Source organism: Mustela nigripes, chromosome 1 (assembly GCF_022355385.1).
Source record: "Mustela nigripes isolate SB6536 chromosome 1, MUSNIG.SB6536, whole genome shotgun sequence".
In the NCBI taxonomy this organism is placed as follows: Eukaryota; Metazoa; Chordata; class Mammalia; order Carnivora; family Mustelidae; genus Mustela; species Mustela nigripes.
Genome location: NC_081557.1, coordinates 11,661,353 through 11,732,274, shown reverse-complemented (window position 1 = coordinate 11,732,274; position 70,922 = coordinate 11,661,353). Strand labels below are relative to the sequence as shown.

At 48.0% G+C, this 70,922-nt stretch overlaps 3 protein-coding genes across 3 annotated transcripts; 1 reads left to right on the top strand and 2 right to left on the bottom strand.

The window, feature by feature from the left end:
• The first annotated feature begins 10,530 nt into the window (after positions 1-10,530).
• DTX4 (deltex E3 ubiquitin ligase 4) lies at positions 10,531-46,605 on the top strand. Its single transcript, XM_059404917.1, has 9 exons — positions 10,531-10,830; positions 18,991-19,714; positions 26,189-26,250; positions 26,593-26,754; positions 28,771-28,832; positions 29,624-29,776; positions 32,817-32,978; positions 38,652-38,741; positions 41,866-46,605. Exons 1-9 carry the CDS (start codon positions 10,620-10,622, stop codon positions 42,097-42,099), a joined length of 1,860 nt encoding a protein of 619 aa, XP_059260900.1. The 5' UTR covers positions 10,531-10,619; the 3' UTR covers positions 42,100-46,605.
• Positions 45,952-50,400, bottom strand: MPEG1 (macrophage expressed 1). Its single transcript, XM_059404908.1, has one exon. It carries the CDS (start codon positions 50,123-50,125, stop codon positions 47,972-47,974), a length of 2,154 nt encoding a protein of 717 aa, XP_059260891.1. The 5' UTR covers positions 50,126-50,400; the 3' UTR covers positions 45,952-47,971.
• Positions 50,401-67,443: 17,043 nt separating this feature from the next.
• Positions 67,444-68,808, bottom strand: LOC132014819 (olfactory receptor 5A1-like). The gene has a single exon (XM_059395798.1). The coding sequence runs from the start codon at positions 68,491-68,493 to the stop codon at positions 67,444-67,446; it is 1,050 nt and encodes a 349-aa protein (XP_059251781.1). The 5' UTR covers positions 68,494-68,808.
• Positions 68,809-70,922: the final 2,114 nt, after the last annotated feature.

Here is a 70,922-nt window from a genome sequence, read left to right as displayed (position 1 = left end):
TCACAAGTGTCAGATGAGGACAAAGATACCATGTGGAGTTGATGACAAAACTAAGTGGAAGAACCAGAATACAGACTCCTGGGGTTTTGCAGCAAGATCACATCATTTGCAGTGGAGAATTGTATGCCTTTTGCTTAGCAACTCCTGGTGTGCTACTGTGCCCTGTTAAAAGTGGAACAAGTCTCAAAACATCAAGTGACCACGCATCCAGAACTGTTCATTATGTTGTGAGCTCCTTCAGATTTCCCAAGTCATAATGTCAGGTGTGGCCAAAAACGTTCTCTTGTAAGATGAAAGGGGTACACCCAGGATGTGTAAGCAGGACAAAAGATCACAAGTCAGTTGCATGGGCAATGTGGAGAGCATCCCTACAAAGAGATCTACATCCCAATACCTGGACCCTGTAAATATGTAAAATACATGGTAAGGGGCAAATGTGGGGCATCTCTAATTGGCCATGTTAGCTTCTGAGCTCCCCGTTGGCCAAACCTGTGACAGGGCACAAGTTTGGGAGGTCACCAAGACCATCTTTAGGTTCAGTAATTTTGTAAAAGATCCATAGAAGTCAGAAAACGGTTATGTTCATGGTTATGGTTTATTACAATAAAAAATACCAATTAAAACCAGCAGAGGATATAAGAACATATTAGGAGCAACTATATTTTAGCAAATTTGACAATCTGGAAGAAATAGATGCATTCCTAGAGACATATAAACTACCACAACTGAACCAAGAAGAAATAGAAAACCTGAACAGACCCATACCCAGTAAGGAGATTGAAGCAGTTAACAAAAATCTCCAAACAAACAAGAGCCCAGGGCCAGACAGCTTCCCAGGGGAATTCTACCAAACATTGAAAGAAGAATTAATTCCTATTCTCCTAAAACTGTTCCAAAAAATATAAATGGAAGGAAAACTTCCAAACTCATCTTATGAGGCCAGCATTACCTTGATCCCAAAACCAGACAAGGATCCCATCAAAAGAAAGAATTACAGACCAATATCCTTGATGAACACAGATAAAAAAATTCTCACCAAAATACTAGCCAATAGGATCCAACAGTACATTAAAAGGATTACTCACCACGATGAAGTGGGATTTATTCCCGGGCTGCAAGGTTGGTTCAACATATGCAAATCAATCAATGTGATACAATACTTTAGTAAAAGAAAGAAAAAGAACCATATGATACTCTCAATAGATGCTGAAAAAACATTTGACATAGTACAGCAACCCTTCCTGATCAAAACTCTTCAAAGTGTAGGGAAAGAGGGTACATACCTCAATACAATCAAAGCCATTGACGGAAAGCCCACTGCGAATATCATTCTCAATGGATAAAAACTGAGAGCTTTTCCGCTAAGGTCAGGAACACGGGAGGGATGTCCATTATCACCACTGCTATGCAACATAGTACTAGAAGTCCTGGCCTCAGCAATCAGACAACAAAAAGAAATTAAAGGCATCAAAATCAGCAAAGAAGAAGTCAAACTATCACTCTTTGCAGATGATATGATACTATATGTGGAAAACCCAAAAGACTCCACTCCCAATCTGCTAGAACTTGTACAGGAATTCAGTAAAGTGTCAGGATATAAAATCAATGCACAGAAATCAGTTGCATTTCTATACACCACCAACAAGACAGAGGAAAGAGAAATTAAGGAGTCAATCCCATTTACAGTTGCACCCAATACCATAGGATACCTGTGAATAAACCTAACCAAAGAGGCAAAGAATCTATACTCAGAAAACTATAAAGTACTCATGAAAGAAATTGAGGAAGACACAAAGAAATGGAAAAATGTTCCATGCTCATGGACTGGAAGAACAAATATTGTAAAAATGTCTATTCTACATAAAGCAATCTACACATTTAATGCAATCCTTATCAAAATCCTATCTGTTTTTTCAAAGAAGTGGAACAAATAATCCTAAAATGTATATGGAACCAGAAAAGACCTTGAATAGCCAAAAAAAAAAAAAAAGAAAGCCAAAGTTGGTGGCATCACAATTCCAGACTTCAAGCTCTATTACAAAGCAGTCATCATCAAGACAGTATGGTACTGGCACAAAAACAGACACGTAGATCAATGGAACAGAATAGAGAGTCCAGAAATACACCCTCAACTCTATGGTTAACTAATCTTCAACAAAGCAGGAAAGAATGTCCAATGGAAAAAAGACAGCTTCTTCAACAAATGGTGTTGGGAAAGTTGGATAGCCACATGCAGAAAAATGAAACTGGAGCATTTCCTCACACCACATGCAAAAATAGACTCAAAATGGATGAAGGACCTCAATGTGAGGAAGGAATCCATCAAAATCCTTGAGGAGAACACAGGCAGCAACCTCTTCCTAGGAAGATTGCCAAAGGCAAGGGAAGCAAGGGCAAAAATGAACTATTGGGACTTCATCAAGATCAAAAGCTTTTGCACAGCAAAGGAAACAGTTAACAAAACCAAAAGACAACTGACAGAATGGGAGAAGATACTCGCAAACAGGCTAGTATCCAAAATCTATAAAGAACTTATCAAACTCAACACCAAAAGAATAAATAATCCAGTCAGAAATGGGCAGAGGACATGAACAGACATTTCTGCAAAGAAGACATCCAGATGGCCAACAGACACATGAAAAAGTGCTCACATCACTAGGCGTCAGGGAAATACAAATCAAAACTACAATGAGATATCACCTCACACCAGTCAGAATGACTAAAATTAACAAGTCAGGAAATGACAGATGCTGATGAGATTGCAGAGCAAGGGGAACCCTCCTACACTGTTGGTGGGAATGCAAGCTGGTGCAACCACTCTGGAAAACAGCATGGAGGTTCCTCAAAAAGGTGAAAATAGAGCTACCCTACAACCCAGCAATCACACTACTGGGTATTTACCCTAAAGATACAAATTTAGTGATCCGAAGGGGCACTTGCACCTGAATGTTTAGACAATGTCTATGATAGCCAAACTATGGAAAGAACCTAGATGTCCATCAGCAGATGGATGGAAAAAGAAGATGTGGTATGTATATACAATGGAATACTATGCAGCCATCAAAAGAAATGAAATCTTGCCATTTGCAACGACATGGATGGAACTAGAGGGTATTATGCTGAGCAAAATAAGTCAATCAGAGAAAGACAATTATCATATGATCTCCCTGATATGAGGAAGCTGAAGGTAATGTGGGGGGTTTGGAGGGTAGGAAAAGAATAAATGAAACAAGATGGGATCAGGACAGACCCAAACCATAAGAGACTCTTAATGTCACAAAACAAACTGAGGGTGGAGGTCGGGAGCAAGAGGGTGGTGGGGTTATGGACATGGGGGAGTGCTGTGAATTGTGTAAACCTGGCGATTCACAGACCTGTACCCCTGGGGCTAATAATAAATGATATGTTAATAAAAAATAAAAAATTAATTAAAAAAAAAAAAAAGCAGAGGAGTGAGATTTACTCCAGGCATGTAAGGTTGACTTAACCTTAAAAAATTAACTAATGTAGCTTATTGGTGTAATGACATCATCAGGGTAAAGAAGAAAAATATAATTATATCAATACATTCAGAAAAAGCATTTGACAAATTACAATAGTAATAGTGGGCAACCTCCTTGGGTTGATAAAGAACATCTTCAAAAACCTACAGCTAACATACTTCGTGGTAAGAGACTGGATGCTTTGCTAAGATCGGAAACAAGACAAGGATATCTGCTCTCACCTCTTCAGCATCATACCAGAAGTCCTACCAAATGCATTTTGACAAGAAAAAAATGCAAAAGTGATACTAATTGGGAAGAAAGAAATAAAATTATCTTTACTCACAGATGACATGATTATCTATGTACTACATATAAAATCCCAAAGAATCAACAAAAACAACATTTCTGGAGCTAATAAGCAATGATAACAAGGTTGCAAGACACAGGATTACTATACAGGAATCAGTTGCTTTCTTATCCATCAGCAATGAATAGCTTAAATTTGAAATTAAAACAATGCATATTAGTGTACTAATAAAACAGAGAATTCTACCAAACTTTTAAAGAAGAATTAACACCAATATACATAAAAATTTCCAGCAAGTAGAAGAGGGTGGAATGCTTCATTTTATAAAGCTGATATTACATTGATATCAAAGCCATACAAAGACAGTAGAGAGAAAGAGAGAACTACAAACTGGTATCTTTCATAATGCCTCCAAAGCCTCAAAATACTAACAGTCAGAATCCAGCAATATATTAAAAGCATTACTCACCAAGATTAAATGGAGTTCATTTCAAGGATATAAATCTGGGTCAACATTTGAAAACCAATCAATGCAATCTACCATATTAACAGACCAAGGAAGAAAAATCACATGAAGAAAAATCACATGAACATATCAATCGATGCAGAAAAAAAGATCTGATAAAACTCAATAAATGTTCGTGACCAAAAAAGAAAAATGCTTAGAAAAATAGGAATAGAGGAGAATTTCTTCATTTTGATAGAGAATATTTGAAATAAACATCTAGTGGGGTGTCTGGCTCAGTTTGTGATCTTATGGTTGTAAGATCGAGACCCACATCAGGCTTGACACTGGGCGTGGAGTCTGTTCAAGACTCTCTCTCTCTCCCTCTGCCCCCTTCATTTAAAAAAGAAAAGAACTACAGCTGATATCATATCTAACAATGAAAGACTAAATGCTATCTCCATATGATCAGAAACAAGGCACAAGAGTGCCCATTCTCACCACTGTATTCAACATAGCACTGGAAATTAGAATTATAATATGGTAAGAAAGGGAGGGAGTGTGGAGAAGGTGGTTGGGTTGACATTGGGGAAGGTATGTGCTATGGTGAGTGCTGTCAAGTGTGTAAGCCTCACAATTCACAGACCTGTACCCCTTGGGCAAATAATATATTATATATTATTAAAAGAATTAAATTTTTAAAAAAAGAAAGGAGGAATTAAATAGTCCCATTTCCAGAAATGTGGAAAATTCCAAGGAATCTGCAAAAGAACTCCTAGACCTACACCTGGACCAATAGGGTTAGAAGAAACCAGGTAAATGTACAAAATTCCATTGTATTTCTACATAGTAACATACACGTGGACAAAAAAATGAAAACTACAATGCCACTTACATGCACACCCCCAAAAACAAAATACTTGGGCATAAGTTTAACAGAACATGTACGGCACATGTGTGATGAAAGCTACAACATACTAATAAAACAAATCAAAGATCTAACTAGAGAAGCATATTGCGTTCCTGGGTTTGACAACTCAGCATAGCAAAATGATGTCAGTTCTCCCCAGATTGATCTACAGCTTCAGTGCAATTCCTCGAAAAATCCCAGCACATGTATTTGCAGATAGACAAGATTATTCTTTTATACAGAAATTAAAAGAACTAGAATAAGTAAAACATTTTTGGAAGAGAAGAATGTAGTGGGAGGAACCAGTCTTTATATATTGAGTATATAAAATATACCCAATTTATAACAAGACATCACACAGCTTATTCACCAGCACTCTGTGGCACTGGTGTAAAGAGAGACACACAGATCTGTGGAACAGAACAGAGAAACCAGAAACAGAGCCACATAAATATGTCCAAACAGATATTTGAAAAAGATAGAAAAGCAATCGAAAAAAGGGAGAATAGCTTTTTCAACCAATGGTGCTGAAACAGTTCAACATCCATAGGCAGAAAAAAAGAAAGAAAGGGAGGCAGGGAGCAAGGAAGGAGGGAGAAGAGGGAGGAAAGAGGAAAGGAAGAAGAAAGGAAGGAAGGAAATATAAATCCAAACCAACCTTCATTCTCATACAAATATCAACTCAAAATGGATCATAGATTTTAAGCATAAATTCTAAAATCACAAAAAACTTCCAGGAGAAAATACTCAAATCCTAGGACCAGCCAAAGAATTCCTAGGATTGACATAGAAAACAGAAACCATAGAAAGAAAATTTGAGAAATTGGACTTCATCAAAATTAAGAATGTTTGCTTTGTGAAAGACCCGGCAAAAAGAGAGAAAAGAAAAGCTACAGATGGGGAGAAAATATTTACAAACCACATATCCACCAGAGGGTTATTAACTAGATATACAAAGAACTTTCAGGTTTCAACAACAACAAAAAAATTAATGGCAAAAGGCATGAACAAACATTTCATTAAAAAGGATATATAGAGGGGCGCCTGGGTGGCTCAGTGGGTTAAAGCCTCTGCTTTCAGCTCAGGTCATGATCCCTGGGTCCTGGATCATGATCCCTGGGTCCTGGGATAGAGCCCTGCGTCTGGCTCTCTGCTCAGCAGGGAGCCTGCTTCCCTTCCTCTCTCTCTCTGCCTGCCTCTCTGCCTGCTTGTGATCTCTGTCTGTCAAATAAATAAATAAAATCTTAAAAAAAAAAAAAAAGAAAGGATATATAGATGCCAAAAAAAAAAAAAAAAACCCTAAACTTATGGCTTTGCAATTGTACTCTTGAGCATTTATCACAAAGAAATGGAAACTTTATGTTCATGCAAAAACTGGTAAATGAACATCCATAGCAGCTTTATTCATAATAGCCCAAACTATTATGTCTTGCAGTGGGTGAGCAATATAGTGCATTTTTTCTATGGAATACTATTTGGCAATAAAAAAGAACAAACCCTTGATATACATAACGATCTGGATGAATCTTTGGAGAATAATGCTGAATAGGAAAAACTAGTCCCCAAAGGTTACATAGTCTGTGATTTCATTTACTTAACATTCCTGAAATTACAGATTTGGGAATACATTAGTGATTGTTAGAGGTTAAGGACAGCATGGTAGGGGGAGGACTGGTTGTAGCAATAAAAGGGCCACATAGTGGATCACTGTGGTAATAGAAATGTGTATTGTGTATACACTTATATACAAAGTATATATTTTCTGTATATTGTATAATATGTGATACAGTGATATTGTATCAATAAAGGAGCAGAATTATGACTATTTTGTATCATGACGGTGTCTATATCAGTAGTGATATGGTATAATACTTTTTATTTAAAGAGTTGTTATTATTTTTTAGTAATCTCTATACCCAACATGGGGCTTGAACTTAAAACCCCGAGACCAAGTCAAATATTCTACTGACGGAGTCAGCCAGGCACCCCGTGTAGGATACTTTTCTAAGTATAGGTTTGCAAGTTGTTACCGTTGGATAATATAGGGGGAAAACATGGGATTGTCTGAATTCTTACAATGACATGTGAATCTACAATTATTTAAAAACAAAAGACTGAAAGAAAAGTCATTGCAACTTCTGCCTGGTTCTTTCTGTTGGGTCCTACTCATTTGGAACCTAACCTCTATGCTGTGAAGAAGCCAACTGACAACATAGACCATGTGTAGGTGGTTGCGTGAATAGGCATAGCCGAAGTCCCAGATGACAGCCAGAATCAAGCGCTGGATGTGAATGAACAAGCCTGCACGGGATTCCAGCCCTCAGCCTCCATCCAGCTGTCCTGAGCTCCATGCGGAGCAGAGACTAGCTGTCCTCATGAAGCTCTCACCAAATTACAGATTCATGTGCAAAATAAATGCTTGTTGCTGCTTTCAGTCCGTCATTTTAGGAGGTCTGATAAGAGCAATAGGTAACTGGAAAAAAATGAACATTTCACAGAAAAAAAGAATGCCTTGTTCATTGAAACTTAGTGTTAAGGGTTAATGGTGCTTTTTGGAAAAATCATCAGATAATACCTTTGAACGATTCAGACCGGCTTCTTTCCAGTTCCGTCTCAGTGAGTGAGGTTTTGTTATAGCTGCCATATTCCAAACTATAAACTCGGCACCTCACTTGGTTACAGATTAGTATGCCACTTGGGAACAGGAGGCAATTGGGGAGACATAGTTCGGATACTAAAATAGAATGTCTGAGGTTTTCGAGGGTTTATGGTACAGATTATTTGAAATTAGATTGTGTTGAGGGATCTGAGAAATGTATAAATGAATACATTACTTTTATTGTTGACATATAATTATAAATTATGATTGCCAAGTGGGTCGTTATAAATTATAAATCATAAATCGTTACATCTTATCAAAAATACACATTTTACAACTGTAATTGAAGGCTAATGTCAACTTTATATTCACTTTCTCTTACAAACGAATCAGGCTATATACAAACCCTCTCTTGTCTCATCAGGCAGTTTTGTTCTGTTGCAATATACCGGCAGATACAAGACCAGACACAGAATCACGCTGGACATAAGTAAAAGCCAGCTTCCTCCTACCTCCTAGTCATCTTTCAAATGGCCGGTCTAACATGTTCACAGCCCTCTCACCTGGTTTAGGTGTTTCCTGCTTGAGAATTTCTGGTTGAGCTGGTCAGGCGCTCCTTTCTTCCTGGGACTTCCAGCATTCTCATAAATCAGTCATAGATGGAATAGGCATTTTTTTGTGTGTGTGTGTGGGGGAGTCCAGCTAAGTTTTGAATACCAATTTCCCCTCTGGCTAAATATGTAACCTAGAGCAAATTGCTTAAATTCCCTAAGTCTCATAATTAGTAAAATAGAAATAATAATAGTAGAAATAATAATGGTAGGATAAATGAGATCTCCTTTACTCCTTTCCCTTTGACCTTCAAACTCTGAAATGTGATGTTTTAATGAAGGCGTTGATTGAATCGGATTGGGAGGGTGGCCTTTGGGAGAGACTAACTGGAATCTCTAGAAGTCATGCTAGGGAGCCTTTTGGGTAAAGGCACCATTAGGAACACGGCTCCCAGGTAGCCTCAATCCTAGCGCTTTTTGGAGGCTGGAAGGAGATTTCTTTCTTTTTTTCCTTCTGCTTCTTTCTTTCTTTCTTTTCTAAAGACTTTATTTATTTGACAGACAGCGAGAGAGAGAACTCAAGCAGGGAGAGTGGGAGAGGGAGAAGCAGGCTTCCCGCTGAGCAGGGACCGGGATGTGGGGCTCCATCCCAGGTCCCCGAGATCATGGCCCGAGCCAAGGGCTCGGCCGGAGACCCAACGACTGAGCCACCCAGGAGCTGCAAGAAGAACATTTCTGATATTTTTCTTTTGCTTTGTATTTCGAACCCTGTGAGGGGCGAGGCGAGGGCGGAGGGATGAAGAAGTTAGGGGTAATACTAATGATAGAAGAAAGGATGGCTGTGGGACAGCAAATCTTCCACAACAAAAAAAGTTTATGAAACTATGAGAGAAAAGGAGTGTCTCAAAGAGATTCGTAATCCCAGTCCTGAACACATACACTGTTTTTATATTTCTCTATCTTATCCTGGATCTTCTTCATCATGTAAATTCATGTGAAGTCTGCGTTCTCTGGCAAAATTAACACGAAATCCTGAAGTTCATCTGCCCTTCTAGATTATTTTCCATGTTAACTAGTGACAGCGAAAATAGCCAAGCCTGGCTTGTGCCTGTCCTAGTGTCTCATTATTTCCTTCAAAGAAACTCTGCGGAATAAATCGATGTAGCCTGTACTTTCTGGACTATAGCATCATCGAGGCAGACCAGAAAAAAATACATTTGCGCTCCACATGGACGACATAAACCCACCGTCCATCAAATTGCTGCATCCCTTTGCCCTGGGTCCGGGGAGCAGAGGTTAGAGTCTCAAGCCGTAGCTTGAGGCCCTTGGGCCGCACGCGTCGCCTTGGGCCAGCAGGGGGCGTGTGCGCTCCGGGGCAGCGGCCTGGCAGTCAGGGGCGTGGCTCCGCATCCTTGACGGACAGCTAAGGATGCGGGCGAGGATGAGGTAATAGGAGCCCTGCAAGGAGGGCGTGGGGGTGCGGGCGCGTGTGTGCGAGTGTGTGAGTGCGAGTGCGTGCGCGAGCCGGAGACATCGTGTCTCGGAGCTGGCGCTGCGGACACCGATCACGATGAATTAAAAAAAGAAAGAAAGAAAATTCCATTTCTGGGAGGGAGGCTGCAAAGCGGTGGCGGGCGACAGCTGCGGTCCCGGGGCCGCGTCATGGCCTGTCGCTTTGGGGCTCCTGGGGACGGGGGAAACCCCCGCAGGTGCGGGTTTGCCTTAGCGCCCCGCTCGGGAGGGGCCCTTCATTCTGGAGGCGACTGAGCAGAGCCGCAGGGAGGGGGAGCTCTCGGCGAGACGGCGACAGCGTCCGCACGGCCAGAGGGTGGGCAGGGGGGGCGGGCGGGGAGGGGAGCCCGGCGTGCCTTTCCGAGCGCGAGCGCGCGGCGAGATCCCACCCCGGCGTCTGCAGAGCCGGAGGCGCAACTGGTGCGAGGGCTCGGGGCTCGCCTCCCCGGCAGCCCAGCTCCGGCCGCGCGCCCGCCCGGGCTTTGCAAGGCGGGGGTCCGTCTGCGGAAAGCCGGGCATTTGCATGAAGCCGCTGGACCCCACGGAGCAGCGGCGGCAGCGGCGGACCCCGGCGGCGGCGGCGGCGCGCGGTCGGAGCCGGGCGGCCCGGGTGTCCGGGCCCCGGTGGATGCGCGGCTGGGGAGCGGCCCATGGGCCGGAGCTGAGGCTGCCCGGGGCGGCGGGGCGCGGCGCTGGGGGCGCGGCCGAGGCCCGCGGGCGGCGGCGCAGGAGGAAGCGGAGGAGGACCCGCGCGCGGGGCCCGGGAGGCAGGCAGAGCAGCGCCGCCGCCGCCGCAGCCCGGGGCTCGCCATGCTCCTGGCCTCGGCCGTGGTGGTCTGGGAATGGCTGAACGAGCACGGCCGCTGGCGTCCCTACAGCCCGGCCGTGAGCCACCACATCGAGGCGGTGGTCCGCGCCGGGCCCCGCGCGGGGGGCAGCGTGGTGCTGGGCCAGGTGGACAGCCGTCTCGCGCCCTACATCATCGACCTGCAGTCCATGAACCAGTTCCGCCAGGACACGGGTGAGCCGGCGCCCCTGCCCCACCCGCGCCCACCTCCCCTCCCTGCCCTGGGATCTCCTGCCTCGAGAGCCCCCCGGGACCCACCCAGTCCTCAACTCCGCGCAGTGTGTCACCGGGAGGTGGTTGTGGAGGGGGCGCTTTACTCCCCACCATCCTCTTACAATCCCCCTGCAATAAATGTCCCTGCAAGTACTATCAGGGTTCTCGTTATGCAGAGGGAGCCTCAAGCGAGCCCCTAAGTGACCCCTTTCCGCGCCCCCTTTTAAGCGCTCGCTGGCCCCAACTTCTCCCGTGTAGAAATTCGAGGGCCGGCCCAGCCCGCAAGCCATCCCAGCCGCTGGGAAAGGCTTCCTGCTCTCATCCTCACACCTTGGCTGACCCTGCTTTGCCTCAGGCACCCTTGGGACTGACACACGTCCCCCTCGTCACCCACCTGACTGCCTCTGCCCCTTCTGTGTGGGATGCCTTCCCACAGCTGGCTCCCGGGGGTGGGACCCGCGGAAGGGAAGAAGGGGTTCCCCGGAGGCGTTGGCGGTGCCCTAGCATGGGAAGGGTGGTCGCCCTGGGAGGGGCACCGGGAGCTGGGGGATTCCGGGACATGGAAGGCCCTGGATGCGGTGGCATTGGCCGGTGCCGCCTCTGCACTGCAAGTGCTGAAGCAACAGGCCTGAGCAGATGGGGAGAGGAGGGGGAGGGACGCGGCTCCGGAATGCCTGGCAGGGAAGCCGCTCCCTTTGTCCGTGTAGGAGGAGGAGGTGGTGGATTCCTAAGGAGGAAGGGTACCCAAGCTTCCTCCTGAAACTGCCCCCTCTGAGGGACACTCTGGTCTCCCAGAGCACCAAACCCCTATCTTTTCATGTGAATCCAGTTGCCACTGTGGCCGCCACAATCCCACTTGCTTACTGACCAGCCTTTCCAGGTCAGAGCAAAGCGGAAAGCCTTGCAGGGAGGAGGTCAGGGGGATGGGTCCCTGGCAGGACCGAGCAGCTGGTCTTCGCTCAGCTCAGGGTGGCCAGGCTTCAGAGGACCTGGGACAAGTCTGCCTTTCTAGGATTCTCTTTACGAGGGTGGGAGACTGTTTCTGGAATTCTGGCTGGGCTTTCCCAAGAGTGTGACCCCGGAGCCTGCAGAAGCAGGTGTGCTGGGGAAGGGCTAAGCAGGATGACCCGGGGAGTCCCAGAGGATCAGAGAACAGCTGCCTGAGCCGGGCATCCCAGCCGCCTTGGAAAGCCCCCACATCCTGTGTGCTAATTAGAATTGTCATGGGAAAGAGGCGTCTTTCCACCCTCATGTCCCCATCTTTAATCGTAACTACCAATAGCCTTTTTGCCAGGGACTTTGCAGATACCGGGCAGCTGAGTAAAGCTTTCTGGAGGGAAAGGATGCCAGAAGTCTTAGCATCTGGAGGGGCTTAAACCCTGCTGAGAAACGGAGGGAGGTGGGGCTGAGAGCGCCTGGGGGGAGGGGGGAATGCGGAGGAATGTAGGGAGATTGAGAAAGAGGATTAAGTGTGGTGCAGGGGGAGGGGGAGGATGTAATTGGGCAATTGGGGTAAAGGTTGTGGAGGTGAGGTTGGAGGCGGCGGATTGGGGGTGAGGGGTGGTGATGGTTTGCCGAGCCCCGGAGGAGGGACCAAGGAGGACTCGCAGTTAAGACACCTGCTGACAGGGCATTCCGGTCCTGCTCCGGAATAAGCAGGCCGGAAGGTGTTCGCTTTTCTGTTTCAGCCTGAATCTCTTTAGCATATGGAGAAACACCCTGGTGACATAAAGGTCCCAGCCCCTGTCCCACATTTGGGAGGGAGTGAAGTTTAATCATTGTTTTGGGGTGTCTAAGATGGGGAAGAAAGACGACCTTTTGACAGAAGTGAAGGCACAGAGAACATGGGGTTGAGGGACTGAAGCATTATCTCCCCCCTTTCCCCCAGGTCTGACTACCCTTCCCTGGGGACAGGCTGACCACAGCCATGAGTCCCCTCAGACTGGAGGCCGGAGGCAGAGAGCTAGCCCTGCATCATTTTAAAGACGGCCGCGGGGCCTGTTTTATATTCGAGTCCGTCTTAGAGGCGCAGGACTCAGACTGCTTTGGATTCCATGCGCTCATTCTAGTGGTCGGTGGGTGAGCGGGTACTGAGCGCCTCGCTCCGAGTGCCAGGCCCTGTGCTGGGTGCCGGAGGCGCTGGGCTGAATTCCCAGGAATGCCGGGCTGTCAAGGAGCTTGTCAAAGCAGAATAGAATCTCTGGGTTTCTGGGCTCGGAGCCCCCTCCTCTCCCTTCTCTGCCAGCAGACGCAGAGCTCCTCTCAATATAGCTCATTGATGAGGCCACGACAGGGTAGGAACTTTATCCTGCCGGCGCCCAGGCAACCTCAGCCAAGCCCTAGCAATGTTTAATTAAATTACCCGCCATCCCCAAGCCACAGTTTGAAGCTGGGAACCAGAAACATCCCCATAAACAAAGGAGAGCTGGAAGTCCCCTGCCTAGAGGCGAGTCTTCTCTCTTTTTGTTGCCTCCTCTATGTGGGGACATTTCCTGACACGGGAGCCCTGTTTCTTCAGAAGTTGCCTGCCCTGCTGGGAGGGAGGCCTCAGACTCTGGGCTCCCCGGGCTCCAGCCATGCCCACCCTGTCTCCAGGGAGATGGCTGGGAGGTCACAGATACCCTCTGCTGCCTTTGTTTGCTCTGGGCCCTTCCTCCCCTCACCGTGTCTGGGTTTGAGGTTATTTGCACTCGGTGCTGGTCTCCGCGAGTGTTTTGGGCTAAGGAATCTGGAGGAAGGGAGAAGGTGGACGGTGGAGGGCATGGTCTTGGCTGCTCCCAGAGCCTTGGTTGGGTCCTGTCCATCTGTGGTCATTTATCTTGACCAGACTCGCCTTTTCTGTCACAGGACAGTGTCCTTCAGCATCCGTTGCCCCCTGTATCGTCAGTACCTCTGACGGTCACCACCTGCAGGGCTCCAGCCCCAGGACGTGGGGAGCCCCAGGCTGGGAGTGGGCAGACTCATTGGCTTCCTGTGTGACCTTGGACAAGTCATATAGCTGCTCAGGCCTCGTGTTTCTCTGTGGAATGAAGCGCAGCCTTAAGAATCCTCTGGGCCCTGTCCTGTCATCATGCCAGGGGACTGCGTTTGGCCTCTGCACCAGTTAGGACGCTGCTCAGAAGTGACCTGGTGCGAGGCAGGGTCCTTTCTAGCTCCAGGTTTTCTCTGCAAATTTTGCCTCTTCTGGGTCTTTAATATGGTGAGAAAGGTCAGATGGAGAGAGATGAGTGGTTTTGACAGAAGCTGATGTTTAGGTCCCCACAAGACCCTCTGCCCTGTGTGAGCACCGGAGAGGACGCGAGTGTCATGAGGGCCACGTGGCTGTGACACTGTGGGGGAGGCCGCAGGCCCATCGCACGCATTGTCGTTTAGTCCTCACAGCGATCTTAGGACGGACCTACCATCCCCATTTTACAGGCAGGGAAACAACTTGGAAGAGAGTATGTCATTCCCCGTTGCACAGCTAGTCAAAGGCAGAGCTGAGATGCCAAATCAAGTGTCCCACGCTCTCCTCCGTCATCGGTGAACAGTTCTGGGACGCCCACTTCGTGCAGACACGTGGGATAGCCCAGGAGTGGGACATCTGGGGCTTTGCCCTCGTGGGACATTCCAGTGGGGCTGAGTGGGACATTCCAGTGGGGTTGGAGGGGCCCAGAATTCTCTGGCACAGGGATGCACAGATGTAAAGTGCCCTTGAGACAGGGTCATGCCTGGAAGGTGTCTCCCGCAATTCCCAGGAGCCAAAACAACTCAGGTGCTTTGGAATGCAGGTGTCTGAGTTGCCAGGAAAAACGGAGTTTCTTTCTCTTTCTCCTTGCCTAGTTTATGACCATTCATTATTTCTATCCCATTAGAGGCTTTTTCTTTGGGTCACTGCACCCAAGGACTAAGTGGATTCCTCAGATCATCTGGTTCATGGTCCTGCGTTTAGAAGAGGCCAGGACTCACCCATTCCAGATTACGGAGGTCTCTGACAATAGAGAATGGAAACCCCACAGTGACATTCTTCTGTCCCACAGCTTTGGTTCTGAGGTCTGCCTCTGTCTCTAACCCGCTGGGGCTGAATGAACTCAGCACCTTTCCCTCCAAAATCCAGCTCTTCCCCTTGACCCTTGACACCCTTCTGCCTGCAGATGGTGCCACCGTTTTATCACCTGCCCATTGTCAAGACCTCAGGATTCTTTGACTCTTGTTCAGAGCCTTGTTTAGGTGCCCAGTGTGCCGAGCGAGGCGCATGGACCTTGTGGCCCAGCTGCTGAAATTCTTGTGCGTGATGAAAATCCGGGGTGGCTGTTCCCATGCAGATTCCCAGGCCCCAGAGAGGCCAGTGATTCCTCGTAGTGGCCGGTGGGAACTCTAGAAGGTGTTGCTAATCGGCACCCCAGGAGATTCGGAAGCAGGTGATCCTGGAATCTGTCACCGAAAGCATTCAGCTACTCAAGGTCAAGTCCTACCCACTTCTTCTCCCTAGGGTCCCTCCAGTCTGTCACTTCCTTTTCATGTTCACTGCCAGGACCCTCATTACCTCTCACGTGGAATTCATGACCAGAGCAGCTCTGGTCCCGTCACTTCTGTGTCACAGACATCACTGGCCCCTCAGTGCCTACAGATAAAACCCAGCATCCCTGCCTGGCCCTCCAGACTGTCTCTGCTTTGACTGTAACACATCTTTCCAGGTTTCTCTGCCTTCTATTCCCCCCTGACTCCTGACAAACAGATGTCTTTTTATCTTTATGTATTCCCTTAGGGTTCTCTGACACCCCCTCCCCCAAGTAGTCACAAAGCCCCTTCTAGTGAGATGCCATTTTCGCCTGTTGAAATTCTCCTTCTCGTGCAAGCCTTGCGGTCCTTGTCATCCATTTCTTTGAAATGTTCTCCGACCCGTCATTCTTTCATTTATTCAGTCAGTATTTATGGAGCTCCTGGGACATGTCAGGCACCAGGGAGACAGCCATGAGCAGACACCTGATACCCACCCTGCAGGACTGGGGGTTCAGTGAAGAAAGACTGACATTCACCAAATTAATTCCACCAAGAAACGTGTGACTGCACATCAGGATAAATGCTGTAAATAAAATAAATAAATAAATAAGAGTGGGAATCTGACCTGGTGAGGGCAGCCCGGAGAAGTTTCCTTGAGGAAATGAGCAAACTCTGAAGGATGAGCACAAAAAAGATGACAGAGGGTTTGGGAAAGGAACCAGCCTTGTGGAAAGGCCCCAGAGGAGAAGCAGGGGGGTTGGGGGAGTGGAGAAGAGGTCACTGTTGCTCCAACGTGGGCACAGGTCCCGGGGCATGAGGTGGCCCGCAGACATTGGGGGCTGGGAGGGTCAGATCCTGTGACCTAAGGGGAGGTCGTGGAAAGGGGTTTTAGCACGAAAGGGATGTGGGTGAATTCTCTCAGCCCCCGGGCCTTTTGTGGGCACCCTTCTTCTTTGCACATTCTGCTTCATAAATAGTGATGCGCACACTTGTCTAGTTTTAGATTGTAAGCTATTTGAGTAGGGCCAGAATCCGCAGAGCAGCCGGTGGGTTGAGTAGCAGCATGGGATAAATGATTAAATGCCCAAGTAGCCAGAAGTCTTCCGTCAATCATAGCACGTTAACTGAGTCCTTCTGAGAGCCAGGCAGCGCCCTAGGTGCTAGAGCTTAGGGCTGGATGGTGGTGTCTCTGCCTTTGCTTAAGGACCCCCTTACGAAGAATGCCGAGGCCGGCACAGGCACACACAGCACAGGGGCAGGAATCCACAGATAAGTACCCCAGACCTCCCGGGAGGCAGGGGGCCTGGACTGGGAGAACATTTCAGGAAACTGTTGGCAAATGGCATAGGACCCGAATGAGGGTAACTTCATTAGGTAAAAATGGCAAAGGAGGGTGTCTCAAGTGGGGGGGGGGGAGCTGGGAAATAGTAGGTAAGGGAACTCAGGAGGATGAGAGGAGTAGAGGAAAAGGCAAGCATGGGGGAGCTAAACCTGGGGGAGCCACAGCTAGCTTCCAGAAGTTCTGTGGCAGCTCTCCAGCATCTCTGAGGTTGGTCCCACTGTTAAAAATTGCCTCTTGGGTACACTGGGGAGCACTGGACAAGTGCATTGCCCCTGCCACCCTGGAAAGAATATAAAACAGGGTCATTTAAGCTCTCTAAACGTAATCTCCTCATTTCTAAAAGGTGTTTCTTAGGATTGCCATGAAGATCATATGGGATGAGTTAGGAGTTTCCTAAATAATAAAGATTGTATAAGGAGTTACCTATAATCTCTCTCTTTCACTCACACAAACACACACCCCACATCCTCTGAACTCAACTTTCCCTATGCTGTCTCCATCGGCATAGACATATAATAGAAAATAACTTACAATGATAATCAACCAACTGTTATTGAGCTCTTGCCCTGTGGCAGGTGTTATTTTAGTGCCTTATATTCAGTCCTTCCTTTAACCCGCAAATCCACCCTTTGAAGTAGCTACCCTGGCCCAAGCGAAGGAGGAAACTGAGGCTTAATCACACAGCTGGAAGGGACAGAGCCTCCGCTGTTGGACCCAAAGCCTGTGCTCTTTGTTCCCCAGTGAGCTGGCTACTTAGGAAGGAAATGGAGGCAGACCAGGGAGCTCCTGCCCACCCCCTTCTTCCTCCTCTCCCTCCCATCCCGTACCCCCCCACCCCCACCACAGTTCCCCCAGCAGAAGTCCTGGTGCTGAATAGGGAATTGTTTTGCTTCTCCCTCCGGCCTCTGAATGTTGATGTTTTGGGTCATTAAGGGGCTCGGAGTTGGGGTTGGGGGCGGGTTATGACCCTGGCAAAGGCCTGAATAGCCATTGTTCCTTTTCTTCCCCCCTTGAATGGAATTCTGTCCCCAGTCTTGGTGTCTCCCTCTGGGATGGAGGAGGGGGTGGGTCAGAGGCCGGCTAGGGGAGCCTTTTCCCACCACTTTGATGGCTAGAGCCTAAGCCACAGATGCGAGATTCAAGCACCCTTGGGGTCCTCCCAGGCCGCCTCACCCTGCCTTGACCCGGGCATCTTCAGCCTTGATGTTGATATCCATGAAATGAGCCCTGACTGGGCATGAGTCTGAATCCAGGTGTGGGGTGGGTGGGGGAGGAGGCAAGACTTACAGGCTTAGTTTCCCTCCAGTCCCGCAGGTTCATTTCTGCTGTACTCCTGCTCTGCACGGATGCTGGCCCCCTTTCCTTGCCCCCTCCCTTAGTGAGACTGAAAATGAAAATAATCCTATCTTTAGGAGGGTTTGGGCTTTTTGAAAGAAAGATGCTAGAGAAATAGAAAATTATTACGCTCATCACTACTGAATTAAATATACGATTTAAGTATATGATTTAAAGCTCCTAAGTGTAAGAGAGTTCTCGTAACCTGATTTTCTATTTTTGTTTTTACTACACCCTTAAAGGGACAGGGAGCATGCTCTAGCTCCACGGGCTGCTTGGCAGCCTTCCTGGAGGCAGAGTCTTCTTCCTCCGGCCTGCAGGCTTCTGTGACCCTTTGTTCTTTCCCTTCGTAGTAGCCCTCGATGATGAGGGAGCAGGAGGCTGGCTGAACACAAAGCACCGAACCTCAACTGGGTTCTAAAACTTCATCATCAGGCAGGGACATTTAGAGGCTAGGGGAGAAGGGGTTCCATATTTATGAGCCCCTACTATGTGTCAAGGGCTTTCAGTGCCTCAGTGCAGGTGCAGGAGAGATCTAGAACCTGGCAAATATATATTCCTTGAACGAATTAAGTGGGTCACATTTAATTTTCACAAAAATTCTGCGAAGGACTCATTGTTTCTCAGGGGAGGAGGTTGGGGAGTTCTACATACACTCATACGCTCGGAAGTGAATCAGTCTGGCTGCAGACCCAAGGTCTCAGAACTGCAAATGGGCAGGGGCTCTTTCAGGTATCCCGCTGGGCCCCACACCCTTCACCTTGTCACCAAGATGCTCCCACCCCTGCAAGGACACACTCCTTGTGCAGGAAGGTATCTCACTCAAAGCTGCTACCCCAGCGGGCAGCCTAGGGCCTGGCCCCGCAACAGGACCGATTCGATTCCTCTTTGCCTCTGAACGTAACACAATCCGGTTTCAGTCCTGGCTGACCCTGACCCTGTCCTCCATCTCACTCTGGCAGGGACGCTCCGCCCGGTTCGCCGCAACTACTACGACCCGTCCTCGGCCCCCGGCAAGGGCGTGGTGTGGGAATGGGAGAATGACAACGGTTCTTGGACGCCCTACGACATGGAAGTGGGCATCACCATCCAGCACGCCTATGAGAAGCAGCACCCCTGGATCGACCTCACTTCCATCGGCTTTAGCTACGTCATTGACTTCAGCACCATGGGCCAGATCAACCGGCAGACCCAGCGCCAACGCCGCGTCCGCCGGCGCCTGGATCTCATCTACCCGATGGTCACCGGCACCTTGCCGAAGGCCCAGTCCTGGCCGGCCAGCCCCGCGTCGGCTGCCTCGCCTGCGGCCCCTCCCTGCTCCTGCCCGCAGTGCGTCCTGGTGATGAGCGTCAAGGCCGCCGTGGCCAACGGGGGCGCCGGTCCGCTGCAGCCCCCAGCCGCCCGCAAGAACATGCCCCCATCTGGAGCCGTCAAGCTGCCCCCCCCACCAGGCCCTGGGGCCAAGCCACTGGACAGCACGGGCACCGTCCGAGGCCCGACGAAGACTGTCCCATCGCAGGTGATCCGGCGACAGGCCTCCAACACGCCCGCAGGGGTGACCGTGGGTTCTCCAGCCAGTCCCCCCGGAGCCAACGGCAAGACCGGAAGGGTGGCCCTGGCGACCTTAAATCGGACCAACCTGCAGCGATTGGCCATTGCCCAGTCCCGGGTGCTGATCGCCTCTGGGTAGGTACTCCCAGGACTGTCTCCCGCCATTTACTCATAAAGGGGCATCCACCCGGCTGACCCAGGCCAGAGGTGAGAGAGGGGCTGCCAAGACTTAAGCTCTCTGTGATCTTGTCCTGACCCTCTGGGTTGCCTTTGCGGGAGGAGGGCGGAGCCGTGTGGTGGCTGAAGGTGGGATCCGTCTGGGGTCTCTCTGCAGTCCTCTGGGGCCATCATATCTGGCTTCTGATTGAGACTTGGCATAGCTCTGGGATTCAGGACAGATCCCTAACATCCCAGAGTCCTGACTTCCTCCTCTGCAAAGGCTGGTGATAATCCCGGTGTTAGGCCGGCTGCTGAGAGCGCAAGGGTAGGCGCACCACACCCTAACAGGCAATACTAAATGAGCTCTCACCAGAATCTGGTCTGGGGGCTCTATCACCTCATTTAATCCTTACATCGAATCTTTGAAGTAGGCATTTTGATCCATTTCACCCATGAAGAAACCAGAGGTTCCCTTGCTCAAAGGCACAGAGCGTTCATTAGCTGAGACCAGGATTCAAGCTTTGGGAAGTCTGACAGAGCCCTCCTGTTCTTTTCTTTTCTTTTTTTTCCCCAAAGATCTTATTTATTTATTTGAAAGACAGATCACAAGTAGGCAGAGAGGCAAGCAGAGAGAGAGAGAAGGAAGCAGGCTCCCTGCTGAGCAGAGAGCCCAATGGGGGGCTCGATCCCAGAACCCTGGGATCATGCCCTGAGCCGAAGGCAGAGGCTTTAACCCACTGAGCTACCCAGGTGCCCCAGCCCTCCTGTTCTGACTCTGCCTGCTGCTTCTCTGTCAAGCACACCCCACAGTGCCCAGCCTATGGTAGGCACCAAATGTGGTTAGCCCCTTTCCTCAGAAACTGGAGGGCTCACTCCAGATTGGAAATAATAGTACATGTTTGGCGAGTACTTTTGTGTGTGCCAGGCACTTTCTGTGCATTGCCTTAGTACTTCCTGGGACAGGCTGGTGTTGTCGTGGGTTCTGTGATCCTCTTGGGCTTCCTGATTTTCACATGGGAGACACCCAGGTCCATGTGGTGCTCACGGCCTTTGCCTGCCAGCTCCTGGTTTCTGGTGAGATGGGCCTCTCCCACCGGCCTGCTCTCCCTTGTTCCAGAAGGGCCTCACCCTGCATGTGTCCCCTGAGCCCCAGATGGGCATGGGGGTTTACAGTGAGGTTGAACACCAGAGTGTAAAACCTCAGACTGCGTAGAAGAGGCTGCCTGCACACAGAGGTTCAGCAGCGGGAGGAAAGAGGAGGAGAGGAGCTGCAGAAGGAGAGGCCCAGCCCTCACTCCGGCCCCTGAACGAAGCCACCGTCTCTGCAAACTCGTTTCCTGTGCATGGGATGGGGATGGTCGGGCTCCCCTTGCCCACCTCATGGAGATGCTGTGGAAGCCTCCACGAAGGGAGATCATCCCGTGAGAGTTTATCAGGGGTGCTTGCCGGTGTTATCTCATCCCCTGGCCCCGTGCCCCAAGTCAGGCCTGGGCCCCCAGCTCAGAATTAACTTTCCAACGACGGTCACGTGGCTCAGGTGTCTTAGAGTGGGGGTTGGAGCCCCGGGTTTTAGTCCCCTTGTCCTCTGTCCTTTTGGCTAAAGCTCAGCTCCTTGTTGTATGTGAGGGCCTTTCGGGAATGGTCAGGTGCTGGTCAGGCGCACAGGATTTTCCTACGACTACTTCTGAGCTGACAGTATTTGGGAGAGGGGAATGGGCCCCGAAATCACACCACGGCTCACTTTCTTCCCCAGGTCAGCCAGCAGCATCCTTAGGGCCCCTGACAGAACTCCGGGGTAACTATTTGAGTGGCAGAGGGAGGGTCTTGAAGTGGACGAGAAACACAGCCTCCCGAGCCTGACCGCCCGGGGTGGGAGCCCAAGTTCTTTGGTCTGTAACTTGGCGCAGGTTATCCTCCCTCAGTCTTCAGTTTATTCATCTGCGAAATGGGAGAGTACTAGTACCTCCCTTCTCAGAGCTGTCACAAGGCTTCAATGAAATACTCAGTGTCTAGGTGGCGCACAGTGCATGGCCCATAGGAAGCGTCTGGTCCGGGTTTGCTGCTCTTGTTCACACGTATCTATCGAAGGTCATTGTTGAAGTCAGAGCTGAGCGGAGCCAAATGTCCCACCTCATTTCTGGAGCCCGTGGCAAATACCAAGTAACCCCACGCCCTAACCGAGCCAAAGGACCCCCAGATCCCTTTAAATCTCACCCAGGGAACTGGCGACTCTTTATCTCTCTGCTTTATTCCCCCTGCCTGCCAGTGGAATTGGAGCGAGAGAATGGGGCGGAGGTCCGGGCAGAGCCTTTTCAAAAGGGCTATAGAAACAAGCTTTTCTTTCCGCTCTGTGTTCCGAGAGGGGAGGCCCCGCCCTGCCCCTCTATCTTCCAGCCCTTTCCTTTTTCTATCTCTTACCACCACCTCACCCCCCCCACCACCATCTTGTCCTCCAGTCTTTCTCGGCCATTTAATTAGCGTGCTTACTCTCTTTGTGCGGCCCTGCCGTCGACCTTCTGTCGTGGAATGGCCCCTTCCCCTCCTCTCCCTGTCCGTGAGCTCTTCAAGCAACTTTCCCACGGAAAAGAGGAAGACCAGGGAGGGCGGGAGAGGTGGGCTGAAGAGAAGGGTTTGCGGGGAACAAAAGACCCTGTGAATTATTCAGAGACACAAGCAGGGGGTTTCTAAAGAGAAGGGGGGGGGGCTGCGGCGTGGGGGGGCAGGAGTCGCCCCTCTGGCCCTCTCCTCCAGAATTGAGGCTTCTCTATCTCCGGCGGAGACTTTGGTTGCTGGAGAGACAAGACCATTGTCCGGCCTGAGGATTCCTGGGTTGGCTCACAACTCACAACCTCCCCCCCTCCCCGCCCCCAAAACAGCACTTCTCACCATGGTATCTGCAGAGCTTTTCTCCTGCCATCAGCCCCCTCCTTCGGCCACCTTGCCAGCTCTTCCCTTTTCTTAGTTTTGTGCTTGAGAGACAGAAATGGAAACTGAGAACAGCCTAGCAAAATGGGGGAGGGTGTCTTTGGATGGTTAAGCCAGACAGCACTGGATGAGCGGAGTTGCCTGAAGGGTGTGAGATGCACGCCTGTTGCTGGGTCGCTGATTTCTGGAAGGAGGGCTCAGGCATAGACAGCAGGGGCCCCAGCAGGGTGTGACTGGTGGGGAGGACATGGTCCACCTCCATGGTTTCCATTTTAACCAGTCACCACCGTGGGGGAGGGTCTTATCAGCTGTGGTCAACTCAAGGATCCGAAGCATTGCCCACCTCTCAACTTTACACTGTACCCTCCATGTCCTCCAGAATCTCAGAAGACTGGAGGATTTCGGCAGGAAAAGGCTTTATGGAGCCCAGCTTCTTCTTACGGTTGGGAAACCAAGATGTAAATAACCACCCAATTTGTACAGGGCTTGCCTGTTTACAGAGTATTTGACCTGGATCCTCACAGAGACCCCGTGGATGGAGAAGTAGGGTGCCCCGTTTTGGGGTGTGGTGACTCGGATGTGGTTGGAGAAGTGCAAAGAGGTTGTGTGACTCTCCCAAAGGCCCAAAGCCACTGTGCCGAGCTGGACGAGAACGCAGGTTTCCTAACCTCTGCTCAGGGCCCTTCCACGGTTCCCTTCTGCATTCCGTAAGCAGATACCCGCCTCCTCCCGTTGGCTTCCACCATCCAGAGCCAGCGGACACATTGTTCCTTTCCCGGAATGGCAGGGACACCGTACTGCCCGGAGTCCGGGGTCCTCAGGTGGACCTTCCCTCTCGTCAGGCCTGGCCCCCTCCCTGGGTCCTTGGGCTGCCCAGGGTGTGTACTCTGGGGATTGGACTCCTTCCTGGTTAACCAGAGTGGGTGTGGAAACCTGCCAGTCCAGTTTGTGGGAACAAAGGTGGCTTTTGTCACCCAGATCACAGCTACTTATCAGCTGAAGAGGGGGGCCTTGGAGCTGGTAGGGGGGAAGGCAGGTGCGGGGCTGGACGGGGAGCGCTGCCCCCCGGTGGGGAGCTGGGGAATGGGCACAGGCCTAGGGCCCTTCCCTCCAGGTCTCCAGGCCTGCCCAGGGAATGCCAGTCTGCCCAGGTGGGGGACCCAGGGCTTAGGCAGCTGCCTTGCTCTTAAGCACTGAGGCAGGGAATCCTCAAGTCTCCCCTGCCACTGCAACCCCCCCCCCCCCAGCATCTGCTAACTCCAGACCCTCACAGGGTCACGGGTAAGGTGATCAAGGCTCAGAAAAAACTGAGGGGGTTCATGAGGAGTTACTGGCAGGGTTGGCCTCGAACCTGGTTCTCCTGACTCCTGTCCACCTTACCATGCCTGGCCCTGTGGGGCAGGTCACGGAGTCCAAAAGCAAGGCCGGGCCTCTTTTCCTGGCTGACTTTCCTTTGTGTTGAATTCAGCCTTCCCCTCCCCCCATGTGGGTTTGTTTTATCCTGGGGGAAGAGTAGCCCGTTGAGACACAAACAATCCCACATCTGTTCTTTCACTTCGTTCTCACAGCCCAAGCACACATGTCACGGGCCCAGGAAGGGGCCCCTGGAAGACTCAGCCAGGGAAGCACCCATCTCTGCAGGCATGTGGGGGACAGACAGACCCTCTGCTCAGCCCCGTGCCCACTCCTCTGTCTTCGTCGTGGGTTTATTCCCTACGCTCTCTGCGCTCCCATGTTCTCTGTCTGCACTGGGGGGTTCGCACAGACCCAAGACACAGCAGGGTGAGTGGCTCCAACAGGGGGCTCTGGAGCCAGACTTCCTGGATGTGATACACAGCCGTGTGGCGTCCACCAAGCTCGCTTAACCTCTCTGTGCCTCAGCCTCCTTGCGTAATAAAATGAGGCCGATGATCATAGCACCTCTTGCGTAGGTTGTCGGAAGTCTTGGATGGATTTATACACAGTGAGCCGTTATGACTGTGACAGGTACCAGGTGGGCTGTGTGCCTGCCCGCCATGACAACCCAAGGGTGAAGGGCCACGGGCTGCCTTGCTCACGGCTGCATCCCGAGGCTCCAGCCGAACGTCCCACATGAAGTAGGGCTCACTATGAATGGGCAAACAAACAAATAATAAACAATATAAAGACACAAGGGAGCATGGCTCCCCCCTCCTGTTTTCCCAGCACAACCCTGCCCCCACAGCAGAACCGCTGGCTCCTGGAGTCCTCTGTGACCCAGGCCAGGCGTGTCCCAGCCCACTTTCCTCTCCGAGCCCAGCTGTAGAAGCCTGGGTGGCGGTGGGGGGGCAGGGGAGGAGAGGGGGTGGGATGGTGCAATACCCGGCCCCCCGTGTCCCGTATTTCTCTCTTCGGCATCGTGGGAGGCCTCGCCTTTCCCAGGCAGCTGTGCGGACTCCTCTCAGCCTGGCTCTGGTTTCTGGGGAGAAGGACAGAAAGAGGAGGAGGCTTTGCTTGATATTTAGATTTCTCAGGGAAAAGGAGGGGTGACAGCTGTTGGAGCAGTGGTTTCCCAGTGTTGGGCTGCATCCTGTTAGCCAAAGCTAGTGGGAATGCAGGTTCCTGGGCCCCACCGGTGGGAGTTCTGATGCAGGCCCAGGGCTCTGTCTTTTTAACAGCTTCTTAGGTGACTCTAATGTGCGCCCAGGTTTGAACTTGCTGCTTTATTTATCATTCGGTCAACCAATACTCGCTGAATGCCTGCTAGTGTCAGGCTCTGAATGGAACAAAGATATTTGCCCTCACAGAGCTTTGATTCTGGAAGGGGAGGTAGTAAGACAACAACTTATTTTTAAAAGAATCGTAGAAGTTCCGCGAAAAAAAAAAATAGAGCAAGGTAAGAGGGATTGAGGTGGGAAGGGAGGAGTGAGCCACAGTATTAAATGAGACGGTCTTAGATTTTATTTTTTTTTTAAATTTTTTAAAGATTTGATTTATTTATTTGACAGATAGAGATCACAGGTAGGCAGAGAAGCAGGCAGAGAGAGAGGAGGAAGCAGGCTCCCTGCTGAGCAGAAAGCCCAAGGCAGGGCTCTATCCCAGGACCCTGGGCTCATGACTGGAGCCAAAGGCAGAGGCTTTAACCCACTGAGCCACCCAGGCGCCCTGAGATGGTCTCAGATTTTAGAGGTAACACTTCTGGTGATGCCTGGCTCAGTCGGATGAGCATCTGATTCTTGATTTCGGCTCAGGTCATGATCTCAGGGTCCTGGGATCGAGTCCCACGTCGGACTCCACACTTCACAGGGAGTCTGCTTGAGATTCTCTGTCTCCCTCTCCCTCTACCCCTCTCCCCCACAAATAAATCAATAGAATCTTTAAAAAATAAATAAATAAAGGTAACCCTTCTGTTTGTGGTACTAAGAACGGACTCTGCCTTGAATAGGGATACGTAGTTTCAGTATAAAAGAGGAACCCCCCTCAGTGGGCGAATTTTGGGGGTTCGAACACCGACCCATTTTGTCCCGCTTGTCAAGACCATAATGTACCCACTCTTGTCTCCCACAGGGTCCCTACCGTCCCGGTGAAAAACCTAAATGGGACCAGTCCTGTGAACCCTGCCTTGGCAGGTAAGAGAGACCCTGGGCTGCCCTTGCTCAGGGCAGAAAGAGGAAGCAGGAATGTCGGTAGAGGGCATTTATAAAAGAGAAAGAATTAAAGTGAATAGGATTTTAGGAGTGAGGCCGCCAGGGCAGGAAGAGTGTGGGGAGAACCGATTGTTAAAAGCAAAGCATGCTGTTGAAGGTGAGTGAATACATCTATTTCTGGGGAAAACTTCGAGGAAGGGGAGGTGGAGAATAAGTGAGTTCTGAGAACTTGGCTGGGAAGCAGAGTGTAGGTTTGTGGGGAGGGTGGTTTATGGGATGCTGGGCGCTAACTCTGCCGTCCTTCCTCATGCCCTGCCCTTCCAGGAATCACTGGAATTCTCATGAGCGCTGCGGGGCTGCCTGTGTGTCTCACCAGGCCCCCAAAGCTGGTCCTCCACCCACCCCCGGTGAGCAAGAGTGAAATCAAATCCATCCCAGGGGTTTCCAACACGAGCCGCAAGACGACCAAAAAACAAGCCAAGAAGGGTATGGGCCTCCTTATCTTATGGGGTATGGGAGTCAAAAGTTCGGGCCCCAGCCTTGGCTCGGCCGCCATCACTGAAGGTCACACCCATGGCTTCACCTTCTGTGCCTTTGTTTCTGCATCTGCTAAGTGGGCCCAATGGTACCCGTCCCAACGACTGTCCCCAACGTGGACTGTGTACGAATCAGATGGAGGCGCTTTAAGAAGGATAAAAACGCAGCACAAAGAGAGAAACATAAAACCACGAGGTGTGACACAGGAAAATCGCCCTGGCCCTGGCACCCAAACAGACTGGGTTCACACCCCGACTTTGCCACTGCATGTCGTGTGGCCGCAGAGAGCCTGTTTTCATAACCTTTACGATGGGGTGACAGCGCTTGGAACCAGTATGGGGCAGGTGTGGGCCAGACTGCATCCATGCCAGCCAGGGACGAACCACCGTCCTGTGTCCCTCTAGAGCCCCTAGATTTGTGCAAACCGTCCTTCAGGGCCTCTCTCCTGCCGGTGTGCAATCCCGCCACTAGCGGGACCTGTACCTACACTCACCCCAAAGAACCCCGTTCTAGCTCCGCGGCTGGTCTTTCCGGCTGCGGTACTGGCTGTGACATGTTTTGACCATCACCCCTAGCCCCCAGCTGGCAACCTTGTTTCGAAGTTTCAGTGGGATCTCACTTATATTGTGACTCGGCCCAGGGCCCAGCAAGTAATGGGCTCTCAGTTAATAGAAACTTAATTCTATAGAAGCAGGACAGTGGGAAGGAAGGGCCTGCACCCCGGCTTTTGAGAGTTGCACGATCTGCTTCCTCAAACCCTTGTCCTACTTCCCTGCTCCATCAAAAGTTCTCTACTTAAATGGACTCGATTGCCTTGTTCATCATCTGATAGGAAATGACAGGATTTCACACTGCCGTGGTCCTCCTGTGATTATTTTTTTTTTTAAAGTTTGTTTTTTAAAATTTATTGGTCAGAGAGAGACACAACTAGAGAGGGAACACAAGCAGGGGGGCGGGAAGGGGAGAAGCAGACTCCCCGCCGAGCAGGGAGCCCAATGCGAGGCTCGATCCCAGGACCCGGGGATCATGACCGGAGCCGAGCCCAGACACTTAACAACTGAGCCACGCAGGCGACCCTCCTCCTGTGATTATTAATAGCGCACGTTGGACCCTTCTCTGGAAAGGTGCTAAAGGACTCTGGGTCTATTCGCTCACCGGATTGTCAAAGCAACCCTCTGAGCTGGTGGTGTTGCTTTTTCCTGTTTTAGAGGGGAGAAAACAGAAGCTCAGAGCGGCTCGGACAGGGAGGTGCCCAGGGAGGCACGGACCCTTTTGAAGGCGTGTCGTCCTGCCTCCTAGTCCCGTCCCCAGAGAAACCTCCAGAATCACGGGAAGCTGGCAGGATGCTTGCCCGCTGCCGGGCTCTCTGCTGGCAGCCGCAGCACCGCCAGCGGCCAGGGAACAGCATCCCGAAGCTGCGGGCATCACTTCCTGCTTTCCCATGAAAATAACGTGACTTTAACACCACATTATATATCGAGATGGTACTTAGCACATTGTAAAAGGAGAAAGTGATAAGCCTACCACATGGGTTTTTTTTTCTTTCTTTCTTTTTTTTTAACATGTAACAGTTTACACAGTGCCTTCGGCTGTCTTCTCACCGCATCGCTGGGGGCCTGCCCAGGCTCTGATTATATGGAAGAGAAACCCACTCAAATAACCAATCTCAGGCAAAACCCGGGTTTGTTGAAAATAGGCCCAGGGGGATGTCAGGGGAAAACTGCAGGAGGTAAGGACAGGCAGGGACACCTCCCACCGCCTCAGACACCCCCGGTCTCTCGGTCTCTCTCCTCCATCTGCTGACTCCCTTTCAGGGTCTTACACCTGATTACTGCAGAATGAGTTCCTGCCCTTTCCTGCTTGGATCCCGGCTGACAGCCCCTGTCTGGCAAACCCCTCTTGACACGGCTGTTGGATCCCTTATCTCTGTCTCGGTGGCCCACCAACCGTCCTGTCCCCCCACAGGTAAAACCCCAGAAGAAGTGTTGAAGAAGTACTTGCAGAAAGTCCGGCATCCCCCGGATGAGGTGAGTGCAGGGGGAGCAGGGCCGGGCTCCTCCACCAGCATTTCCCCTGCCGGAGTTTTCCTCAGGATTGCGTGGGAGCAGCTGACCGGCTGTGGGACCGGCTGTGTCCTGAGGGGCACAGAGCCGCTTAGAGCTGACCCAGGGCTCTGAGGTTGGTGGTCCGGGGCTGCAGTCGTCCCCTGACCCTCCCCCAGCCCCCCGCCCCGCTCAGCAAAGAGCTGATTGATTGAGTCTAGGCTACCTTTCCATTAATAGTCTGAATACAAGACGAACGGTATGATAAGCTACGGGAGCCGACTTTTCAGTGGGTTTGATGTAGATCGGCGGTTCTCAGCCAGAGGGGATTTTGTGTGTCTGGGGGGAGGGGCAGTGCTTGAGGGCACAGGCCAAGGATACTGAACACCCAGCGGTGCCCAGGACAGCCCGTTCAAGGAAGACTGCTCCAACCCCAAATGCCAATAACGCCGAAGTTGAGAAATCCTCTTGCGGACTTCTTTAAATACCCCTCTGGTACACTTGGGGTGCAATTCCTTTGCAAACGTTCAGCTTAAAGGGGTCTGTGGGCAAGAGTCTGTTTCCTCCCATAGTTTTGGGGGTGAGCCCTGGACCGACGCCAGCAATTATTGGAAGATAAGGCTGTATTTAGATTCCCAAATCACGTTCGTCTATACCTTGGTTTGTGGGTTTTCTAGAAGAGCAGCGGGGACAGCTGCTGGACCTCACGGTGAGGTGCTCTGGCTTCCCGGCCAGTGAATGCTGATGGTCTCTCTGCCCTGCCTTCCCACCCTCAGGACTGCACCATCTGCATGGAGCGCCTCACGGCCCCCTCAGGCTACAAGGGCCTGCAGCCAACGGTCAAGCCTGAGCTGGTGGGCAAGCTGTCCAGATGCGGCCACATCTACCACATCTACTGCCTGGTCGCCATGTACAACAACGGCAACAAGGTTAGCCCTGGCCCGCGGGGCACCTGCCACCTCCCCTGCTGGGCCCCTTTGGGGTTGCGCCCAGGTGATCGGCGGAGGGGGGCGCGTCTCGGCTGTTCTCAGCAGCATCAGGCCTCCACAAAATGATAACCTGTCTTAGGCAACTGCTCCCAGTCTCTACACTGGGTGTGACGGTCTGAGAGCTGTAGACTTCCAGTCCCTGAATGTTCTTGGGGTTGGGGAGACGGAGACGACCAGGGTGGGGGGGGGGGGGGGGGGGAGGGGAGGTGTCCATTGTACACTACCAGTGTAGACGGATTTCCTGAAATTACCCGTCCTTCTCCAGGGCTAGTGATTTTCAGTTACAATTCATTTTGTATGGACAATTTCAAAACACCCTCAATTGCCCCTTCAGAGGCATTAGGGACTGTTGCCGAAGTATTCCTGCTAGGCCCTTCAAAACCCCCTGTTGGAGAAGGGGAAGGGCATTTGTTTGTTTATTTTTAAGATTTTATTTCTGAGAGAGAGAGAGAGAGAGCACTAGGAGGGGGGCAGAGGGAGAAGCAGACTCCCTGCTGAGTCGGAAGCCTGACGTGGAGCTTGATCCCGGGACTCTGGGATCATGACCTGAGCTGAAAGCAGATGCCCGACCATCTGAGCCACCCAAGCACCCCATGGGAAGGCCATTTGTGATGCGCGTCCTGTCCATTGTTGATGATGGAGTGCTATTCCTTTTGGAAGCTGGTCCCCAGGAATCTGGGGGTCTCCTTAGATGATAACTCTCTCTTACACTGTCTGAGCTTTCACGAAGCCACTGACTTTTCTCCTGTTCTTTGCTGTGCCACAATAACTATCCCTCCCCCATCTCCATGAATTCAAGTCCTACTTGCTTCTCCACACCAGCTCGGATGGCATCAGAGTCTGAGATTTCCCTGATATCTCCAACTTCTTATTCATCCCCCGGAAAAACTCTGGCTTTGGGATGCTGCTCTGAACTTCTTTCGCTATGGGAAAAAGTAAAGGCAGGAGAGATAGCAGACCCAAGCATGACCTGGTATAGCAACTGGATGACCTTGGGCAAGATTTTCAATCTCTCTGAGATTTCATTTTCCACCTGGAAATGGAGATAAAACAATACCTAGTTTACAGGGTATTACCACCATTATTATTCAAATTGATATCTCCTTGATATGATAGCTGTAATTTTCCCCTTCATCTTTATATAGCCTGGGATTTAAGTTCCCGTAGTGCAGACCTTGGGATCTTTGTCTGACTCAGAGGGCTCACGCTCAAGTCATTGATGCGTGATGCCTGTCCAGTCTGGTGCTCAACTTCCTGACCCTAGGTTAGGAAGTTTCACTGGGACTTGGCATTTTAAGGGGTTATTATGGATTTAAAGGGGTTTTCTAGCTCATTGATTTCCTTTTTGGTGTCCATTTTCAAGAAAAACCTAGCACCTTTTTGTATTTATTTCCATAGTGCTTCAGAAATATGCCTTCATTCTTTTAGCACTAATACTTTGAAGCATGCATTTAAAATTTTCTTTGCACAAAAGATGGAACAAAAGGACCCAGAGAGAAATGAAGCGATTCTGCCAGAGCAGAGAGCGGGACCCTGGGCTCTTGACCCCAAGCCTTGGGTTCCCATCTATCCATCGCATGAAGGAAACTTCTCCATCATCCTCAATATAAGTTTTTCTTTTAAATTCTTGGAGCTTGCTTTGAAAAGTCCCCAGATAGCTTCGCAGAGGATCTCAGTCCTCCTAAGATGCTGCAGATGTCCTGGAGAGCTCCTCTCCCAGCTGCGCAACAGCCCTTTCTGCACACATTGCTCCCTGCTCATGTCTTTCTTCTCACCCACTCTCTTCTGGAAAGCCTGGGAACAAGGCTCCTCCCAACCACGTAGGCCAAGCCTCGCTGGGCCCTCCTGTGAAGCCAGGGCCTCTTATATCTCTGCCTCCAGAGTCTGGTCCTGCCCCCCACCACAGCCACTGAGGTGCTATGGAGGGCTGGGGGGTTTACACACACCGGCTGGGGCCCTCACCTTCAACTGTGCTGTGCCTCAGTTTTCCTCTCTGTTAAAGGGACTCATTTTTTTTTTTAAGGCTAATAATAATAATAAGGCTAATATTCCTTTTCAGGTGAGGGCTAAATGAAACAAGATATAAACTCTGCTGTAAGGTATAAAATGCTATAATTAACGACTCCTTCCCTCCTTTACCGTGTGGGCAGACCTTATCCTCCCTCCGTTAAAGCCAATTCACAGCTTTTCTTCAGGGACCATTTCCTTCAAAGTTAGCTTCATCTACTCCAGCACATGGCGCTCACTTTCTCTTCTCAGAGCAGTGGTTTGCAAACCTGGAGGAGCATTAGACTCGGCACAGAGATCATAAAAGCACAAATAACATTTAGATACACCTCTTCAGGGTGTATAACCCTTCCTGTGGGTTATCTAATTTAATCCTTCCAACAACCCGGTGAGATAGATACTATTATCTTCTTGTTTTGTACACAAAACAAAACAAAAAAGCAAAAAAAAAAAAAAAAAAAAAAAGCAAAAATCAAGACCCAGAGAGGTTAATTAACTTGCCCAAGGTCACACAGCACGTGGATGGCTGACCACCTCCCCCTCCCCCTCCCCCCCTTCATTTATTTTTTTTACTCTTAACCAATGTGCTCTGTAGCCAATCCCCGACCCCTGACCAATCCAACTCGGTGTCCTGGGGTGGGGTCCAGACATCTTTATTTCTAGCAAGCTCTTCAGGGGGTGGTGACGCTCGGCTGTTTGGCAGTGGCTGCCCCCTAGTGCTTCGTTGTCTGTCCCACTTGCTTGGTACTTAGCGGTTAAATAATGACTGAACCCGCCCTCGGGAGCTGGTCTCCCTTGCAAGGGTGGGGTCTCTTCTTACACGTCCCTGAGCCGAGTTGTGGAATTGTGGAATTTACTGATTCGGCGGCATCTTGTTCCCCTGGCCCTTTATCTCTGTGTCCTTCCAGTGTTAGGTGGGGAGGTTGTTACCCAAACTGATTCCCAGTCTGGCTGTTCCTGCCTTGTTCCTCAGGATGGGAGTCTGCAGTGCCCAACCTGTAAGACCATCTATGGCGTGAAGACAGGCACTCAGCCCCCGGGGAAGATGGAGTACCACCTCATCCCTCACTCCCTGCCCGGCCACCCCGACTGCAAGACCATCCGGATCATCTACAGCATTCCTCCCGGCATTCAGGTGCGCTCACTCTCAGCCGCTGGCGGGTTTGGTTTTGTTTTCTTTTAGGTTTGCATGTTGGCAGGTGATATGTGTGTCTTAATCTGTTCAGGCCACTGTACCAAAATACCACAGACTGGGTGGCTTTGAAACAACAGGAAGTCATTTCTCACAGTTCTGGAGGCTGACAAGTCCAAGGTCAAGGTGCCCGCAGATTCACTGTCTGGGGGCGCACTTGGTTAGGGGACTGCCTTGGGCTTAGCTCATGATCCCAGAGTCCCGAGATTGAGTCCCGCACCAGGGTCCCAGCTCAGCAAGGGAGTCTGCTTTTCCCTCTGAGCCTCTCCGCTCTCCTGTTCTCTCAAATAAATATAATCTTTAAAAAAAATAATGATTCATTGTCTGGTAAGGGCCTGCTTCCTAGTTCATAGATGTCTTTTTGCTGTGTCCTCATGGCACGAGGGTCGGGGGGCTCTCTGGGGTCTCTTTCAGAAGGGCGCTGATGCCATTCGGGAGGATTCATCTTAGCCTCCCCCACCACCCCAAGGTCCTTCCTCCAAAAAATACCATCACCTTCGGGGTTAGATTTCAACCCATTAATTTCGGAGGGACACAGTCTTTCAGTCTATAGCACTCCACCCCCACTGTCCTTGCGTGCAAAAGGCCTTCTAGTCCAGTGAGTTAAGACTCACTCCAGCATCAGCTTGAAAGTCTCAATCCAAGGTCTGGCCTACAGACCATGTAGACCAGAGGTAGGAGAGACCCCACATACAAGTTCCTCTCCAGCTGGGAACCCGTGAAACCGAACAGGTTATGTCATGATGCTCCCAGGACCTGCATTGGTGTCCTTGTGAAAAAAGCCCCCATGGACCCCTCCCTGACCCTTTGCCACATGGAGGCCACAGGGAGAAGACAGACGCCTGTGAACCAGGAAGGGGGCCCTCAGTAGACATTGGGTCTGTTGGTCCTTGGACTTCCCAGCCTCCAAAACTGTGAGAAATACATTTCTGTTGCTTAAGCCACCCTGTCTGTGGTATTTGGTTAGGGCAGCCCAAGAAGGCTAAGGTAGTTTTATACTATGGAAAGTTTCCTTTCTCCCATCGACACGGTCTCACCCCATGCCCCCCATGGGGCCTTCCACGTTGTGCTTACTTTCTTATGTGTCTCCCGGCTTTCTCTCTGCCTGCACAGCAAAGATCGTTTCCAACCTATCCATCCGTACACAAAAGATGACATATGAGACACCCTGTTCTGCACTCTGCATTTTTCAATTAAAATATAGTTTGTAGATCTTCCCTTGTCAGTATATCTTCCTCGTTCCTTCTTCGCTCTGGGTGATAATCCATCATATAAATATACCATAATTTCTATTCAACAGTCTCCATTTGATGGGCATGTGGATTGTTTCCGATCTTTCACTACAACAAATAATGCCATAGGGAATAACCTTGCATGCTTGTGAGTATATCTGTAGAATAATTTTGCAGAAGCAGAATTTTTTTTGTAAAATCGTATTTGCATTTAATACTTGATAGATGTTCCCTGCCTTTGATTTTTGGGGACACTTCTTTCCTCTTTTGATTCTTTGAAAGATAGTCCTAAAGAGCAAATTGAACAATAAATACAATATTGCCAGTAAATACAAATGCGTTCCTTCCTTCACACACTGAAGATTTTCCTAAACGATCTAGGGTACTTATTGGATTCATCTGTTGGGCAAATATTTATTAGTTCACTCTTCCTTCCTCCCTCCGCCTTGCCTTCTTCCATTTTGTCTCTCTCTCTCTTTTTTTTAAGATTTTATTTATTTGAGTGAGAGAAAGAGAGAGAGCATGAGCAGGGAGAAGGGCAGAGGGAGAGGGAGAAGCAGACTTCCCACTGAGCAGGGAGTCCCAGTGCGGGGCTTGTTCCTGAGACCCCGAGATCAGGACGTGAGCCGAAGGCAGACGCTTAACCGACGGAGCCACCCAGGCGCCCCGTCTCTTATTTAACAAATACTGGAAGATGGATGATGGACCAGGAGCTTTCTAGGTGCTGGAGAAACAATGGTGAACAAAACGGACGGTACTTGCTCTCCTGATGTCCCCACTCTAGGGGGGATGAGGAAGACCACAATGATGCACAACCAAGTTTCTTCCAACTGATGATAAGTCACGTGGAAGATATAAAACAGGGGGTGGGGTGGGGTGATGACAGTCTGTAAAAGAATTGAATAAAAACCTTACCAGCCAGTCTGGGAAAATAGATACACACCACTAAACAAACCATAGAGCCAGACACGGTGTGCACTGATAAATGCTGTGGGACGCCACACAGGGTCTCCAAAGTCTGGCAGACCCGGGTTCTGACCAATGGCTGGCTCCTTATTGGCTGGGACTTTGGATGACACTTGACCTTTCTGAGCTCAGCTGTACAGCTGGGAACCCTCTGTGCACGTTGTGGTTTTGGGCAAAGGGCTCCGGTGCTGAGTGCCTGGTCACCGGTGTTAGCGGAAGATGCTGCTTGTCGTAAGGAAGAGGGCTTATGTCTGTCTGTCTGTCTGTCTGTCTGGGAGGGCTGGGAGGAGAATGTCCAGTGTGGGGCATATGGTAGTAGGGCCGTAAGAGCCATGAAGAAATGGAAAACCTTGGTAGTGGGAGGACACGGCGGGGTTGTAGCGGAGAAGTGTTGCAGGCTCACGAGGAAGAGCTTAATTTGGGGCTTATGACTTGCATAGATGGGATAGGGGGAGGGCGCGTGAAGGATGGAGAAGAGGACACCCTGAAGGGGGACCGTGGCCAGGCCGAGGAAGGACGCCAGCCTGTGTACTTGCCAGGCTGTGGGGAGCCCTGGGAGGCTGCTGGGCACGACTAGCGGGATGGGAGGTTGTGTAGTTGGGAATGCAGTTCAGGAACACCAGCACGGCAGGAGAAGTTAGTGGCTGCTACGGTCCTGGGGCCCGAACACGGGAGGCGCTGGGGCCCGGCCAGCGGTGGTGGGAAGTAGAACGACGGGCTGAAGGGGGTCGGGGGTGGGGGTGGGGTGGGGAGCAACTATCTCCCAGGAGGCTCTTTTCCCAGCCTCCAGGATTGAAGAACGGAGAGGTGGCACCAAAGGGTAGAAGGGCTCCAAGCCTGTGTCAAGGGAAATGCATCTCTCTGGGGTCAGGGCAGCTGCTCCGTAGACCCACCCCTGAGAGTCTGCAGCAGGACGCCCAGGGCCACGTCTGCCCCCATCCCCAGAGACTCCCAGAGACCCCACAGGCTTGAGCTTCCAAGAAGAGTGGAGACCATGAAACTCCGCCTTCAGAGAACGATTCCCTGGGGGAGAGACTCTGATGGGGGGGCGGGAGGCAGAGTCGTGACTGTTCCGCTTAGCGACAGGCTGGGAGCAGGCAGCCTTGCTGGGTCCGAGCCAGGCAGGCGTCTGCGTTGGCCGCGCCCTGGGCACGTCCCAGGCCGGTGAGGCTCGGGCAGAGCCGTGGTGGGAATTGGCCCTTCCGTTTGGCAGCCTGGCCGACGAAGAGCCATGGCCGTGAGCGTGTTGTAAATGCGGAATGATGTCACATGAATACGAAACTCAGGGCTGTCAGGTCCTGCATCTCCAAGAAGACAGTGTTGCGGGGCGCCTGGGTGGCTCAGTCCATAGGGCTCTGCCTTCTGCTCAGGTCATGATCCTGCGGTCCTGGGATGGAGCGCCGCATCGGGCTCCCTGCTCAGTGGGGAGCCTGTTCCTCCCTCTCCCACTCCCCCTGCTTGTGTTCCCTCTCTCTCTGTAAAATTTAAAAAAAAAAAAATCTTTAAAATAAAAGAAGATAGTGTTGCCTCTCTCAGGTGCCCACAGGGACCTTTCCCTTCTCCGATAGTGCACTTACGTCATTCAGTTTGTGAAACGGTAGATGATTTTGTTCCACCCCATTAAAATTTTATTTATTTATTTATTTATTTATTTAATTTTATAAAAGATTTTATTTATTTACTTGACACAGAGAGAGAGAGAGACAGCGAGAGCAGGAACACAAGCAGGGGAAGTGGGAGAGGGAGAAGCAGCTTCCCGCTGAGCAGGGAGTTGGATGAGGGTCTGGGATCATAACCTGAGCCCTGAGCGGAAGGCAGATGCTTATGGACTGAGCCACCCAGGGGTTCCTTACAATTCTTTTTTAAATCACAGGATTTTAACATCAATTTGCAACCACATCCATTATTTACCAAAAAAAACCCCCCAAAACCAACAAAACCAAAAGTCTGTATTTTCTTTCAGTTTTGTCATTCATGCATTCATTCACTCGTTCACTTACTTTTTTTTTTTAAGATTTTATTTATTTATTTGACACACAGAGATCACAAGTAGTCAGAGAGGCAGGCAAGGAGAGAGGAGGAAGCAGGCTCCCCGCTGAGCAGAGAGCCCGATGTGGGGCTCGATCCCAGGACCCTGAGACCATGACCTGAGCCGAAGGCAGAGGCTTTAACCCACTGAGCCACCCAGACGCCCCATCGTTCACTCATTTTTTTCAGCCAGAACTCATTTATCATTTGTAGGATACCTTGTGCCAGGAGCTGCGTGGAATTATCATTATTATATTGGCTTCGTCTAGAAGGGATTTTTCAAGGGGTCCCACAGACCCTCAGGGGGTCAGAGATGCTCAGAAATTATAAGCAGACATTTGTGTGTGGACGGGGACGGGTTGGGGGAAGTATGTGCTGTGGTCCAGGCACAAAATCCCGCTTTTTTCGTGAGTTGCTCAGGGGACCTGTGGACACATTCTGGACCCTGATTAGGAAGCCTGGGTTCTGGGTGAATGCTGCGTCCGTTCCTTTCCCACCCAGCCCCAGGAGGCTGTGGGGTATGGGTGAACCCCCATGTTCACTGCAGCGTTATTCACAATAGCCAAGGCAGAGAAGAGACCCAAGATAAGGGTCCATCAGTGGATGAACAGATAAAGAAGAGGATAGCACAGCCCCTGGCTGGGAGGCACTTTCGTGATTCTGAGTAGTCTGGAAGTAAATAGTTCAGTGTGCCCTCGGAAACCTGGACTTAAGTTTGGGCAAAGCCGTTGGAGGAGCCCTGTAACCTCTCTAGGCTGCAGGATTTCCTCTTTTGTAAAAGCAAACAGCCAGCATAGCTGATGGGTGATGACGATGAACATTTACCGACTCTTACTATGCACGGGGGTCAAGCACACTTCACACTCATATTCTCCCTATTTAGCAGACAGGGAACCAACACTCCAGCCAGCACCTCTGGGAGGTGGCAGCTCTGGGTCCAGACCCGGGTCTGAAGACTTCACTGTGCATGCGTCACACCACTCCTGTCACAGCTTTGCGATCTGTTTCCGCCTAGACACTATGACCCTTATTATTGTCATCATTATTTGCATTTGTCACAGTCTGTGTCCCTTCATTCAAAGTGTTTTGAAACCTTGGGCATCTGGGTGGCTCAGTCGTTAAGTGTCTGCCTTTGGCTTAGGTCATGATCCCAGGGTCATGGGATCGAGCCCCTCATTGGGCTCCCTGCTCAGCGGGGAGTCTGCTTCTCCCTCTCCCACCCCCCCTGCTTGTGTGCCTTCTCTCTCTATTCTCTCTCTGTCCAATAAATAAAATAAAAAAAAAAAAGTTTTTTGAAAACTTGTCTACGGCAATAATACCCTCCGACCCCTCGAAGGGGCCCCTATCTCGTCTGAAAACTGCCCTTGGCTGTATTTCTTTCTGCTTTCAGGGGCCAGAACACCCAAATCCTGGGAAGAGTTTCAGCGCCCGTGGCTTCCCACGACACTGCTACCTTCCAGACAGCGAGAAAGGGAGAAAAGTAAGAGCGGGCGTCTGGGTGGGGTGGGGGAGGATTTCCTTCTATGTCAGGACCCCAGGTTTTGCTTCCTGCCGTGCACAGGCTAAAAAGTGCGGGGTCTCTTTTTACTCTAAATGCACATGGTAACTAAGGTCATATTTGAGTCAGCCATAGGTAAGGGTGGGTATGATTAGAATTTTTTCTCTTGCAGGGGTGTGGCGGCAGGGTTTTTTCCTCTCCTGGATAATACCAGCAATAATTCGTCTATTTTTGGATCCTTTCTCTCAGGCTTTGCTGCTTATTAGCTGCTGGTCCTGGGACCAGCACTAGGGCCACACCTAGAAGCTTGGTAGAAATGCAGAACCTTGGAAACTGCTTCATTTTAACAAGATCCCAGGTGATCAGACAGCACGTTAAAGCTTCAGAGCCACTGCTCTGGGGCAGGGATCTTAATTTGGGGGAGATTACTTTTTTTACAATGTACTTTTGTATTCTATGACGGCTCCAAAAAGGCAGAGGGAAAAATCACTGGGTTTCTGGATTCCCAGTGATTTGTGGTCAGGCTTCAGTGGTTCTATAAATTATAAAGTTAGAATAAAGTTTTTATGTTCATTTTTCTGTGGCAAAGGCCAGAAAGTCATTGAATTTTCTAAAACTTCCCTAATCTCAAAAAGGATAAGAACCATTGATCTAGGGGTGTGCTGTGTCCCTTTTTGTGGGGTGCTGGGGGGCAGTGTTGGGCAAGAGGTGGATTTGATTTTATTTTTTAAGATTTTATTTTATTTGTGAGAGAGAGAGCACGAGCAGGGGGAGAGGGAGAGGAGGGAGTAGGAGAGGGTCAGAGGGAGAGGGAGAAGCAGGCTACCTGCTGAGCTGGGAGCCCAATGTAGGGCTCAATCCCAGGACCCTGAGATCATGACCTAAGCTGAAGGCAGAGGTTTTAACCCACGGAGCCACCCAGGCGCCCCACTTGATTCCTTTTCTAATCCTGCCACTGCCAACCTAGTAAATACTGCCATCTTTCACCTGTCACCCGGTTAAGTATCCTCTTTTGAAAGTAGGCTCCATGCTCAGCATAGAGCCCAGTGCAGGGCTAGAACTCACAGCCCTGAGATCAAGACCTGAGCTGAGATCAAGAGTCGGAGGCTTAAAAGACTGAGTCACCTTATAGCCTCCCAGGTTAGGTAACCAAAAGCACAATTTCTAGCATCAAGCTGTTTGTTGATAAGAAATAAACTAGAAAAAAAAAAAACCCAAATTGTTCTAATATCCTTCCCTTCCTTCTTTATGATGTGCTGTCAGCTTGGCATACAGACCTACTACAGTGTGGGTCTAAGCCTTCTCCTCACACTAATTCCTCACCTCTCTACTTCATTTGTCTGCCGGTCGGGGGCCCTAACCTTGGACTCTTGCACAGCAAGGTAATAAGATCATGGGTTTGGGAGCTGGATTGGCCTCAGACAGAGTTCTAGTTCTGCATTTACCAGATGTGGGGACTGGCATAAAAGAGGAACATTCTGAAGTCTTAGTTTCCGGATCTATAAAACAGTGGTGACAATTTCTATCTGCATGGACAGGATGTTGTAAAAATTAAGTGAAAATAGCATTTCTAAAACGCCCAGGGTGTTGACAGCTGTTGTTGTAATCACATGTGCTTTGGCTCATATTTATTTAATGTGTCTTCATGTCTTTTTCTACTGATACACAGGTGACTCTTTAATAACTCAGGGGCCAGGAGTGCTGGCCCCCATCCTTCTGAAGTTGATATCCAAATATAACTTTTTTAAGAAAAGATTTATTTGAGAGAGCAGGGGGCGGAGAGCGAAAGAGAGAGAGTAGTAGGAGGAGAGAGAGTGGAGGGAAAGAATCCTCAAGCAGATGCCCCGGATGAGAGCAGAACCCTATGCAGGGCTCCATCCCGGGACCCTGAGATCATGACCTGAGCTGAAATCAAGAGTCACATGATCAACCGACGGAGTCACCCAAGTGCCCCGTGGTAGTCCTTTTTGGAATCCTGAGCATTTTCATCGGGTGCTTTCTTCATGCTGGACAGGGTGGTAGGCAGTTGTCTTACTCAACGACAATTTTTTTTAAAATATTTTATTTATTTATTTGACAGACAGAGATCACAAGTAGGCAGAGAGGCAGGCAGAGAGAGAGGAGGAAGCAGGCTCCCTGCTGAGCAGAGAGCCCGATGTGGGGCTCTATTCCAGGACCCTGGGATCATGACCTGAGCCGAAGGCAGAGGCTTTAACCCACTGAGCCAACCAGGTGCCCACTCAATGACAATTTTTAAAAACTTAGCTGAATTAGAACATTCTGCAAGCCCTAACACCTCGTTGGGTCTCACCTATTAAACAGAGACGATAATAACCCCTGCCACATCTGCCTGCAGGTGGACTTGTGAGGACCAGGTCAGCAAACGAATATGAAATAGCCTGGTAGAGGGACACCTGGGTGGCTCAGTCGTTAAGCGCCTGCCATCAGCTCAGGTCGTGATCCTGGGGTCCTGGGATCGAACCCCACATCGGGCTCCCTGCTCAGCGAGGAGCCTGCTTTTCCCCTTCCTTCTGTCTGCCAATCCCCCTGCTTGTGCACACGCTATCTGTCAAAAAAAAAAAAAAAAAATCTTAAAAAAAAAAAAAAGCCTGATGTCACAGCATTTCCAACCCCATCACTGGAGCGCTATGGCGCGTCTTTAGCTGCGTGTGCTCTAATACTACATTTGCGGGGTGGAAGGAGAGGGCACAGCTTCAGAAGCTCTAGGATCATAAGCTCCTTGAAGTCCTAGGTCCTATCTTTTAGCCGTGTTGCTGGCAGCTAATGTTTGTTGAGTAGCGTGAGTCAGTCTCTACTGTGAAAGTGCTGGTAACATTTAGCAGATCATCATTGCCATTTTGTAAGTGAGGAAATTAAGGCTCAGAAAGGTGGTCATTTGTCCAAGTTCACACAGTTCACCAGTGACAGAACCAAAAATTAACTCACGCCTCCCTAACTCTACATCCAAACTCGTTCTTTTCACTGTGCTTCTTGGGGCATCATGATGCAAATAGAGGTGGACCCTTGGGAAGGCTCTACTGTCCAAGGCATACTCTTTGACCAACATTAAATGTCTGCCTTTGGTCTCTTGCCTTGACTGGCTTAGGTGCTGAAGCTGCTGCTTGTGGCCTGGGATCGCCGCCTCATCTTTGCCATTGGTACCTCCAGCACCACGGGCGAGTCAGACACCGTGATCTGGAACGAGGTCCACCACAAGACAGAGTTCGGCTCTAATCTCACAGGTCATGGCTACCCGGATGCCAATTACCTGGATAACGTGTTGGCTGAACTGGCTGCCCAGGGCATTTCTGAGGACAGCACTGCCCAGGAGAAGGACTGAGCTGGGGTGGGGTTGGGGGGTCTATGGGCCAGGAGGGGCCATGGGGACCACAGGGCAGGAAGTGGGAGGGTCAAGGTCGAAGTTGGTGCCACGCCCTCCCGACTCCCTCATCTCCCCTTCTGTCCTGTCTCCATCCCCCATCCCTCCCGGCCACAGTGGGGGAGGGAGATTGAGTAAGGTGACGTCATTCATAACCCTCATCCACCACAAAGGAAACATGGGATGAGGGCCGTCCTCGGTCTGTTCCCATGGAGTTTTCGGTGCTGGGTAGGCAAGAACCCCCCACCCCCCCTAAGTAGGGGGCATGGTCAGCACACTTAGGGTATGGACATTGCAAGGGCACTCCATACCCTGGCCTTGTGAAGCCTGAGGTTCAGTACCTTAGCTGGCTTCTTGCTGCTTCCACTCTCCTTTGAGAGCGGAGTTTCTGCTTTTCTCGCCTCCTCTGGAGGCGAGGAGCTCTCACTGTGCAAGATTGGGGGGAAAGGGGTGAACCGCTTAACTGCTGTGACATCAGAAATCAATGCCTCGTTGTACAGCAAGGAAGCACTTCCCGCCAAGAGGGTCAGGGAAGCAAAGGTTTCTGGGAGCACATTCAGCTCCCATCATAGTCCCTGGCTTCTCTGAGCTCTCCCTCCTCACGTTTTCGACCTGTCCAAAGAGGCATCTGGTTCTCTTGTGTGGATGGATGGGCTCTGGGATTCCTCTCTGGGGCGGCATCCCGTGATGTTTCCAGCCCCTCTCTGATCAGACCAGAGTCTGCATCCCACTTAGCATCTGAATTGTCCTCAGGGAGAGGAGCCCATAGCCTTCTTCCCAACTCATCCCAGACCAGCTCAAAGATTCCATGAGTTTCATCAAGTCACTGTGAGTAGAGCCCATGTTGGGCTCTGTGCCATCTGTGTATGTGCATCTGTGTGTGTGCGTGTGTGCACCACTGGGCAGGTTGGTGGACAGTCCCATCCTGTTCTCCCGTCGTTTTTGCGAACTGTCAGACTCCAGGTCTGATGGGGTCAAACAGTCCCGCTGTGGTTCCTTAACCTTCCTCACCCTTTGCAACCCATCCCGTAGTAAACTTGGACCCAGATGCCCCAGGGATGTGCTTGGGGAGACGTGTAAGGTGAGGACTGGACTGACCCCTTTTTATATCTCTTTCAAGATCGGATCTAACCAATTCACCCAGTCTTGTTTCTATGAGGGCTTTGATCTGTCTCCATGCACATTTGCTAATCAGAGCCCCGAGGTGGTGCTGGACCCCCTCATCTATCACAGATTGAGCTGGAGCATGGAGGGAGACTTTTCAGCTCATTCCTAACAGGGCTGGGACCACATCGTGGTCCAGTCCAACCTGCGTTTGGGTTGTGTCCCAAGACTCTGGTCTATACCCTCTCCAGCATTCCTCTTGCTTTCCACTTCCCTTAAGGAATGAATTGGGGGTCAGGGAGGAGAGAAAGGGGATCAAGAAAGGGAAACCCAAATCTCCCTTAGAAAGTGGGTTCTTTGAACTGTGTGTTTGGGGGAAGTTCCTCTGGATACTAATTTGAATTTATATACCTCATGTTTTGGGGGTTTGACGTATATATATCCATATATATTTCATAATATTTGGAAGGTTTTTGATGCTAGAAAAATGAAACAAAAGAACCTTCAGAAATGGTACTTAAGTTAGAACCCGAAGCCAGGCTTTCCTGCGAACTGGCTCCGTAGCTGCTTGCTGTTCGCCCGCAGCCATTTTCACGTTGATGGGACCAGTGGATTCACCTGAGAGTCACCCAGTTCTTTGGGACATGCTGGTGCTGAGCCTTTCTTCATTCTCCAAATGGCTATCAGGATGCTAACTGGCTCCAGCAGAGGGAACTCTGACAGGAGGAATTGTTCCTGACACCTTCGGTCGGGTTTCTCCTGTCGGCCACCTGCCATCTTATCTTACTAGTGGACCAGGACTTAGGGCCTGAGTTCACGGCTCCACAGGGCACAGTTTCCTACCACAGTCGGGAGGAAGGGACCTTGCTGCAGTGTTTAATATCACACCCACCCTCTGCCCTTTGCCAGGCTGTGGTGTACCAGAGATTGTGGAAGAGCCTCATGGAGACCTTGTCCCATCCCCGCCTTCAGCGGGAGACCCGGGTCAAGTGTCTGCCGAGCTTCTCACCCACGGGGATGAGGAAACAGGTTGAGGGTCAGTGGGTAGAAACACACCGCTGTGGAGTAGGTGGGGAGAGGAAGAAAATGCACCCTGAGCCCTGGCCGAGGGCAGCCGGGAGAGGCGGGTTTCCCTGCAGTAGGCAGAAGAAGGGGCAGGTGGGCAAGGGGACAGCTGAATGAAGACGGGGGAGGACTCCGAGAACGGACCAGGCAGGTAGGGTGCCAGGGGCAATTCCTCTTTCAGGATAAGTCTTCGTACCTTCAAGACTTCCCCCTCAGGGTGCTGACGACGTCTGCGCCCTGGTTCTCTTCTTCCCTGGGGTGCTCCGTAGGCATGATCTCACCCTCATGCGGCTCCTCTTGGGGGCTTTCTAGGCAGAAGGGGTCTTGACTCTCCTTTCTAACACTGTGCCAGGCAAGATGTGGAGGGAGGGGGTGCCCCTTTGCCCTTTCTCTGTGCCGGCCCTGGAAAGGCACAGTCTCCGGCTCAACGAAAACCCTGCCAGCAGGGGTCCTGAGCACCCACCGCTCCGACACAGGATGTTTTCCCACCATGGCTGCTCCTGAGGGGAATCTTATGCCTTTCCTTTCATGCACCAGCAGCCTGCTCTGCCCCCTCCTGAGTCTGCCTGAGGGATGACAAATGGGATTGCAGACGAACTCTGTCAGATGCCCATCCCTTAAAGGTTACTTGTGTTTATGTGGTTGTGTGTGCCTTTGTGTTTCATACCCTTTCCCCCACCTTTTTTTGTAAAACTTGGACTTCTCTGTGGTTTTACACTTGGTCAAAAGTACTCGTCCTGGTATTGCACTGTTGTGTGCATGAGAGGGTAGGGGGCAGGCCCCGTGTGATACAAGAAAGGGCCCTGTCCCCTTTTCTTGTCTGTGGTCACTGGCAATTGAGTGGGGGGGTTTTCTGGGAGAGGGAAGGTGAAAGTCCTAACCTAAATCTTCGTACCTGGTGTTTTGAAGTCCTTGGTGTTGCTCTGTGAGAGGACATCGCCACCTGGTGCTCATGAGGTGTATGTGCAGAACAATAAATGGCAAGTGAACAAACCACAAATGGCTGTTAACCTTCTGCTTTTTGCAGATCAGAGCACCTAAATACGGGGCATGTGGGGCACCTTCCCCAATCTGTAAGCAACCACAAGACCAGAATGGGGGCGGGGGAGTCCTTCTCTTTTTTTTCCCCCCAAATCTTTTGCAACCACACATTTGACCAGGGGACCTGGTTTGACTTCTAGTTCCTCTCAAGAGCTAGACTGCATAGCAGGGGAAATTTAAGTGAATCTAGGCGGAAAAGACCGCCTTAAAACACGTGGATGTTTGTTTCTTACAGTTCTCTCCACCTGACTACAATGTAGCGGACGTTTCAATAGTTTGCCAGCTGTTGTTTCTCAAGTAAATGTTTAGTATTAATCATCCCGATACTAACACGAACACGAAATGCAAATACAAACCTGCCCTTATCACCCAAATGTGTCGATTTCTGAGAATCTAGAGAGTGTTTTCACGGAAGGTGGGGTTCATCTTTCCACAGAGCCCAGGCTGGGCTCCCGGGTCAGGACAGCAGAGCCTGTGAACTCCCCGCCCTGGGTTCTGACTTTGCAAAATGAGGTGATGGCTGAAAAATGATGTGATGGCTGTGGGAGGGCTGAAAACCCCCCATGTTCTCATTTCCTGTAGATGAGCAGTTGGACAGCGTGATTCTCCAGTACACATTTTAATGCATATTTATGCATAATTTTGTTAGAAATACAAGTTTGAGAAGAACTTCTATTTCAAAGGGCAGTTAGTGCATTAAAAGTCTGACAGCCGTTAGCTGCACTTTGTCTCTCTAACTCAGTGGTCTTCAAGGAATTCATGGGGGAATTTGCAGAAAAGTGGTTAGTTCAGCTGAAACTCACCCACAAAACACTCAGAGGTTTAGGAGAATATTTTAATGTTTAAGTGGCAGGATTCAGAGCGGAGGTTGCAGAAATCAGTGTTGGTGGCTGGGCAGCCGGGAGAGGAGGGCTCTGGGAGACAAAGGAGTAGCCTCCTTCCCATCTTCCCACAGGCTGGGATGCTTCAGGCTCCTCAGAAGGATTTAAGTAAGCCGAAACTCGTGATTGTGAATGTTAACAAGGCGAGAGCAGATTATCCTTCACAAAAATTAACTCATTTGTGGCATCTGATTCAGTGAAGGGATATTTAATTAACTGAAAATGTTGTAGAGAAGGTGTGCCAGGCTAGCTCAGCCCATAGAGCATGTGACGCTTGATCTCAGGGTTTGTGAGTTCAGGCCCCATATTGGGAGTAGAGATTAGTCAATAAAAAAAAAATTTTTTTTTAATGTCATGGAGAAATATTAATAAACTCACCCTAATTGTTACAATTCGATGAGACTGGTATTAAAATCAGGCAAATCTCTCCCTCTCGCCAAAATAGAAAAAAAAAAATAAAATAAAATTGGACAAAGCCCCAAATGCCAGGAAACAGTCCTACATCCTGCTGGATGCCTGAAGGACGTCTGCCGGAACTGAAATAAATGTGTCACGAATGGTGTTGGATGCCTTTTTTGTTTCATTTAAAAACGTGGATTTGATCATGACTGCCCCTTTTCTGCTGGGCGGGAAGAAAAAGATATATAATTGGTAGTTTCTATTCTGTTTTGGTTTTAGGGAGGAAATAATACTTTGGTGTGGGCTTACTTTGACTTCTTGCATTTTCCCTTGTCTCCCGCCCATAGAAAAATGCAGACTTCTTGCTGGCATGTGCTGGGGCGGGGGGAAGGGGTGTGTGTGCGCACACATGTGTTTGGGGTGTGCGTGTATGTTTGGGGGTACACGCGTGTGTGCTTGGGGTTGTGTACAGTGATCTGAGGACGGGAAGGGGAGGGGTCCCTCATGGATGAAGAAGGGGTAGTACTCTTGGAACAGAGACCAGGAAACTGTCTCAGAGACCAGGTGGTTAGGGGTAAGGATTTCAGTTTCCCCTGAGCGCCAGGATCTTGTCCAGTTCTCATCCTTTTTTCCCTCACGCCTTGTCTTGAAACCGTCCCTTCTCTCTTAACCTCCTAATAGAAGATTGTTAAGTTAAAATATTTTTTGAGGACCTGATGGCACTAGTCTCAAGTCCAAGAGTGGCCCGATCTGAGTGAGTCTGAATCGTGGTTGGAAAGCTAGAATACCGAGACTTAGTAGAGACAACATCTTGCTGTTCAGATAAGCTTCGGAGGACCCCATGCATTGGTACAGAACCCTCAAGGCTGAAAATCAGTGCCCGTGCGGGACTTCCCATATCTTATGGGGGAAATTTCAGCCCCCAGGACCATGAAATCCAGAGAGATATTTAAAAAACAAAACAAATTCTTACAGCTCGTGAATCAGAAACCGATCTCGGATTAAATGCAGGGTCCCCAAACCCAAAGGTCTGCACGCTCCCCGCTCTCTTTTCTCAGGGCTGTAGTCAGGTGAAGATAAACAGTGATGCACACAGAGAAAAGACACCCCCTTCACGTTTTAGCCCCCAGGATGACCTTGGCTTAAAAGGCACGTTGGCTGTCCTACCCTCCCCAACCCTGTCCACGCAACTCTGTTCATTTTGTGGCCGGGAGCCCTAAGGAAGTCACAAAGTTATACCTACATTTTCCTGCACCTGCCGCGCCAGTCCTCAGGAAGGCAGAAGTGGAGACAGATCAAAGGCAAGCGTGAAGAGATGGGAGAGGCGTTTCCAGGGGAGCGATTCAGGCTGGACTCCGCTCCTGTTCTTGGTCAGGGGCACCTCCAGCGTCTGCAGTGGCCACAGCCAGATTCTGCCTCTCATCCTCCAACAGCTGGTAGCCTCTCTTCTTGTACTTCCGGGTGCCATAGACGGCCAGGGCGATGGCGGCTGCCAGGACGGTGGTGACCCCCACTGTGACCCCAGCTGCTGCCCCTCCTGACAGACCACCGCCATCCCCACGGATGACCCTCATGGCCCTGCGCAGCTCTAACGGCTCCCCCAGCCTCCACTGGTGGGTCTGGGAGTCTTTAATCCAGGAGCTGGCCGTCTCACTGTTAGTCACTAAGACAGTGTTAGTGGCAGCTTGACTCATGAGGGGCGGCTGGGTGTAAGGGGGGAGCCTGGCAGGGGGCAGAGCCCCTCCTGTGAAGAGCCCGGACTTGACGCAGTAGGACACTTGGCATCCATCACTGATGATGGCCAGGTGTTGGCTGAAGCCCCCGGGACACTTTTTTAGTGAAGGTGTCCCCAAATCTTTGGATGCAGCAGAATTCACCAAAGGGTTCCCGACTGCACAGCTAAAGAAGCCACCAAAGGGGACTGAAAACCTGTATCCCATCTCATAGTCCAGGGAGGCACATACCTTGAGGCTTTCAAAGAGCCGCAGTGGAAGATAGCCAGCCGGGCAGGACTGTGCGTTGGTCAAAGGGTTTATGCTCTTACCACTGAAGAGGCCCCCAAAAAGCAGTCCTGAGTTTTCTGGTATTTGGCCGCTCGCCACGCACCAAAAAGCCCTAAATTCAGCCTTGGCCACCCGGAACACGTCTTCGCACACCGTCTTGCAGAAGACGAGGAGGGTGCATTTCCGCCGGCACTCCAGGTGGTTGTAGCCGTCCTCGTGGATCTGGGAGAGCAGCCGGACTGGGGAGTAGCCAGAGGGGCAGGAGAAATCACCAGTGAGGGGATTCTTCTGCTCCAGGCGTTGGCAGAGTTGGACAACCTCCTTCCCGGAGAGCTGGGTGCATTCCTGATAAACTCCTCCGAAGGAGAAATTGGTCATTTTCCCCTCGCAGGAGCCGTCATCCGTGTTGGCCTGGAAGTTGAAGTTGGGCGAATTGGCATTGGTGCATCCAGGGTAGGTGTTGAACGTGTAATAGTGCCTCACAGCGGCCTCCACCGTCCTGGACAGCTTCTTGACCAAGGGCCCGGGCAACTCGGGCAGCATGTCGGGGTTGATGAAGAAATGCAGAGGCAGGCCAGCGCGGTCTATGGCCACCAGGTGGTTGAGGATGCCCTGCTGCCAGGCCTGGAGGGTGATGCCCGGGTAAAAGGGAACCCCTCCGATGCTTTGCACCCTGGAGTTGGTGCGGTTCGAGAGGTAGCTCTTGGTAAGGGCGCTCTGCGAGGTGTAATTCTCCTCAACTTTGAAGTTCACAATGTTCATGAAGGCAATCCCAGCAGAGGCAGTCACGGCGGTGCGGCTGCTCTCGCCGTCCTGTAGGAATGAGGCTCGGATGTGGTCCTCCTGGATGAGAGCTGCGCCGGCGTCCACACTGGTGATGACATGGGTGCCATAGTTGAGGACCAGCAGTTCTGCGAGGTAGGTCGCCATCCGCGTCTGGTTGTTCTCCAGGCGCTCAGAGATGTCCATCAGCTCCTTCTTAAACCTCCAGCTTAGCTCTGACGCTGAGTTCATCTTGACTGTGTAGATCAGGTTTCTCACCTGAACCCGGGTAGTCACAGCTTGGTCTTTTACTTGAAGGGTCTTCATCTTCTGGAAACCAGAGGAGAATTTGCCATTGACCTTGGAATAGAGGGAGAGCTCTGAGTTGATGGAGAAGGAGGTGCTGCTCTGGTAATTCACCCAGGACTCCAGGATTTCAGAGTTCATCTCTAGGTTGCTTTGTTTCTGGGCGATGCTGACGATTTCATCGGGGATGATGTACTGTCCATCTTCCGTGGTCCTGCAACCCCTGTAAGTCAGGTCCATCACCCGTCCCATGTCCACATTCCGCAGGTTATCCCAGCCCCCTCCGGGTAAGGCTTCTAGAACAGGTAGTTTCAAGGCGTTCTTGCATTTTTGAAATCCAGACTCATTCATCTCTCCCAAAGGCTCGTTCATTTCAGCCCACGCTACCACTGCCCAGAAGAGGACAGCACCCGTGAGGCCGTTCATGGCTTAGACAGTCCCACACACGCCAGCCCTAAACAGCAGCCAGCAAGCTTGGTACAAACTGAGCAGAAGGGAAAGAACGCAGCTGCGGAAATGAACACATACAACAGTTCTCCCAACGCCACCAGTTCCTCTTCAGGCTCATCTAATTACAAAATAGGGAAACGAGAGTTGGTGGGAATACAAAGGCCCATCAGGACTTTGAAAAAATCATGTTGTGCTAGGTATGCAAAGACAGTCCTGTATCCTTAACCGTTAACTGCCCCAACAGCCCCCCTCTACCCCCAGCCCCAGGCTGGTGACTCTGCCCCAGCAGTGGGATCTCAAAAAAAGTGCCACCACACGTCTCATGGCTGCCTTCGCGGAAGATTTCTGGCTTTGAACGAAAGTTTTGGTTTCATTTTTGCTCTGATGTTTCAGATTTTCTTTGACGGCTCTCTCCTAGGACTCCAGCACCGGTTTCCTTTTACTGTATATAGTGAACCGTTGCTGAGACTCCCTGCCTCCCCCTTCCCTGGGCTCACGGCAGGTCAAAGCCAAGGCCTGGGGCTCCCACTCAGCTGAGGGTGAAGGCAGTTCACACACAAGAAAAGAATGACAATCTTGGACACACGTCCTGTGGACTTTCCCTGTTATGAGCCTCATAGTGCAGGCTTTGGAGGTGCCGTTACATGAGGCAGAGCTGCGGGGGCTGAAGTAGACTCGGTTCTGCTGCGCTCTGGAAACTTCGGTGTGTACTGTCCTCAGTGCTCAGACTGAAAGCATTGGCCCCACATTGTGTTGTTTCCTTTCAGGCAGAAATGTTTAAGCAAAGAGAAAAATCCACACTCTGATTTAGATTTTGATCAAAAGCTGGAGCGCCTGGGTGGCTCAGTGTGTTAAAGCCTCTGTCTTCAGCTCAGGTGGCTCAGGTCATGATCCCAGGGTCCTGGGATGGAGCCCCGCATCGGGCTCTCGGCTCAGTGGGGAGCCTGCTTCCTTCTCTCTCTCTGCCTGCCTCTCTGCCTACTTGTGATCTTGTCTGTCAAATACATAAATAAAATCTTAAAAAAAAAAAAAGCAGACAGTAGCCAAGGAGTATTTGTGTATGTATGTACACACTTACATATCCTCTGGTGTGTGTGTGTGTGTGTACAGTTGCTAAGTTGGTACCTGTTGTTACAGCTTTAATTTTTCGTTCTGCTGCTAAGTTTATGTACTCAGTCTAGGTGCATAAAAAAAGGTGCCTTTTTATTACTCAGTGGTTTTGAAGCAACAACTCATTTGTTCCATCATTAGGAGAACATAATTTCATGAATTTCCTTCCATGTGCCTATGCTGTGTGTATTATGATGTATATATGTATATACATGTATGTAACATGTCTATTAGACCCTGTAGTTTGGAAACGTGTTTCCAGACCCACTGATCTAGAGCCAGGATTAACCCAAGGCCAGCTCCATCACTTCTTTCAGACCATTAAGGTGCATCTTAGTCCATTCGGTGGTAAACAAAGAATCCAGAAGAGTTAATGAAGCTCCCAGTGGTACCCGCATGGCCCCCCAGATCTTACCACAAACCAGAGGCAGAGCTGAGGCTGAGAACGTCGTGTTTCAGTTTACAGGTACCACAACACTACCACCTGTGTGCAACCTGGGAAAAAGGTCTCAGGGACTTGAATGGTGGCATGTTGCCGCTGATGCAGTTGTCCAGGTTCACAGGTTGGACTTCACTAGTTATTATTCAAACCTTGGTGATGTTCTGGGCCTATTCATGCCTAGGTTATCATGCTTGGAGGAATTTCCTTGTATCTGGGGGGGCATTAATGTATGAGCCAGTGTCTGCTGTTCATATTTGGCCAGAGAAGCAAGCCTGTGCAGGGGATGTCCTGGGTAATTAACAAATGAGTTACTTATAAATTTGTAGCTCAGTAGAATGATTCCACCACTAGAAACATTAGAGGTGAACACCCTCAAGAACTTCCAATAAGTCTATTAAAATGCTCTCATACCCCTTGTCAGACCGCCACAGGGTGAGTTCATCATCGTGAGAAAACCGGCACATTTACCCCGTTTTGGAGACATGCTGACAATTTATTACTTTTCGTTTACCTGTTAATAGATCCTGGTGCGTTCTCGCTCTTCCTCAATGAGAGTCCAAGCAAGGCGGATATAAATCATTTTCTATGCCGGTGCTGCTCTATCTCTGAACACACACAGTTGTCCTGTTTTTTGGACAGGCTTCTTCATTTCTACCACAGCAAAAAGTGGGAAATAGCTAACAGAGCCAACAGGAGTGAAATTATATTGCATCTATTGACAAAATATTTTATAGCCATCCTAACTATATTTTCAAAAAATGTCCATCCTAACTATATTTTCAAAAAATGTTAGTGACAAAAGAAATTCTTATGCCATAAGGTTAAGTGAAAAAAGCATGATAGGCATCCGGTGTGACCTCCACTACATGCATATAAGCTACTGGAGAGACGTACACCGACTCACTGATGGCGATGATATACGCTGGTAGGTTTTATAGATGATGTAAAGTTTTCCCTCTTCCTTTCCTATATTTCTTGAGTGTTCAACAAGGAGCATATCTTTACTCATCTGACACATTTTTAGTGAGACTCTACTAAGTAGCAAACACAGGGATGGGTATGGAATAGTCATCACTTTTGTACTCAGGGAAATGAGGCATGAAAATGCATTTTAAACACAAAAGAAAAAAATTATCTTTGGAATTTCCATGTACCTGAAGTGATCTAAAGCCTGTGATTGCTGTGTCCAAGGAAGTTCTATTTTCTATTCATGGAGAAACAATGAAAAGAGAAGTATAAAATGATGGAAATTCCAGTACAACTTCAATTTGCGTGCCACAGGCAGAAATCACGGCTCATGGCGGTCAGGGGTGAGGAAGTGGAGTCACTCATTTCTTTCTTGCTTTACTCTGCTCACCGATAACTCCCTCTGATTTTTCTTGTGCTGAAAGGCATATGCAATCGCAGAAACTGTCCAGATGGCTACTCTACAGGGCCTGAAAATCGAACTTGGGTCTCTAAAAGAAAAAGGCCACTTTTCTGCAAATGTTTGCCTCAGTGCTGCAGAAGTGTGATTTCACTTCCTCCAGAAAGAGGCAAGAGGGAAGTCCCGCGTCTGCTTTCTTTCTCAGTTTGAGCACGTGCAACCTTCTGAGCCAAACCGTGATTCATGCCTGAGGTTCGATTCTGTGTGGGCTTGGGGCAGGTCCAGCTGTTTCCAACTTCTGCCTTTCGCCTGTGATCTGACATGGGTAGGAAACCCTGGCTGTGTTTGCGGGGAACCAATCCCGTTCTTATTTTTAGCAGGGATCCAGGAAACCGGTCAAATGCTCACAAAGTGGGTCGAGGAACAAAGTCTTTTAAAGACTCTGGAATAAACTTGGTTCTGGAAAATGCAGGACGTATCCATGAACAAAGTGACAACATTTTCTTTTCTGAAGAGTCGATGGCTAACCCGATGTTTTGAGAGCTGCTTTGGTAAGCCCTTCCTTCTGAGACTGCTTTTCCCATCAGGTCTGTTTGCATTCTTTTTTTTTTTTTTTTTTTTTTTTTTTAAGATTTGTTTGTTTGTTTGTTTGTTTATTTGACACAGAGAGAGAGAGACAGTGAGAGGGAACACAAGCAGGGGGAGTGGGAGAGGGAGAACCAGGCTTCCCACTGAGCAGAGATGACCTGAACTGAAGGCAGATGGTAAACGAGTGAGCCACCCGGGCGCCCCAACTGTGCATTCTGACCCCCAAAATAAGAACACTGTGGTTCCTTGGGTCCCTTTAATCTTGAAAAACAGAATGCCCAGGTGAAATGCCTCTGAAATTCCCGCTGAAAGCTAGGTCAGGAGCTAGGTCAGGATTTGGCAGGCTGTGCCATTTTTCTTCTTTTCTTGGTTAATACTTTTCCCTCCCCTCTTCCTCCCAATTTTGCTAATGCTTTTTCTCTTCATCAACTATTCCTTTTCTGCTCTTTGTTTCTCTTTGCCATTGCCATATGTAGGTTTGAGGGACACAAGTCTGTGACGTAGGATGATGACATTTCCACTGCACTCAAGAAGAAATACACACCGACTCGGTCTTCAGGCTGTGTGTGCTTCCTTATTCCATGTCCCGGCAGACATCACCCATCGGTCATACCGTTCATTCCCGCCGAGCTCTGAGGCTGTCTCTGTACCCTTCTCAGCACATCTAGGACATTCTAATGGAAGCCTGTTTCATCTACCTATTAAATAAATACTTAATTTTTAAATTTAAATTCACTTAGCCAACATACAGTACATCATTAATTTCAGAAGAAGTAGAATTTAGTAAATCATCAGTTGTGTGTAATACTCAGTGCTCATCATGTCACGTGGCCTCCTGAATGCCCATCACCCAGTTACCCCATCCCCTCAACCTACCTCCCTCAATAAATACTTACTGAGCATCGATTATTTGTTGGGCACCCATTGTAGGTGCCATATTTGGAGTAGCCAATACCAAATTTAATGTTCTTTTAAGAGTCTGGGTGACTGAGTGGGCCCTCAAAGCTCCCGTCCCTTTCCATCTCCTCTCCAATCTAAGTTTTTCGGAGACAGAGCAATTAGGGCCAACCCTTTCCCCCTCCCCATCTGCCTTCAGGATTCCTAATGGCATCAGTCTAATACGAAGTCTAATATTCTTGTATCATCCTTGAGCTGAAAGCAGCTTCACATGAAGAGACTTATACACAACAGGACTGGAAATACAGTGGGATTCCTCTATGCCCTTGATTCCCAGTCCCACATCTTTTCTGTCATGTAACTTCCTCTTTGAGAAATAGCTGAACAAAAGAAATAACTGAGTAGCCTTTGACCTCCCTGGGTCAGCTGCTGGCAGATTTCACATTTCTCTATTTGTTTCATTATTGGGTAAAAAAAACAGTCTAATGTTCAATGTTTTCCTCTTTAACCACAGGATCTCCAGATGGGATTTTGAGCAGAGACACTTCTTTCTATCGGAAGTGATCATGAATAGGTTAAGGTACAACAAGCAAATTAGGTCAGGTGGTTCTTCCAGAATTATGTGGAGTTGGGAGCTTTGGATCCTCCACTGAAATATTCCTATTGTCTTAGGAGTGTCTGGGTGGTTCAGGGGGTTGAGCTTTCAGCTCTTGCTTTTGGCTGGGGTCATGATCTCAGGTTTGTTGGACTGAGACCAGCACTGGGCTCCTTGCACAGTGGGAAGTCTACTTGAGATTCTCCCTCTCCCTCTCCTTCTGCCCTCTCCCCAACTGTGCACTCTCTTGCTCACTCGTTCTTTCTCTCTCTCAAATAAATACATGTTTTTAAAAAAGAGATATTCCCATTGTCTCTATTATTTTGGTGATCTAAATGTGACATTAAGAGCATGGGCTGGTGGGGGAGCCTCGGTGGCTCAGTGGGTTAAAGCCTCTGCCTTCAGCTCAGGTCATGATCCCAGGGTCCTGGGATTGAGCTTTGCATCGGGCTCTCTGCTCAGTGGCAAACCTGCTTCCTCCTCTCTCTCTGCCTGCCTCTGCCTACTTGTGATCTCTGTCTGTCTAATAAATAAGTAAAATCTAAAAAAAAAAAAAAAAAAAAAAAAAAAAAAAGAGCATGGGCTGGGTTGTGGGTCTATTCAGTCTCTAGATTTTGTTCTGCTTAGTATAGTTACTCAAAAATATCTCAAGTCTGGACTGATAAAGATGAATGTGAAATAGAGTTTTCAGATTTGAAATGTAGGCAACATCCGCGCTCCATATGGGACTTTGGGCAAGTTCTGGAGCCTCCCTAAACCTCTGTCACCTCAACTGGGAAACAGAAGTAGTAGCATCTACCTGTATGTAACAGGTGAAGTTGTAAATCATCCATGTAAAAAGCTCCATATGACCCGGGTAGGAACTCAGTGTGTATCTGCCTTCAGCGTGCTGAGCTTGCTGGCGTGTGCTTCAGTCCTCTCACAATGGAAATGGGAGAAAAGGCATGTTATAGCACCCCAGGAGCTTGACTTTCCTCCAGTTGTCCATTTGACAGCATGGGAAGCCATATTGACTCTAAGGGATCATCTGAATATTTTTTTTTTACTAATGTCCTAAACAAAGACAGGCAGGAAAACAATCTAGTAGCCATGCCATCTGGTTAATGACAGAGGCAAATTAGAAGTAATTGGTTGCTTTATCAAGGAATTCATCCTAAGAGTCTTTTAGAATGGGGCTGGCAAGATTTTGCTGTAGATGGCCGGTGAGTAAAAAAATTCAGGCTTTGCAACAAGATGATCTCTGTGCTAACTACTCAGTTCTGCCCTTGTAATTTAAAAGTAGATGATACATAAATGAATGGGTATGCTGTGTTCCAATAAATCTTTGTTTACCAAAATGGGGTGGGGTGGGGCTGGGTTTTGGCTGTGGTCTGTAATTCACTGATGACCAATTTAGAATCATAGAATTATAGAATCCCATAATTGGAGCAGATGTGCGCTCCCAGCCAAGGCTTGAGCCACCTCCAATACAGTCTCAACAATCCAATATAATCCAACCTCGGCTTGGATGCCTCCGGGACCTCTACCTATTGTCTGCAGATAATTCTGATTCTTAGAAAGCATTTTCTTCCACTGAACCTAAATTGTCCTTTTGAACTTTCTGGGGGCTGAGATCAGACTTTTGGGCTATGGCCACCTTGACAACAATGTTCTATATCACATCCAAGCAAGAGAAGGTGGTTGGCTTACATGCCCACCATCCTGGAAGTCCTGTGGGAGTATGATTAAGTCTATCTTGTTTAATGACTAATCAGAATGGGTGAGGACCATAGTGTGAGCGTCCTAGAGGCCTCTTGTTGACCCAATTATTCCTTTATTGGTGGGTCATGAAGAATTTCAGGGTTTCTAAGGCAGAGATCAGAGCAGATAGGGTACTTGGTAGGTTGGGAAAAGTACCTGTTAACCTACAAGAAGAATATATTTCAATATTTTCACAACCTATCCACATGAATACTAGTCTCCTGTAAAAAAAAATCTGATGCATAGTAGGTAGTCAATAAATATTTGTTGGAAAAAACAGCTGACTAAAAGGACAAATGAAGTAAGAACCTGGCAATCTTAGAATTCTATTAATGAGATACCAGAAAAGCCAACGGCAGAGACCTCCAGGGCCTGAGGTGATGGCACAAATAGGGCAAGACATTCCATTTAGGAGGAGAATCCAATTTATGTTTGAGGTTGAAGACAAGAATCCACATTTATGTCAGCATTCCGACACTTGTCAAAATTGGGACTAGACAGACCAAAAAAAGGACTGATTCCACTAATAGGAGGTTCCTAGAATAAGCAAATTCATAGAGACTGAAAGTAGAATGGCATTTACCAGGGATTAGAGCAGGGAGAAATGAAGAATGTGAACATGTAAGTAGATTTTGACCACGTATTTATTAGTGGGTGTTATGGAGGCAAACCCAAACTAAATAGGGGTCTTTTGACATCCAATGTTGTATCTGGAGACCATAAACACTACTGGACCCAAAGAGACTTTGGCTCCTTCCTCATATTGAACTCAGCTATAGCATGGGCCATATGGGATATGGCTTCTTGAGTAGTTGGCCAGAGGAACTGGATAATGCAGTCTTGAAGTACAGAGAACCTAATTCCATGTGCCAGTAAGCATTACTGAATTAGAGACAAGAGATAGGGGGGATCTGGCAAATAATTTGGTCTTTCTTCCAATGGACCATTTGGAGGACTGGTGGCTTCATGTGATTTGTCCAAAGATACTACACAACTGTATCTCTCCTTAAGCTGTGATCAACTCAGTAATATACCCACTTAGTTTGCTTTATCTCTGTCCCTGCCTTAGCTCCCTTATGACTTTACCTTTGCTGTCCTGGGATTGTACTTCCCAATGAAACATTAATTAATGTGGAACATTAGTTAATATTATAATGTCCCTCTCACGTGCTCTATAACATCTCTTGCATTTGTCACAGTATATTTTAATAAAGTGTTTGACAAATGTAGTCATTTGTCTTCTCTTCATTGTCATTGTCTTCTCTTCCAGTAAATTGTGAGCTCCTTATGGGAGGAGACTGTGTCCTTTCACTTCATTTTTGTATTACAGGGTCTAGTGCAGTATCTGGTACCTAGCATCACTTGTTACTATTGAACGAGTAAATAAATTAATAGAGCAGACAAAGCTGACAATGATTCTCAAACACATCCCTGGCAAGTCAGGCCATGAATGGTTGGAAATGAATATTCAATAAGAAGCAACATTACAGGATTTTTATTTCAATCTATACCAATATTTCTGAGCACTTACTCTGACACTACTGTGTCTTTGTTATTTCTTATTATAAAATAATTTAATTTTCTGATCTATAATTGTATCCTGGGTGAATCAGGGATTGTGTGAGCCTAGTGTCTTATGTAACAAATGACTTATAAAAGCCCAGAAGGCGTACTCCTACATGCCAAGAGATTTTGCCTTATCTATGTCTGAACGAGTGTTGAAAGCTCTGGCCCTGAAGGACTGAATCCATATCCACTTCCATACTCACCTTCATTCCCATCCCTGCCCAGTACCTGCAGCTAACGAGGCTGGCTTAAAGGTACCAGATCTCACCCCTCCCCTACTCCCTCGTCCCTCTCCATGATCCTCTTGCACAGTGTGCAAGCAGGGTCTGTCTAGAGGTGGGGTAGAAGTTGAGTAGGAAGGAGGAACTACCAGAACCGACCTGCTTTAATTCTGATGACAATTCCTTCATGCTGACAGTCAGGACAGGAACTAAGGAAGGTAGAGGAAGAACAGGAAAGAGAAACAGGTCAGCATAATGCAAAAGAAAATGGAAGGGGTTTTATTTAAAATTTCTAGTGTTACAGAACCAAATCTGAGCTTGGCTACCGAGACCAAGGGCCTTGGCTCTGGACATAGAGTCTTAGGAAAGTCTCAAGAATGTCTTTCTGTCTCTGTTTCCTCCTGGTCCTCTCTTGAAACTAGGTTTTTTCATGTCTAACTGGGAAATTAGGGCATAATGGGGCAGTAAAAGTAGCACAGGGTTAGAATTCTGGAGATTTGGATTCTGTTCTTCATATGCCAACTAGCCTGCTGGTGACCTTAGGTAAGTCACTTCCCCTCTCTAAATCTCTGTTTCTGCATCTATAAAATAATAGTTTGTTGAGCTCCTTTGCAGCACCGGCATGGTGCATGGTCCATGGGTCCACAATCCAATTAACTTGCTTCAGCTGAAAGCTTCGCCTTTTACTAGGTGATCTTTTGTGATCTTTTACTAATAAATGTTGAGGATACTCTGTCCCATATGGGTCATGGCATGTACATTTTCCCACTTGTTGTTCCCAATGCTACTTCCTCTTTCTGGCTTGTTTCCTTGTGTGGTTTGTAACTTATGACTCTTGAGCTCTTTTTCCACGGGGGTTTGCTATAGCAGGCCAGTTTGCTCTGGTTCGTGCAGTTGTCCCTCCAAAGAGGTTTTAAATTTGTTTTTGTTGAGGCCTGACACTCCTGCTGGACCACTATTCCTGTTAATTTCTTTGGCCTCAGTGTGAAGTAAGACCTCACATCTGCATGAACACAGGCCTGGGGTTCTGACATTTCTTAGAAGATGGCAAACAGCTCAACCATTTCCCACAGGCAAGTGGGCGGAATGTTTCTCATCTGCAGGTGGTGGCTGAGACAGACAGCCTCTCTTGACTTCCAGTCCCCTGTGAATATTGTACATGAGTCCAGTGACCTGGATCACCTCCCACAGCCCCTAATATCCCAGGAGCCCACTATGACTCAGAATGTCCCTTAACCATAGAACTTCAGCTCCCACTGGCTGCCCTGATTTCAAGTTCTCTCTTTCTGGCACCTAAATATTTCTCTTTCTTGGTTTTTGAGCTCGAACCTTTGTGTTGGAAGAAATGTGTCCCTGCGTGTGTGTCTAAGGGGGAGGGGAATCTACTGGTTGAGTCAGCTCAATAAGCCACATTCTGCCTTGTTGTGGTTACTTTGTATGGTGATTTCTCACAGATATACTTTGGGGGTCACACACGTACTGTGGTGTCAGGGCTTCGGGAGGCAAACTTTCCTGCTATCACACCCTTCCTCCCAGGAAAAAGACTCCTTCACTGAAGTCTGAAGTCCTTTTTCTATAGGCAACAACTCTGTTCCCGCTGGGAGAGCTCAGGCTTCCCATGTGACCTGCTTTTCCCTCTTGCTGCACCCCCGGGACAAGAAGGAGACTAGCTATTCTCACAAGGTGACAAGAACAGAACTTTTCCTGAGCAGGGAGAGGGAGGAGAGCAGCTGGTCACTGCACAAGTAGGGTAGAGAGAGGGAAGGGTGAAGCAAGCCAAGCTCCTGCGGGGGAGGGGAGAGGCCTGAGACCAGCTTTATTGGTATTGGGATGTGAATAAGAACCACCTCTTCCACCCTTCCCCTTCACCTCCATGGTGCGTGCGTGTGTGTGTGTGTGTGTGCATGTATTTAAATGCTGTGTGATTGTGTATGAGTGTATTGTGTGTGTGAGAGAGTACTGTGAGTTTGTGTGGGTTTGTGTGAGATAGTGTGTGTGTGTGTGTGTAAAGAGCACAGTCCAGGCAGTGGGAGTCTGGAGAAGTAAGCTTGAATCCCAGACTTGTCCTTCTCTTGCAAAATGCTTCTCTTCCTCAGCCTGTCACTTCTTCATTCACAAAATTAGAGGACTGTATTAAATTTATGGATTATAACCATAATTTTAGCAGTGGAAACTTTATTTTCAAATGCAAGTTTACACAGAAACTAATATTTAAAGACGTAAAAAAAGGTTGGCAGGGGGACTGCCTTGATTGATTGAACAAGGGCCAGGGACCCAAAGCCCAGTGGCTTCTTCTCTTCGCCTCTTGGGAAAGTCCTGTGCAGACACTTGAGATCCCTGGAACATGGTGTGGAAACAGCATGAAACAACATATACTTTCTCAAGTTTCTTCCAGTGAGGCATTACAATTATGATCAGAAGCAGGAAAGTTTTCCTAGCCATGAAATTCATGCAACAGAGCTGAGTGACATGATTTCCCCGAAAACAGGAAGTGAGAGTTGCCAAACCATGAAGCAAAGATCCTTGGGCCACAATGTGTTAGAGCCATTTCACCTCATCTCAGAGAAGCTGCTGACAGGCCACCGTCAGCTGTTGTGGAGCGCTTGGAAGGCGGCTGCCTGGAAAGGGGGTGCTTTCACTAAACAGTTAGGAGCCATTAGCAAATTACTTCACCCCCCCACAAAGCTTCAAGTCTTTATTTGTGCAAAGAGAGGAGTGGAACAGATTAGTCACTGGTAGGTCATTTACAGCTCTAAAAACTTTCTGAGATACAGTCGTATGATTAATGTGCTCACAAAAATTTATTGTGCACATAGTATGTGTCAGATACCATTTGCTTTGCTGTGGAAATTGTAGTCTAATGGGAAGACAGACATTGAACAATGATGAACTGTATGAAAGGGAAGTATGAAGGACAAAGAGAACATTCGGGAGGGCCTCAGCATGGACCAGGGGGTCAGGATCGTCGTCCAAGACAGACAGAGAGATACACAGAAGCTCAGAGAGAGACCGAGACAGAGACTGAGAGGGGACTGGGAGAATTATGAGGAGGAAGTCTAGAAGGACTACCGAGTAGGAATGAGGGTGGAATTGGAGCAAAGGTCAGGGACATCAGCTACCTACACGACTAATTCCCTTTCCAACGGACCAACCCATTTCTTGACTGAGTTGGTCTAACAGCACAGATAAAAATGCTCCACATCACTTGGCATCAGGGAACTACAAGTCAAAACCACAATGAGATACCCCCACACCAGTCAGAATGGCTAAAATAGCAAGTCAGGAAACGACAGATGTTGTCAAGGATACAGAGAAACGGGAACCCTCTTACACTGTTGGTGGGAATGGAAGCTGGCGCAGCCACTCTGGAAAACAGCATGGAGGTTCCTCAAAAACTTAAAAATAGAGCTACCTTATGACCCAGTAATTGCACTACTGGTATTTATTCAAAGGTTACAAACATAGTAATTCAAAGGGGAACCTGCACCCCAAAGTTTATAGCAGCAACATCCACAATAGCCAAACTATGGAAAGAGCCCAGATGCCCATCAACAGATGGTTGGATAAAGAAAATGGAAATGGAATATAACTCAGCCACCAAAGGAATGAAATCTTGCCACTTGGAAGGATGTGGATGAAAGTAGAGGGTATTAGGCTGAACAAAATAAGTCAGTCAGAGAAAGACAAATACCACATGATTTCACTCATATGTGGAAAGAAACAAAACAGGTGAACATAGGGGAAGTGAAGGAAAAATAAGACAAAAACAGAGAGGGAGGCAAACCATAAGGGACTTTTTAATTTTTTTTAACCATTAGAGACTTAACTGTAGGAAACAAACTGAGGAAGGGTTGCTGGGTTTGGGGTAATTGGGTGACGGGCATTAAGGAGGGCACTTGAGGTAGTGAGCACTGGGTGTTCTGTGTAACTGATGAACCACTAAATTCTACCCCTGAAACTAATACTACAGTATATGATACCTAAATTTAATTTAAATACAATTAAAAAAATGCACCAACCTAGTGTGTAAAGCAAACTCTCAGACATTTTTATACTCTACTTTGCTCCCAAATATTTGAGCAAGGAGTTTGCAGAAACATATAAAATATACGTGGTCATAGAATAAAGAATTGTGAGAGACACAAAGCAGGGATGCAGAAGAGAACCATGGATAAGAATAAGAGTGTATGGGGCGCCTGGGTGTCTCAGTGGGTTAAAGCCTCTGCCTTCGGCTTGGGTCATGATCCCAGGGTCCTGGGATCGAGCCCCGTGTCGGGCTTTCTGCTCAGTGGGGAGCCTGCTTCCTCCTCTCCTCTGCTCATTGGGGACCCTGCTTCTCTGCCTACTTGTGATCTCTGTCAAATAAATAAATAAAATGTTTTAAAAAAACACAAAAGAATGAGTGTGTGCCAGATGATCCAAATTCTCGGTACAGATGAGTCACAGATTCTGCTCAGAACTTTTTCGCTACTTGAGACTGTTCTCGTTCACCAGAGACTACAGCACAACTGGACATTTCTTTATCTAAATCTAGATGCAAGCGCTCTAAGTTGGGATAGAATGTCATCATTACTGTTACCTTTGATAAGCGTTATGGATTTGTTATTAATTCCATTCTGTTTTTGTTTTAACGTTTTTGTTTCTCTGTTGTTTCAAGGTCACTTGAGAATAAAGCCATTTATAAAACTGTCCCATTGAGAAATCCATTTTTGGATAATGCTGGGTTTTTTTGTTGTTGTGTTTTGTTTTTTAATTTTTTTAAATTTATTTTCAGCATAACAGTATTCATTGTTTTTGTACCACACCCAATGCTCCATGCAATCCGTGCCCTCTATAATACCCACCAGGATAATGCTGTTTTAAATAAAGCTTGTCATTGCTGGTATGTAACATAAGTGATCTTATCAAAACTGGTCATAGCTATTTAACAAAAGTCAGTTCTCCTTTCTTTTTCTGCACGTAAATTATGCATGACTTGAGAAAATACTTTTTGACAGAATGTGCTTTAATATTTTCTTCTTCATTTCTGAGCATTTCTGGATAATGTCAAACTTCCATATGAGAATGCGTATTTTCAATTAATATCTTAGTGTCATGTAGATATGCACTTAGGATCTCCCTCACTTGTTAGCGTATGCCTTTGTGTTTATGTGACCTCTTTCCTGAGCCTTAAATATTTCATTTCTTAGATAAAAATGGTTAAAACCCCTATTTTGTGTTTATATGTGGTTGTAAGAACTGAAAAACGACTGTAGATAGTCTTTATATGGTATGTAGTACATTGTATGTAAATAAAAAAATCTTATCCAGCAAGATCATTTTAAGGATTAAAAGAATACATATAAAGAGGTTATCAAGTAGGAAAAAATTAAGTTTTGTTAATATCATCCTTCATCAAGGGTATGAGGAGACAGGTGCCCTAGAATGTCATTGGCAGGGATATCCATTGGTAGCCACTTTAGAGAGAATTTGACAGTGTCTATTATAGTTTAAAAATAGACAAATCCTATAAATAGCAATTCAACTTCTCTGTTTCTACCAGAAAAATTGGGCGTTAGCACAAAGAGGTATGTATAAGCACGTATATTACAATACTGTTTGTAATAAACTAACAAAAACTGGAAACTACCCAAATGTCCATCAAAGCAGAATAATTACATGAATTTTGGTGTGACAGTTCTGTGAAATGATTTAAAAGACTGAGGTAGATTTAAATGTATTGCATGGAAAGAGTTCCAAAAAATAACGTTGAATGAAAAAAAAAAAAGAACCCAACAGGGTATGCATGGAGCACTGATGTGGTACATAAACAATGAATCTTGGAACACTGAGAAAGTAAAATCAAATCAAATATTAAAAAAAGGAAAAAGCAGGGTGTGGAAGGATTATTCAGTATGATACCATTTATTTAACACACACTGAGCCACATAAAGCAATATTATATGTTGGAATGTATATGAATATGCAGAAAAACTGTAAATTTACACGCTAACATAACAAGTCATTGCCTCTTGGGGAGTACAAGAAGGAACTGAAACTGAGAACTAGGGTCAAAGGAGACATTTTCTTACCTCTAGTGTTAAAATCTTTTTTTTTCAGCAAGGAATCTGTGCATATGTTATAGTTTGGGTCACCTGTGTGGCTCAGTCCATTCTTGATTTTGGCTCAGATCATGGTGTCAGGGTCCTGGGATGAGCCCCATGTCAGGCTCAGTACTCCGTGAAAGGATTTCTTTCTCCTTTTCCCTCTGCCCCTCCTCATTCTCTCTCTCTGTCTCTTTCTCTAAAATAAATAAATAAATCAATAAAAAAAAAAAAAACCAGAATGTTTAAAAACTGCTGGGCACAATGCCCGGCATATAATAAGCATCTATTAAGTGTAAACTCCCTTCCTTTGGCATAAAATCTCAAAATTATCTGCCAAGTGAATTTGGATTTTATTCATATATTAGACAAATATGTATTAAGCACATAGTTTGCCCCAGTCACGTCTATGTTTTAATAGAGAACAGTTTACACAGATGTTAACAACTCAGGGAGAAGACTACTCACGGACCAAGACAAAATAAGAAAGCATCACAGCTGGTGGTAGAAAGAGAGGATGTGATGGGAACACATTGTGGCAACTCTTTTTTTTTTTTCCCCTGTTCAAGACTAATTGAATAGCAATAGGAAGTAAAGCCATCTGTAGGAACTTGTAGAGTAGTAAGTCTCTGCCAGATGAGCAACACACAAAATCACCAAATAAAGCCCTCAGCACACCACGCTCACAGGAGAGTAACGACAGCAACTTAAATGAACTGTCCAAGGACATCAGACCTCAGAGGGTCTCTTGCTTACATGTCATTCAGATGAGCATTCTGGTCACATTGCAATGTGAGCAGAGTCCCTCATGATGGCTCTGTACACAGCGGTGCTGACTGGGGGCAGGTCACACAACAGGGAAGAAAGTTCACGTAGTGGAGGGGTCAGCAACATGGGTTTGGGGTCAAAGAGTTAAGGTTCACATCTGGGTTCTGTCACTTACCAGCTGTGTGACATCAGGCATGTCACTGTTTCTTACTGTCCTAATGCATAAAAATGGGATAATACATGTTTCTGTTCTTCTCTCGAAAGCCAGCTAACAGCATTGGTTTCCTGTTCTTCCTGTTTTATTGTTGTTGTTTCATAGTTTATCACTTATTTTTAAAAGCTTTATCGAGGCACAATTTACATGCATTAAAATTCACCCATTTTAAATGTAAGGTATGATGAGTTTTTAGCAGATTTATATAATTGCAGAGTTACCTCCATGATCCAGTTTTAGAATACTTCCGTCACCCCCCAGGGTTTCCTCATCCCCATTTATGGTTGATGCCTATTCCCACCGCCAGCTCTAGGTGACCACCAATGTGTTTCCATTTCTACAGTTCGTCTTTTCTATAAATCTCCTGTAAATCAAATCATACAACAGGTAATCTTCTGTGACACTGCTGTAACTCTTAACCTGGTTTGGAGAAGTCAAGGAATGGGGAACACTTTGCAAATAATGCATGTAGTCCGAGACTAGAACCAATAACAGCATGAATTGAAAGAAGGCTTGAAGCAGACTATTTAGAATCAAACTTGAAATGACTTAGGGATGGCTGTCATGATTCACCACGACTTATATACACAACCATTAAAGAATCGGTACTTCAGAAATGTTTGTCTTTGCTCAAGAACCATCTTGTAAAAATAGGATCAAAGATAATTTAAAGTCCACATTCAGGTCTGCTCATTGACTTGGTTGTCCCATCTCATGTCCTGGAGTGGGGTTCCTTCTGAGATAAAGCATACAAATGAAAGCAGGGGTATCAGATTCATGGGATAGGCTGAGGTCAAATTCCAGAGAGACAGGAGACAAGATAAAAACTCTTTAACCCAGAGTGAAAGCAAGTTGAGAATGGGGTGAGGACAGAGAGGAAATATCCACACAGCACCAAGAGTGAGAACCGTTCAGGGAGCAGATACGGAATTAAGAGTTTCCAGGGGAAGCCTCTTTTCCCTGATCCTATTCCTTAAACCAGGTGGTTCCACCCAACCACTAAGTGGTTTAAGTCACGAAAATGAAAGGTTTGGCACTCTAATTTCTTACTTAAACTTATCTCGGCTTTTTGCTCATTGTGACATTACAACTTTGGATCTGCTGGTCTGGGCTCCTGTTTCTGGCTCAGTGGACTTCATGACGCCACACAAATGATATTGGCTCATCTTGGGCATAGTTTAGAGGTATGCTATTCCTCTCCTGGCTCTGAGCAACCATTGCTAGACCCAACCAGTTAGAGCAATCAGGTTCGTTAACCAGAGTCACCCTCCTGGTCGTATCAATGCTTGGGTAGGAAGGAATCCAAGGCAAGGGGAGCAGAAAACTTGTGTCAAGTGGTGAGTGGATTGGTATGAGTCGTGTTATATTGTAAAGAGGTCTGTAGTGGATGCTTGTGGTCCTGGGGCTATGACCCAGCTGACTCTAAGACATGGCATCCTGGGCCCAGTGCCTGTTGCCACAGAGCTAAACAATGTCATCAAAAAGAATATTTATTTTCTATTGCAAGTGACCAAAATCAAAACTGCATCAGTCCATGACAAGAAAGGTAAAGGGAAGAAAAACCTTTGTTGAGCCTAATTGGACAGTAGACATGTAGGTTAGGGATGTTGCTTGAAATAACTTCTTCATTACTCAGATTCTGTGACCGACTTATTATTATGCCTATTTGCATATAGCAGAACTTAAGACTTTTTTTTTTTTAACTCAAGGAACTGCAAGACACAAAGAGGACATCTGCTTCTTCCTGTCCTTGAGTTTTTTCAATGCATCTTTGATCTCCTTGTTTCTCAAACTATATATAATGGGATTCATCATGGGAATCACAGCTCCATAGAACACGGACACCACCTTGTCTTGGTCCTGTGAGTAGCCAGCACTTGAATGGAGATATGAAAAGAGACCAGAGCCATAGAAGAGAATTACTGTGGTCAGATGAGAGGCACAGGTGTTGAAAGCCTTCATCTGCCCTTGGGTTGAACGGATCTTCATGACAGCAGCAATGATGTAGCCATAGGACACAAGGACCACAAGAGCTGATGTCCCACCCACTGCACACACAACAAGAAAGTTCACTACCTGGCTGAGGAAGGTACTAGAGCAAGATAAGACAAGCAGGGGTGGCAGGTCACAGAAAAAGTGGTTAATGACTCGTGACCCACAGAAACGCAGCTGGAATATGGAGCTCGTTTGGACCAATCCAGTGAGCAACCCTCCAGTGTATGCTGTAATGGCCATCCCCAAACAGATGGTGGGTGACATGAGGGCTGTGTAGAGAAGAGGGTGGGAGATGGCAGCATACCGGTCATATGCCATGGCTGCCAGGAGACAGCATTCAGTGCCTCCCATACCAATGAAGAAGAAAAACTGGGCAGCACAGCCCACAAAGGAGATTGTCTTCTGCTGCTTGAAGAAGTCGCAGAGCATCTTGGGAGCAATGGAGGATGTATATGAGATGTCAACAAAGGACAGGTTTCCAAGAAAGAAGTACATGGGAGAATGGAGGCATGACTCCAACCGGATCAAGACAATGAGGCCCAGGTTCCAAGCCACAGTCATGGAGTAGATCCCCAAAAACAACACAAAAAGGACAACCTGTATCTCTGGATGTTCTGAAAATCCCAAAAGGATGAAATTGGTTGTCGTGCTGATGTTTCTTCCCACAGCCATGGATCTTTCCTCTGCTGCCAGCAGAGCCCCAAAAGGAGATTCCTGGGGAATGAAAATCCAGGTGAAGAAACCACTTTGTTCTGCCATGGAATCATAGAGTCCCCAAGTCACAAGAAACACAGGAAAGCAAATGTCCTACCTCTTTCCAATGCAGAATTCCTCTCTACAGCATTTATTGGGTCTTTTATGGAGATCATTGTCATCCTGATTCTGATACCCTGTTCATGCAAAACTGACAGCTCAGAAAGGATTGACATTTTTGCATTGTCTGGATTATCACCTTCACTGCCAATGCCACCACATTTCTGAAGGAAGTTATTAACAGTACTTGAACTAAATACCTCCCCTTTTTTCACTTGCTTCTAAGCACTGTGGTTGGATTATTGAATTACTCAGATTTGTGCTAGATACTTCTTTCCTTTTTTTAAAGAAAATAAATATGTAGAAATAGAAATACCCAGAGAGGCTGTTCTGTGTTTCTTATCATCATAATTTGTTCTGACCAGCTCTTATGGGGTCAAGGTGTTCTTTCTCCTTTAATCAGTGGAATGAAGCATGTAGAGGTGTGAAAGACTGGCATCCCTTTTAAAGATTAAAGAAAAGGGTTAAAAATAGAAGTTCAGGGCATCCGGGAGGCTCACTTGGTTAAGCATCTGACTCTTGATTTCTGCTCAGGTCATGATCTCAGGGTCGTGAGATTGAGCCCCACACTCGGCGTGGAGTCTGCTTCTCTCTCTCTTTCTCTCTCTCCCTTTGCTCCCCCTCCATGCTCACACTCATCTCTCTACAATAACTCTTTTAAAAAAATTCAACACTAGGAAGTTACCAGTCCTCATTTAGCACAAATATTATCAACGGATCACAAACCTATGTTTGCTAGAGCTAAATGCGGATGATGTAGAAAGGAATAAAACTTCACTATTATGTTCAAAATATTCAGCATAAGGCATGGGACAGACAGGAAACAGATAACCACAGCACAATGTGACAGGTGCCCTGAGGGAAGTGTTTGTACGATGCCTGTATCCTGGGCACCGAAGCTGGAGGCTTCTGAGAGATGTGTTTGAGGAGGGTTCCAACAGTGAACAAAGGATTAGCAGGATGAAAATTTGGTGTGTGAGGGGGGTTGGTGGCAGTTGATTCAGAGAACTTTATATTAAAGATGGGAAAATCAGTTGCAAAAGCAGAGGAGAGGATAGTACTTGGGACACCTTAAAAAATGTCAGACCCGTAGGAGCATAGAGTGAGCAGGGTTAAAAGATTAACGAAAGTCTAGATTTGAGTGACAGTGGGAGGTGGGCAATTGTGAGAGATCTTTGAAAGCAAAAGTAAAGATGGCAAAAACAGTTGTTTAATTCTTTCAGATATATGTACAATTGCATATACTATGAATATAACTGCATACATGTACATGCATATTCATTTAATTTCACTCTTCACTTCATTTCTGTTCCCCTTTACCCTGTTCTGCTCTTTTTATAGGACTTATCACCTTCTCCTAGTGCATGTAATTGATTGGCTGTTGATAGTTGGTTGTCTGTCTCCCTTTACTAGAATGTAAGCTTAAGGAAGACCAGGATTTGCAGGAATTTTTGTCTCTTTTGTTCACTGAAGTATCGCAAGCACCCACACCAATACCTGGCACATAGTGGATACTCAACAAATATTTTCTGGGTAAATATCATGTTAAGGAGTTTGTCTTTTCTCCTATGGGCAAGAGATACAAAACATGAAGGTTTTTTTTTTTTTTTAACTTTGATTATTTCTTTGTAAACAGGGAACTAGTCATCAAATATGAGTTTCACAATATAACAGAGCAGTGTTCCAGTGTAGAATCAGGTGGGGAAGCTGCTTAGGAGACCAGACAGTTGCTTCAAAAGCCAGGAGGAAAACTATTGCTGATTTGAGTTTAGAGGAGTAGGTTTAGAAATGCACACTCCCTGATATGCAACAGCACTGTTCGTTCAGCGGTGCATCAGGGGAGAGAAACCATAAACAGCCAGACAAGTAGTCCCTGATCCCTTCTTTCTCACATTCATGGTCATCATCAAAGATATATGTTAGCAAGAGTCACCATGATTCTTAGCCACATCAAGCCAAGAGTCTATGATATATAGTCTAATACATTTTTAGCGTGTGATAAAAGTGAATTGCCAATCATTTTATATGATTACTACATCAATAACCTGGTTATTTTGACATGAATTATCCAGAAGTACAGATACAGAATATACAACATGTGCTAAATGTCCTTATAAGGATAGCTATGCATAATGTATATTATATGAATATATAGAATATTATATTTTATATGGATTTATGTATGTGCATATATATAAAATATATCATAGTTTACATGGTCTGAGAGCCACCACCACTACTTAGACAGTTTTTTGAGTTGACACAGCATTCCCACACCTGTTACCTCATCTGTGGGCATCTAAAGCTGGGCTTTGATATCAGACAGAGCCTGTCTCTAACCCTGCGACCCAATCCCAGGCTGTGCATCCTTGGGT

Bases quoted from the DNA above. Each gene is read 5' to 3' on its own strand.
- DTX4 (XM_059404917.1), top strand. From the start codon at position 10,620: ATGCTCCTGGCCTCGGCCGTGGTGGTCTGGGAATGGCTGAACGAGCAC. The intron at 26,251-26,592 runs GTAAGAGAGACC...CTGCCCTTCCAG, and splicing joins TGTGAACCCTGCCTTGGCAG to GAATCACTGGAATTCTCATG. The intron at 32,979-38,651 runs GTGCGCTCACTC...TTCTGCTTTCAG, and splicing joins GCATTCCTCCCGGCATTCAG to GGGCCAGAACACCCAAATCC.
- MPEG1 (XM_059404908.1), bottom strand. From the start codon at position 50,125: ATGAACGGCCTCACGGGTGCTGTCCTCTTCTGGGCAGTGGTAGCGTGG.
- LOC132014819 (XM_059395798.1), bottom strand. From the start codon at position 68,493: ATGGCAGAACAAAGTGGTTTCTTCACCTGGATTTTCATTCCCCAGGAA.